Source organism: Mercenaria mercenaria, unplaced genomic scaffold, assembly GCF_021730395.1.
Source record: "Mercenaria mercenaria strain notata unplaced genomic scaffold, MADL_Memer_1 contig_1766, whole genome shotgun sequence".
In the NCBI taxonomy this organism is placed as follows: domain Eukaryota; kingdom Metazoa; phylum Mollusca; class Bivalvia; order Venerida; family Veneridae; genus Mercenaria; species Mercenaria mercenaria.
The window spans coordinates 792-72,880 of NW_026459768.1; the positions used below are offsets into that span (position 1 = coordinate 792).

Sequence of the window (72,089 nt, forward strand, 5' to 3'; positions counted from 1 at the left end):
TACCTAAGAGAAAACATTGCTCGGAAATGACATTTCGACTCCGATTTGATGCATTAACCGGAATTGTTGTGCGTCATTCTGATGACCTAAAAACATACATTCAGTGTACCTAATTAATACAGAGTTAGACACGATGACTTGGGAATGAATCGCATGGAACTGTCTATGACCTGGAAAGTACTGGTCCTGTGGTTCTGTAGATGGTTTGTATATTTCATGAGAAGTACCATCTACTGCACCTACTAAGCTGAGCGGACTTGTTAAACAAAGGTAAGATAATATTCAAGATCTTGAAAAAAGTTATGTGCTTTTTGTATTTCTCTATGTCTATGCATCCGGACGGACGGGCGGATGCATAGACATAAAGAAATACAAAAAGCACATAACTAATTTCAAGGTCTTGGTCCCGCATCCAGCATCTATTCCGTATATCGGTCTGCTTATCAAATTTCTCAATTAATTCACAAATAAACTATAAGTAATTTACTCTTTTATTCTCTTTAGATTTTAACAAATACATCTTTGGTCCCTTAACATATTATGTTATACACCTTTGCATAAATGAAATAATTGTATATTCGAACAGTTCTTGTCTTTTTCAGAAATGCGGTAGGCGAAATCACACAACTGGAGTGACGATTAATATCTCAAAATGACTGTCAGGGTGCACCATGACCCAGGCCATTGGCAGCCGATGTCAGAAATGGTGCTGGTCTAGCCAACTATCGAGCGATTCTGATGACGACGAAGAAGATGCACCACTGCCAACATCACAGCCATTAGCAGTACAACTATCGGCAAGGCAGCTAGTGGCACCTAAGCTGGTAGCACCACAGCAAGCGGCTAGGCAGTCAGTGGTACCGCAGACAGCAGTACCGCAGCAAGTTGCAAGGCAGCCAGTGGTATCGCAACCAGTAGTACCACATCAAACTGCAAAGAAGCCAGTGGACCCGCAACCAATAGCACCGCAGCAAGCTATACCACAACCAGCGCTACCGAAACAACCAGTGACGAAATGGCGACGAAGGAGAATCATACTGGTCGTGTTAATTCGTGAAAATCAAAAAAACTTTCAATGTTTCATCCGAAATAAAATTCCAAAGCTTCTTCGGGAGTAATGTGTACCAAACTCGGACTCAGATGCGATATGTAATAAATAAAGATATCAAAACTGAAGGTGTTTATTTTTTAATTGAGTTTCCAGCATTCAGTAAAAAATAAAGATACTCTAATAAAAATATATTGAGACGCCCCCAATTCGTCATGTTCTCCGACCTCTGTATTCGTATTCGTCTTAATTCGGAAATGTCCAATAGGAGATGACTTTAATCAGATTGGTTACAGCCTCCTGCAACGAACGTTTGAATACTTTAATAAACAGTGGTCGAAGACGGCTACTCCCGAGATTTAAGAAATGTTTACGATGCCTTAGTGCATTTGAACTAATAAAACGTTGATGGGATTTCCATGCCTAGTTTCTGTTTCGATTCAGCATTTCTTACTGACACGGATTAAATATTCTAAAATAATAATAAAAGTGGTGTGTTAACAGGTAACTTAGCTTTTGGATTTCATTTATTTCGCAACATAGCAGGATTCATTAAAACTCTTTCTTACAGTTATCTGTCTGGCGATTTTGTTCACTTGTGTCTTATAACAATGTAAAAAAAACATTTGGTTACGTTTTGAATTCTAGCCCTTTTGTCTAAATTTTAGATTTAAGTTACCGACTTCACACTTACTGGTACATGCAGGTCGTGTCATGAAATAATGACATACTGACATCCCAGGGGAGAACGGGTGATACGATTATTGTTTGTGTGTATATATCACTGGCTGTTATTTATATATTTCTTTCAATAGCGGAATGTATATCACATAAAAGAATACAAGCTTCATGCATAAATTAATTGTTAAACTGAAAACGAAAGTAGGGTGTTTATACACCGTCATTATTTGTCACCGACTACGGGTGAATTTTTTACTGCATGATATTCAACTCTACCTGGTTACTCTATTCATATTTAAACTGGAAGACTTAGTACAAAAACTGTACCAGTTTAAACACTAAACAAATGCGCTTTTAAATCATTTTCTTTTTACAAACGCTGTATGTAGTCATTTATCATTTTATTTTCTAAGCCCTAGGGAGGGAGGACTCCATATAAACATACGTTTTCAGACTAATGATTTAGCTGAATATAGCTATAATATAAATTGGCGTTTTTTTCAACAGGGAACCAACATTGCATTCCTTAAGTATAATTATTGTAAGTTGAAACAAATAACTAACACAAATGCAATAATTTCGATCGTTTCAATATACAATATATCAGGGAAATAGGAAATATGTAGGCAGTGGAAATTATAATACAAACATCATATATTTATATAAATCGACAGTCTATAGTTGAGTATCACATGACCGGTACTCAACCTTCTTATACTGGGATAATAAGTAAACAAAAAGCAACTTTTGAAACTTTGAAAATTAATTCCCGATGCCATGTAATAAAACACTTGTTGAATAACTTGCCGGTCAATAATCAAAACTATCATCCTTCGATCCTTCGGACATCGGGAAATAGTTTTGACTATTTGAGAACGAGGGACAATAGTTTTGACTTTTACCAGCATGTCACTCGATGGATCGTTTGGTTTTTTACCATTGCTCAGTCTAATAGAATGATGTGACGTTTTTTTATGCCCCCACATGGGGAGGTCATATAGCGTTGCTGCCGTCCGTACGTCTTTACGTCGGTCCATCCAGAAATGTTTTGCCCATTCTCCCACAATTTTAGCCTGATTTGCTTCAAACTTCATGTATGAACTAGCTTGATGTGCAGATGACCATAAAGGAAGGAACTTTTGGTGTGACTATTTTTACCGCCGTTATGGTCCTTTGATATAGAATATAAAGAAAAAGTATTGTATTTTCATCTTCTCAAACATTATCCAAATGATATGCTTGAAAGTTTCACAGATGAAGGACGTTGATGTGAAGATGACCACTTTTCTATTTCTTCTGCGACTATTTTTTTCTAGAAAGAATTATGGCTCTTTCTGTATTTCAGAAATTTTGAATGGATTCAAAGTTGCTCAGATGCACAACCTTATCTGAATACAATTTGCCTCAAACTTTTAGTCGAACATCCTTCGTGTGATGATGGTTTGCACTAAAACTTTGCTATTTAGAGATTTGTGCATGTTGGGGCATCCGTGTCCTATGGACAAAATTCCAGTTTTATATATTTTAAATCATATGTCATGTACTGATTTATTATAAAAAAAAGCATATTTATGTTGGTGTATCATTTGTTTAGATTTTAGAATATCTGCCACCATCAGATATGTCAAGAACAATAAAAGAACTCATAACGGAGGAATTTTTGACATGTAACATTTGCATGGGTGAATTTCAAAATCCAAAAATACTCAAATGTCTGCATACCTTTTGTGAAGAATGTATACTGTCAACCATTCGTCATCAAAGATTAAACTCGGCGGATGATATCTCATGTCCTGTTTGTCGAACAAGAATCGAAACAAATTCGTATGATGAGTTGAATCTTCAAACAAATTATCCTGTCCAGAATTTATTAGAGATGATACAGGTAACACGATATCTTTTCTCTTTTTTTTCATATTTCATTGCAGAGCGAAACGAATGTATTGTTATATTTTCATCATTAACTACTATGATAACTGCCCAACAACAGTTGCCTGGTAACTTTTTGCTACCACGTCAATGGTTTGACAACGAAAATTGGCCCCACCGATAAAATAGTGATAAAAAAAACGCATATTAACGAGAGTAGCCTATTATTTTCTATGTTACTGTTTGCCACGAACCTTTGCTGTTTTTTAGCCCACCATCATCAGATAGTGGGCTATTTAAATCACTCTGCGTCCGTGGTCCGTCGTCCTTCCGTCCGTCCGTCCGTTAACAATTTCTCGTTATCGCATCTCCTCAGAAACTACCAGGGGATTTTGACCAAACTTTGTCAGAATGATGTATTGGTACCCTAGTTGTGTCCGTCTGAAAATAGACGGTTCAAAAATTTTTGAAGGGTTTAGGGCCTTTGTTTATTTCTAAAATTTAATAGATTTATATGGGAAAAACTTTGAAAATCTTTTTTGTCCAAAAACACAGAGTGGGGTTTGATATTTGGTATGACCATCTTTAAGGTCCTCTCCAAGTGATTCAAATTTTTCCCCTGGGGTCAACATGGCCCCCCCCCGGGGGGTCACATGGTTTATTAGACTTTTTAAAAAAATTTAAAAAACCCTCTTGTTAAAACCCCAAGGGGGCGGGGTTTATTTTTGATGTGACACATCTGGGTGGTTTTCCTAAGATTTTTAAATTTTCCCCCCGGGGTCAAATTGGCCCCCCCCCGGGGGGGGTCACAGGGTTTTTACAAGACTTTTTTGGGGGAAAAAAATTTTGAAATTTTTTGCCCAAACCACAAAGCCTGGGGCTTTGATTTGTAATGTGCATTCTATGGTTCTTCCCAATTTTGTTCAAATTATCCCCCAAGGCCAAATAGGGCCCCCGCCCGGGGCCATGGTTTAAGACTTGTATAGGAAAGCTTTAAAATCTTCTTGTCAATAACCTAACATTCAGTTTTGGACCACTGTATTTTTTGAGTGGAAAGAAATCTTGACAGGGTTTGCCCTTTGATTTTGACCTGGCCCTACTTTCACTTTTCGCGCTACCCTTTCAAATTTGGACCACGTGCATATTTTTGTGTACTAAAAAAAATTTTTGACCATGACATGCCCAAACCCTATTTTCACTTTTTGAATGTACGGCTTCAAATTTGGACCACATGTGTTTGGTTTGAAATAAAATTTGACCTTGATTTTGACCTAGTGACCTATTTTCACATTTCTGCGCTAAGCCTTCAAATTTGGCCCAGGCTGTTTTGTGTACTAAAAAAAAATTTTGACCATGACTTTGACCCTAGTGCCTACTTTACATTTTTAAATGACAGGCTTAAAATTTGGACCAATGATATTTTCGTTTTCTGAAAAAAATTTTGACCTTGTTTTTGGGGCCCTTTTAGGACCTATTTTTAATTTCTAAAGCTACAGTCTTCAAATTTGGTTTGGCCCACTGCATGTACCGAAAAAAACCTTTACCTTTACTTTTGACCTGTGCCCACATTCCTTTTTTTGAATTTACAGGCTTCAAATTTGGACCACTGCATAGTTCTGTGTTTCCGAAAAAAATTTGCCCTTAAATTTTGTTTAGTGACCACTTTAAATTTCCCGGTACGTCTTCGAATTTGGACACATGCATGTACCAACAACCTTGCCCTTTTTACATTGCCCCTAGTACCTAATTAAATTTTGAAGGTCGGTTTCTTTTTGGGGCCAATGCTTTTTTTGTGTTCCCGAAAAAAATTTGACCATGATTTTGCCCTAGTGACCTTTTTCACTTTTCGAGCTCACCTTAAAATTTTTAAAAAATTGCATGTTTTGGTACCGAAAGAATTTTGACCTTAAGATTGCCCTAGTGACCTATTTTCACATTTCTTAGTACGGCTTCAAATTTAGCGACCAATCTAGTTGGGTTTTCCCCCGAAAAATTTTGCCCTTTGACATTGACCTGTGACCTATTTTCACATTTTGAAGGTACAGGCTTTTATTTGGACCACAGATAGTTCTGTGTTCAGAAATAAAATTTGCCCTTTTTGTTTTTCCCTAGTGACCCTTTTTCCATTCTCGGCTACAGTCTTCAAATTTGGAAAATTTGATAGTTTTGTGTCCCCAAAATGAACTTTACCTTAATTTTGCCCTAGTACCTACTTTAAATTTTCTGTAGCTCGGGCTAAAATTTTAGACTACATGATAGGATTGTTACCGAAAAAAACTTTGACCTTGAATTGCCAGTACCTACTTTCCATTTTTGAAGGTTTTGGGTTTTAAAAATTTGGCCACATCATAGATTTGTTTTGAAGTGTATTTGGCCTTGATTTGGCCCCAGGCCCTACTTCACATTTCTCAAGCTACCCCTTCAAATCTGGACCATTTGCATAGTTTTGTATACCGAAAAAAATTTTAACCTTAAGATTGCCCTGGGGCCCTTTTTCAAATTCTCAAAAAAACACCCCGTCCAAAATTGAATAGGGGCCCTTTTTTTATCTGTAGTTAAATGCAGGTATTGCATCTCTTTTTGTAATTTTTTTAGTTTTTGAGGTAAATGTCAGATTTCACGCAAAAAAAATACCTTATTTTTTTCTGTATTTATAACTAAATTTCCTTAAATTTCATTAAATTCTGTTCAGTTAAGAAAGTTATTTTTTAAATTTCATTAATTTTTTTTTTTTCCCCAAAAACCACTTAAGGGGCCTCAAATTGTAAATTTTTAAATTTCCCGCCCAAAGTAGTTGTTTTTCCCGGCTATATCGGAATCCCGTGAAAATGAAAATAGTCAAGCTCGGCTTAGCCGTGAATCCCAGAAATTTAGTTTTTGGCGGGACATATTTTTTTAAAAGACTTGGATGATACCCTTGCGACACCACCTTCCATTTATGGGAAATCTATGTCTAAATTATTTTCTTGCTAAAAATTTAGTCGAGGAGGAAAGGGAAATTATTTGTTAGATTTTTGTTTTTTTTTGCTAGTTTCGGATGTCAGGATGATTTAAAAAAAAAATTTTTTCAGATTTGAAAATTATTTCAAAAAGGGGAAATCTAAAATGTTTCATTTATATAAGATAAAAATTTTTGTACTAAATTTTTGTAACAAATTTTAAAAGTACTTTTTTTCAAAAAATTTAGTCAAAATTTTTTTAATTAGGGAAGCCATTCTGATTGTATGGTTTGTAAAATCAATGGCAAGTCTTCCCCATGTTTTATATATTATTGAAATTGAAATTGTGTGACATCTTTGCAACAATACAAGCCGTTTTAGTGTAGGGGATTAGTATTATATGGATGCCAATAATATAACGTTTTTTTTTTTTTTTTTTTTTTTTTTTTTTTTACATTGAATTTTTTTAATTTGTAGTTGTAAATAATGGCTCATTTTATTTTCCTATCTATAATTTTTCCTATAACTTTTCATATCATTTAATTTAATTTTATCTTTTAAGAAAGAAATCTTTAATAATGGAAGTAAAAGTGACTTTTTTAAATCATGTACTTTTTTGAACAGTAGCCATATATTTTGTAAAGTAGCACATTATTTAGGGACCTAGGGAGGTATGGTTTTCCCAAAGGAGCAGTTTTACCCCTGATTATTTTTTTTGCTTGGTGCTTACCTATGTTATTATTTTGCTTCTTCCGCCAGCCCCGGATTTTTCCTGGTGATGTCAAAACCCAAAGTAAAATCCCCGGGGTTTTATTTGTCTTCACTCGCCTGGTGTAAATTTTCCCAGCGCAGATTTGCCCAGGTTTTGTGCCGTAAAACCGAAAAGACGATGATTTTTTTTTTCCTCTGAATAGCCGGGGATAAATCCCCTTCCCCCATGGGAGCCAACACGGAAATAAAACGTATTCAGGGTTTAAAAGGGACTGTATTTTGAATTTAAAAAACTTGTTTTGTTTGTGTACAAAAAGTTCCAATTACATTAAAGCCCGGTCAGTCGATTAAAAGGACTATCAAACTTTTGTATCTAGAGATACTGAACTTTCTTTTTTTTTTTTTTCTTTTTTATAACATTTTTTTTTTTTTTAATCTATTCATTTTTTTAATAATCATTTTTGAAAATAAATTTAAAATTTTGTAAAGGGTTTTTGTTGGTTTTTGTGGTTTGTCGCCGGTACGGCCACTGTCACAATGGGGGGGGGAGGGGTTGGTCGCCCAACACAGTAGCTTTTCGAACATTTTAAACCCTTTTAATGCAGCAATAATTTGAAAATTCCTCTTGTTTTTTTTCTATGGTAACATATAATAGTTTTTTCTTTTTTCAGAGTGAGTCTTACCTCAGACAAAAAAGCAGACCCTTGCTTCAGCTAACCAGCTTTGGGGTCCAGACGATAGACAGTTGCATCGAACTGGATTGGGGGTGAGTTCGTTTTTTTATTTTTCTTTTGGGTTTTTTTTGGGTCCTTTGTTACCCTTCAATATCGTTTGAGAGTGATGCCTTGACAAGGAGAGTTATCCTACTCACTTTTAAATTGTGGTCGCCCACTTCCCCGTGATCCTTTTTGTATTGGTATTTGTAACATACCGTACAGTTTTTTTTTTTAATTTGTGTGTGTTAAAAAAGCTTGTTTATCATATTTTTAAAAACCTACCTTATTTTTAGTGCTACACTTTGGGTTATACCTATATTTTATTTAGGATAAAACACTTTGATTTTTTTTTGTTTTTGTTAATAAATTTTTAAACCCCAGTTAATTTGTTTGATATTTGAAAAGGGCTAAGGTATTGTTACACCCTCTGTCACTGTACTTTGTTGTTTGTTGCCTATGAAAACCTGATTGACAATAGTATTTTTCCCAAACTTAGTGAAATTTTTTAGTGAGGACGTTTTGTGTAGAATAGTAAGTATAGATTTTGTTTTGGTTCAGGGGAAAACTGAGAGCCTTGTGTAAACTAGTGTAGTCGTTTTTCCTCACGTTTGTTTAACTATGTCTCGGGTTAAGAGCTGTGATGTAGTGTTAAAGTGTTAACGTAGTGTAATAGACTGTGTAGTGGTTAAACAAAGGGTAGGAAAGGGTTAGGTTATAAAGGGAGATGATTTTAGAACTTTTTTAAGGAAACGGGCTGGGAAACGTGAGGAAAACATAGTAATTAGGGGCAAAAAAGATAGTTAGGGCAGAGAAATTTAAAGAGCAGAGGCAAAAAAGATAGGTTAAAACAAGAAGATTAAATTTAGAGTTAAAAGCTGGGTTTTCGAAAAAAAAGATAGAATTGAAAAACAAAGTATTTTAAAAGCAAGAGATTAAGATAAAAAACAGAAGAGAAAGAAAAGGGAAAAAGGTTAGAAGAGTGGGGAAAGATAGAGTTGAAGTTAGGTTGCGAAAAAAAAGATAGAATATGAACGAGTAGTGCTTAGAGGCTGAAAAGGGAAAAAGTTAGATTTAGAACGTAAGTTAGAACTAGATAATTTAGAAATGGAAAAGGAAAAAGAAATTTTTAGTAGGAAGTTAGAAACAGAAAGGAGGGGGAAGGGGGAAAAAAAAATGGGAAAAATTAAAACAGAGCATAATTTTAAGCAGACTTAGAAAAGTGAGTAAAAAAAAAAAGGAAAGGGTTTTTAAAGATGTCCCTTTGAGGGAAAAAATTTGTTCCAGGATGCGTACTTGAATGTTACGAAACGTACGCGTTGGCGGGTTGGGGATAAAAGAGATAGGGTCATTTAACTTACCGTTCCTTCAAAAAAAGGGTACGGCAAAGAGGTTTTTTGATGGTTTTCCGTTGGAAGATGGGAAGGTTTTGATAAACTAAAACCCGTTTTGCTACGTCATTTCAAAATCCTACGAGGCTATAGAAAAAGTTTAAACTGAGAGGCCTGTGAATGAGACCTTTGTGATGTTTTACCCAGAAAAGAGTTTTTAGATGGTTGGCTTAGACTGAGAAAGGGTAGAAAAAAGTAAAAGGGTTTTTAGATTTTTTTTCTTAGGCCCAAATTTTTAGATGTATGTAAAGAGAACTTCCCAGAATTTGAGTAGTAAAAATTTTAGTTAAAGTAAGGATGTAGCAGAAGACAGTTTTGTTTGCAAGACTCGGGGGGGCCCCAAGTATGTTGAATCAAACCCAAAAAGGGGACCGGAGCTAAAAACCTATAAAATACCTCAAGACACTACCCCTGTAGTCGTAATGTGGCACTAGTAAAGAGGTAGTAGCAATGTTGAAATAGAGGTAGGGGTTATAAACCCCTTTGGGTTTACTGAAGTTTTATAATTGGTCAAATGGGGATAGTTCATATTACTGCGGAATGGAAGTACGGCGGAAAACATGCTAATGCAGCAGCGGGTTTTAAAAGTAGAGGGGGGGGAACGGGGAAATAGTAAAGGGGGAAATAGAAAAAAGTAAGGAAAGAAAATAGAGGTAGGGCCGGGCGATCTAGGAGAAAGGGGTTTAGAGAAAAAATAGAGATAGAGATGGGAGTAAGTCAAGTAGGTCGAGGTAAAAAAGCATTAAGAACTAAGTGATGTTGAGGGTTAGGTATGCTTTTTAAATACTGTCCCCACAAAACCCGGGGGACTTTAATGGTGGATGTAATCCTATGCGGGTTTCAGGGTTTTACATGTGTGATAGTGAAAAGGGGTTAGTAGAAGCAAATCGTTTTTAGAGAAAAACCCTGATGAATACATAATGGGAGTGAACAGGGTAGATGTAGCTAGAATAGATATTGATTTTTCGTATTTCAAGGGAGTAGAGGCGTTTGGTTTAGATAATCCTACAATGATTTATAATTGGTAATGTAGAGGGAGCTTGAACTCTTTAGTAGTTTGCGTCAGCAGTAGAAAAAATAGGGGGCAAGCCAAAATTAAGAAAACAAATAAAGCTTAAATTTTTGTCTCGATTTTAGATATAAGAGGGAATTCTTTGAAAGCAACAGAAAGATGCCCCGTTAATTTGTGTAGAAAGAAGGGGGAAGGGACGATTAAACATGTAGAGGGAAAGGTTTAGTTAGGTTTGGATAAGGAATAGATTTTTATATGAGATATACCGCCCGAATTTTTTGACAAAAAGGGCATTGTTGTACTAATGTCTTAGAGAAACTGTGTGAAAGTTTTCACGATTGTTACTGTCGGGCCTTTATATAAGGGGAAAAAAAAATATAGGGTATTTGGCGAATTTTTCTGGCCAAATAATGGAGAGGTTGGAGGGGCTGTCATCATGTAGTATTTTTCAAGTATATAGCTAAAGGGTTTGAGTAATAAAATTCCGTTAGGAAAAAGCCTTTGATTATACTCCGTTTAGAGAGTTGCCGTCGTATCGTTGGTCCATCAACCTTGACTGTAGGAAAAACAGGAATTTTATATGGTAATTATGTACTAGTATCCAGAACTATTAAGCATACTAGTTTGAAAAGAGAAGTAGCGAGGATTGTAGAATGTCTAATTAGGAGTGCCAGAGGAAAAAATTACCGATTGTGGTCGCAGTTTTTACTCAGACCTTATGGCAGAAGTTAGTAGGTTATTTTCATTAGGCAGTTAACACAACACCGTTTAACCCCCTGTGTAATGGTTTTAGGAAGAAAATTTAACGGTTTTGTTTAAAGCAGATGTTTTAAGGTATGTGTGGAGGACCTAGAGTTGGGATAGGTATTTGAATGTATGTTGTTTGCACCTGAAGTTCCGCAAGAAAATTTGGGATTTTCTCCCTTTGGTTACTTTACGGAAAGAACAAACGGGACCGATAAAAATGTGCTAAAGTTTTGGGGTGGTAAGCGGGAAAGATGAGGGTTTTTAAAACATTTCCCTATGTTATGGGTTTGCAAAAAAATTGGGGGATACGGTAAGAAGTCGCAACGTTTTCAAAAGTAGTGCTAGATACAGAAGTATTACAATAGGAAGCTAGAGATAGGGGGTTTAAGGCAGGTAGTAAGGTACTTGATTGGTTTCCTACGAAAAAATAATAAGTTTTTGTTCATTGGAAAGGGCCTTAGTGTATGAGGTAGAAAAAGATAATTTTGGATAGATGTAGACGGAAAGTTGAAAAGTTCATCAAACAGCTGAAACTTTCTGTGAAAGGAAGGATGAAGTAAAGTTATACCAAAAGGGTATTTAAGTAAGTGGAGCAAATTTTAGGGAGGGCAGAAGATTGGGCCCATTGATCCAATAAGGTGAGGTTTCGAGTAGAGTAAAAAGGATTAATTTTGTGTCCTAAAGCAGGGTACAGAAAAACAAAAAAATAGAGATAAAACCCGGGGTTACCATAAATGTAAACGGAAGTAGTAGATTTTTTAACAAATTTTCAAAGTATTTAAGATATTTTTTTTGTATCGTACTTCTATTGATACTTTTTAAATTTACTCAAAAGTGGGCGCCATTGCAGTCCCCACAGATTTTTTACGAAAAAGGGTCAGCCAAATTTGTGGGGGGTGAAAGTCAGAAAAAGGGTTTCCACTTTTAAGGTGCTTAATGGGTCCGCCTATTTTGAAGTTGCCAGATTTAGATAAGGACTTTTATATTGGAAATAGATGTAATTAGGTTTGGCTCAGTATTGCTTCAGGGAAAAGGTGGAGGGGAAAACCTGTGGTATGCTAGTAGAAAATTGCTAAGGAGCAAAAATACTCAGTGATAGAGAAAGGGGGGGTTTACGAAGTATGGGCGTGCTAATTTTTACGGTATTTGTTTGGGAAGGACTTTGTATTAGAGACAGATCATCGCCGTCCTTTTTGAATAAAAACGAAAATTTGCAACTCCCGGGTGATGAGATGGGGGGTTGGCTTTCAGCCTTTTAAACAGTATTAGAGCAATTCCTGGTAAGAAAATGTAGGCGCAGATTTTTTTGGTAGAGTGTAGGAGGTGGCTATATTATTGATGTACAGATAGTCAGTGTGGTTTTTCTTTTTGTGTTTGCTATTTTCAGTATGTCTTTGCTTTTAAAAAAAGAAAATTATAAATTTTTTTTAAGGGGGGGCGTGTGTCACAAAATTGAATAGGGCCTTTTTTTTCTGTAGTGAAAACAGGTATTGCATCTCTTTTTGAAATTTTGAGTTTTTTGAGGAAAAGCAGATTTCACGCATGAAATACCTTTTTTATATTTTTTTTGTATTTTATAAAAAATTTTTCCCTGTAAAATTTTATTAAATTTGTTTCATAATAAAAAAGGTTTTATATTTTTAAAAATTCGTAATTTAATTTTTTATCCCCCCAAACCCCTAAAGGGCCCCAAATTGTCAATTTAAATTTCCGCCAAAGTAGTTAGATTTCCCGGGTATATCGGAATCCCCGGGAAATTTACAAAGTCATAGCTCCGGCTTACCGGGGTCCCATGAAATTGTATTTGGCGGGGCATTTTCCTTTAAAAAAGACTGGCTAGATATGCCCCTTTCGCAACCACCTTTCCCCTTATAGCGAACATGTCTGAATTATTTTCTTTTAGAAATTTATGCTCGTCGAGGTAAGAAATTTATTTGTTAGTTTTTATGATTTTTTAGTTTCGGTTGTCAGGTGTTTTTTAAATTTTCAGACTTTTGTAAAATTTTTTCGAAAGGGAATCTAAAGTTTCATTTATAAGATGTAAAATTTTTACTGAAATTATTGTATATTTTGTAAATAAAGTGTGACAGTCTATTGATACCTACAAGTCCGTTTTAGTGTTTTGGCATTAGATATTATAATGCCAACTATCATATAACGTTGATTTTTATTGAATTTTGTTAAATTTTTAGTTGTAAAAAGGGCAGTTTATCATTTCCGTATTTAATGTTTCCCCATATACTTTTATATCCTTTCATATTTAACTTTTATTTTTAAGTAATAACTTTTGGAATAAAGGAAGAAAAGTACGATTTTTAAAATGTGAGTTTGAAAATTTGTAGACTAATTTTTTATAAGTAGCACGTATTATTTTGGGAGCCCAGGAGGGGATGGTGTACCCAAAGGACAGTTTTTTCCCCGACTTTTTTGTTTGCTATGGTGCTTTCCAATGTTATTTTTTTTAGCTTTTTCCGCCCCGACGATTTTCCTGGGGATGTATAACCCCGGGAAATACAATGCCCGAGGTTTTTCTTTTCTTTACTGCCTGGGGATATTCCCCGCGCAGGCTTTCGTCCCATGGTTTTTGCCGTAAACCGCAAAACGAGATTTTTTTTTATCCTCTGAAATACTCAGGGATGCAATCACTACCCCCATAGGGAGCCCAAACGGAATCAAAGTATTCACGGTTTTTTAAAGGGGCGTATTTTAATTAAAAGCTTGTTTTGTTGGCTACTTAAAATTCCAAATTCCTTTAAAACCCGTTCACGTCAGATTAGAAGGATATCGAACTTTTGTACTAGAGATATGAACTTTCTTTTTTTTTCTTTTCTTATAATCAGTTTTTTTTTTTTTTTATATTTTTTCATTGTTAAAAACCATCTTTGTAATAAATTTGTAAATATTTAAAGGGTGTTGTTTTTTTTTTTCTGGGGCGTCGCCGGTCGGCCCTTTTCCCGTCACAAAATTTATGCAAATGCATAGGTTGTGTAAAAAGAACTTTGCCTTGAAAATTTATTTTAATGCCCCATTTCACTTTCTCAATTTACAGCTTTGAATTTGGACACTGCCAGTGTTGTGTATGGAAAAGAAATTTGACCTTGAGCTAGTCATTTTGTCTTGAAAGGAACACCAAAAAAGGCCTTGATGGGCGCCAAGATCACTCTGTGATTTTTTTTTTTGTTTTTTCTTTTTTCTTTTTTAATGATTTATGATTAAGAAAAAGAGACTGGTTCTATTTAACCCCCCCCCCCCCCCACCCTCATTTTATGCTATATAATATCATCCAAAAAACAATATTTGTCTCATTTATATGAAAAAATAGGGCAATATTCCAGTGTTTTTATTTTTTTTTAGTAGAAAGGGTAAATTTGGAGGGGGCAGCTAGTTGGCGGTGTAGTTTTTGTTCTCGCAAAAATAACCCCCCAAAAACCCCCCCCGGATGTTAAATAGACTAACAGTCTGTTTTAAGACTGTTTAAATCGCGCCTGAGAAAAACCCGACCAGCCTGCGAACAGTCAGTCTATCAGGGTCCATGTTGTTCCTTTTCCCCATTGCAAATTAAAAAACCATAAGCGAAAAGCATGGATCCTGACCGCTGAGCCATTCTAAATTTTGGTTTTGCATAAGGGCAATTAAGCTTCGACATTCAGGTTGTTTTAGGCGACGTTTGTCGAAATGACCTCTTGTATAATAGGTAAAACAGAAAGAAGTTTTTTTGATGTCTCAGTAGAAAAAGGCTTATATGTGTGAAAAAAATTAAATTTTTTTTTTCACATTGAATCATTAAACCGTTGAATAAAATTTTTTAAAATCCCCAGCAAAATCTCAAAAAAGTTCGCGTTAATCATTTTTTTCAACACGTTTTAAAAAATTTAAAGCTAAAAAACCCTCTGAGAAACCCTTTTTCTGAGGAGTTTTGCTCAAATAATCTGTTAAAATTTTTCGTCAATCGTGAGTTTTGATTGCCTGAGCGTTCAAAAGGGGGTTTCCCCCGTATTCTGTATTTTCATTTTGTCTTTATCCCCTTTTTTTTTCTTTGGAAATGATTTTTTTTTTTGATTTTTTTTTCCTTTTTTTTGTAAAGTCTATTGTTACAATTTTTTCACCATTCTTTCAACAGTGGTTTTTCAGTGTTTTCCGTTGCTTCTTTTATGACCCAGCTCACTCCATACCCTTATAATGCTCTCTCCTTTCTATTATACAAAAAAAGGACCTTGGTCGGGAAATCTGTATTTTTAAAATAAGAAGTTCACTTTTCGGATTAAGTTACAAATTGTTTAATTTTAAAAAATTTTTGGAAGCCAAAACTATTTAAATAAAAAACCGGGGCAACGTTTTCTAGATTGGTTTCGATATCTAACTCACGAAAAACAAACGTACAAAAAAAATTACACTATCCATTTTTCATGTTTTTTAATGAAGATTTATTTTAGGGCACCCCACAAAGAAAGTTTTTTAGAATTTACAGAGTAAAAGGGGCTTAAACTTAATAGGGCCAAGCTGTAGCTATTTCTGTAAATATGTTCAATATTGTTAATGAAAAAAGTAGTTTTCAATGAAAAAAAAAAAAGGGCTTTTAAAAAAACCCAAACAAACAAAAAAGGGTTTTTCAAAACAATATTTTTCGAAATTTAACTTAATTGCATAAAAAAGCGTTATAAAACCTATTGGGTTGGGATTTTTTTTTTTTGGGTTGTTTTTTTGTTTGGGGATTTAACCCTTTTTCAACTTATTTCAGGGCAAATTAAAACCCTCAATTTCCGCATTATGTCCATACAAAAATGTTCTTCGGAAAAAATTTCCAAATTCCCAACTAGAAGTATAAAACCCTTTCAACGTTTTTAAAATCAGAAAAATTTCATTTTTTTTGCAATTCCCAATATTAATTTTCTTTTCACCCACTTTTATTTTCTAGGTCTATTTTTCATTATACAAAAATTAGTGGAAATGAATATCTTGAAAAAACAAAAAACCCAAACTGTGGGCGAGTAGCTTTAAGCCAGTATGTAATATACAGCATTTATTAACAAAAGAGGAAAAGTACAATAATATTATACGTTTCATCTGTTAACTAGTTATCTGACATCCATACGATTAAACATCTTTTATGTCTTGTGTATTAACAGGAGAAGAGCCGTTGTGTTTATCTTCAAAGTAACGTAGACGATCTTCAAAATGCTGTTATTGGCTTGAGAAGGGAGCTAACTGAGGTTAATCTTTTTATATAGTAAATGAAAATTTGAATGAAAATTGGACACAATGTTTACTGATAGTGTCGACTTGTTGGCATCAATTTAGTCAAGTTTCGACTACGTCATGTTCACCTGTATCGGACGTGACTTTCATTTTCATGTTATAGAGTATTTTACTATTTTCACTGTATTTTTCATAAATGCATATTTAAGTAAGTTCTGTATTGTTCATTTTCTAAGTCTAAAATTTATTATATTAACAGGAGCAGGGCAACAGCAGTGATCTTGAACGAAATATCGATGAACTTCAAACTACCCTTTCTGACTTGCGAAGGGAGCTAACTGAGGTTAATCTTTTAAAAGCACTTAAACATATTTATATAAAATCTTCAGTAATAAACAAAACTACTGTACTAAATACAAGTTCATATAATGTACTTTCAAAATCGGCTGGAACAAATTAAGAATACTACTTACTTAGAAGTGAAAGTAATTTAAGGTGTATGATGCTGCAGATCGCTCAATTTCGGCGGCATCAGTCTTTGGCGATTTTTTCTAAATGAATTTATTGGTGCAGTTTTATTTTGGTTCAGTTTTAACATTCCAATTAAACTTTGCGCTTTTGCTAACTTAAGGTTAGCTCTAATCTATTTAATTTTAAGCTCCAAACTAAAATTTCTTTGAATAAAGGTAGGGGGAGGGGGTGGCAAGCGACTTAGTTGAATCTTTGTACCTCATCATACATGCATGATACGAATTGCTTTAATCGTCTGCAAAATGTAATACATCACAAAAAATCCGAGGTCTACTTCACACGAAGTACCAGAAGTATAAATCAATTTATACTCATGCTTCCTATAATTTACTATCTTATACTTCTTGTTGCTGGATCTGACTACCATTGTTCATTATGCCAAAGAAAACTAAGATAAGATATAGTTTAAAATGTCTGACCCAATGAGTCAGGAGATATTTGACCCTCCAGGTCAGACGGTTTATTTTATGAACAACGAAGGAGATTAAATGCAATATAAAATCAAATGTTACCAAATTTGGCATAGGTTGGAGATATATATTTGGAGGACAAAGCTAAGCTATTGGCTAATTTCAGGGATTTTTTTTTACAACAGACCTCGACCGCAAACAACGCCTTATTTAACTGCGGTCAACATTAAGACTTGTACAGCATAATAGCTTTGTAACAGAAAATAGTTAATACTGAGTTAGAATAGTGTTTTATAACACGTATGAGGATTTTTAATTAGCAAAACTAATATTCATGTTGGTACTATAATTTATGCACAAAGATTACACTGTATGTGGCAGTAGACGTGCTGTGCGCCCATAAAGTATTAGAAGAAACAACATTGCTTTGAACGTTATGTCCGCATTGGAGGCTGTATCACTGAGAGCAGATAGTACCCATTTTGGTTACATATGTTAAGAAAAGGATTGGGTCCTTCGAACTACCTACCTGCCGAATAAATATTTATATGATTCCCATATCTAGAATTATAGTTACAATTTCTTCACAGTCCGGTGTCGTTTAGTGTACAACTGCAAAGCTGCATGTTTATCGGGCTTGAAAAAAATTATAAGCCAAAAATGCACTTTAGCATGAGCAGATTTTGAATTGACACCTTTTCTCATTTTAATTGATGTTAACTTGTTCAAAGCATAGCTAGGGATTGAATTCACGTTATGGTCATAGAAAGGGTAGACGAGCAGTTCAAAGCACAAAACTTAAAAAATGCATGGTGATATAACACTTTCCAACAATGTACAGGCTTATTTTATTTCTAAGTAAAGTAAAGGACAAAGTTTAGAAGTCCTTTAACTAGATACAAAGACATTTGTTCTATGCTTTGAAAATAAAAAGAAATCTAATACTTTACAGCAACGAAGACGTTGCAGTTATTTACAAAGAAGTAACATGGCACTCCAAGCTAGCACCAGTGACCTCGGAAGAGAGCTTACTGAGGTGAGATATTAGTTACCAAACTTCAAGTTAATGCTTATTGTTTTATGCATCAACTTTGTAATAGTGCATGTCTTCAATTAATCTCATGCGGGAGCGGAATGGAGCAAGGTCTGCGATATCTCTTTGCGGGAAAGCATTACCGACGCAGTTTCGGGTTGATCTCAATAATCTGTCTCAGATTAGCGTAATTGTGAAAGCAGTAAAAGTTTGAATGTCATTTCGGAATTCTGAAACATAGTGAGGTTTCTGTAATAAATACGGTAAAATGTTTTATACAGGACGTGTTTATGTATACGTTTACGTTTGCGTGTATCCTGCGCAACACAAATAAAAAAATAGAGTTGTGCGTGCGTTCGTGCGTGCGTGTTAAGTTACAATAGAGCGCTTAGATTTTAATAGTCGAGTGTGCACATGGTCCACAACAAATCCACTAACACAACAAAGACAGTTTCAGTGCTACTTTACACACATTTGAAGTGTACTACATATTGGTGCTGGTTCAACTTCTGCATATTCTGCATATTTTGAAAGAAAAAATAACTTTTTTTAAAATCCTTACAGAAGAAGAATCTTTGCAATAATCTTCAAATATATAATAACTCACCTTTGGGTCGACATTACTAACTTGCGAATACAACAGGCGGTGGTAAATCTTCATTTTGTTTCAGAATACAGCTAGATTTATTTTCTTTCGGATGTATTGGTATCAAGTAATATGTCATATATACATTACTATACGAAGACGCAGTTTGTTGGGTTGTTTTTACTGTGTAATGACTTTTATCGAATGAATACAAGACATCATGTCTAATTTCATGCCTTTTTACTGAAAGTAAACCAATTTTTTTAGCAAACATAATATCTTTAGTATGTGCATTTTAGTTCAGATTTAACTTCACAATGGTTTTGACATGTTCAGTTGTCATAATACTCTATTATAGTTTATGAAATATCAGTAACAGAACTGGTCAATAAACTATTTTTGATGATTTTTGTGATAAATCGGCTGAAAAAGTAGTGATTTTATTTTTTTTTTTGAGAAAAAAAAAATCAAGAAAGAAATGGTTAACCCTTTTCAATCTATATATACAGTAAAATTAGAATATTTTTTCTGAACACATTTTCAAGAACTTTTTTAAACGGTACACAATATACAACAAACCGGAACAGCCTTAACACTTCTATTTTCCATTTTTTCTGTTCGATTTTATCGTAAACATTGGCTTTTCATATCTTTTATTTATGTCATAGATATTTTTACCAATGGATAATACATTGAAAATTAGAAATATGGATAAAAATCAGATTCATTTATATCTAGTACAAGAAACAGTTGACAAATGAGAAGGGTGTAACTGCAAAACTCAAGGAACAACTAGTTGAAAGGAACCAAACGATTGATAATTTACGCAAAGTTGCTGAGGACACAGAAACCCAGTTATCTGAATTGAAGGTAATTTAGAGAAAATAGGTTAACTTATGGTTGATTATCATACTACATTGGCAAACATTTAGACGGAAATAATTATTTTACATTTAGGTTGTGGTAATAGTTATATGAAAAGAAAAAGTAGCATGAAAAATATCTCTGCTGAAGGAAAGACGATTTTGTTTCTTACTACTGTAACATTAAGGTGTCGTACTATGATGAGTTATCTTTTGTGCTAAGGTTATGCATGAATCTCTATAACTGTAAACCTTTATTCAAGAGCATTTTTAATTTTTACCTAGGTATTTATGTATCATATTATGATCCTGTTTATGATTTTTACGCCAAACTCTTTGTTAAATTTTAACGTTGTCATCATTGACGTCGTTTGACGTTGATGTCACTTCCTTTGTTATGTTTATTTTGAAGTCAGGAGAAGGCTAATGTAGCCGAAACGTTGGTTAAATATAAAGTGACTTGTTTTAAAAAGTTATTGTAGTTTTGTCTACTTTTACTACTTATATTACCTAGGTACAGGGAGACAACCTTTATTCTAGAGCATCGTAAAATTCTTATCTAGGTACAGAAAGGCAACTTTTATTCTAAAGCATCTCTAAATACCTGCCTATGTACAGAAAGACAACCTTTTTATTTAGAGCATCTTTAAATTCTTACTTAGATACAGAAGAATTAACCTTTATTCCAGAGCATCTTCAAATTTTTACCTATGTACAGAATAAAAAAAAATATCTTTATTTTAGAGCACCTTTCAATTCTTTCCTAGGCACAGAAAGACAAACCTTTATTCTAGAGCATCTTTAAATTATTACCTATGTACAGAAAGACAACCCTTTATTCTAGAGCATCTTTAAATTATTACCTATGTACAGAAAGACAAACCTTTATTCTAGAGCATCTTTAAATTATTACCTATGTACAGAAAGACAAACCTTTATTCTAGAGCATCTTTAAATTATTACCTATGTACAGAAAGACAAACCTTTATTCTAGAGCATCTTTAAAATCGCATCTAGTTATAGAAAAACAATCACACCTATATTCTAAAGCATCTTATAATTCTCACCTAGGTACAGAAAGCATGGATGCCGAATCGGTGCATGACATATATAGGCAAATGTTTGTCGAGCTTTTGTCAGGTTTGTATATTTTTATATGAGAGACCTATGAAGACGGCATAATGATTTTGCTTTTCAGTTATATGGCTATTGAGAAGAGCAGTTTCTTTATAAACAGAAAACCTGAATAACTTGTACAACAGAGATAAAACAAAAGTGATTTAATTTACTACTTAATTTGTAATGTAGGCCGGTCATAAAGGTATGTTATTTAAGTATGGACTGAGAACTCAGTACTGTAATAATATATGAAAACAAAATATGCATATGTTTCTTTACCACATGGTGCTTTTTCAGCCGATAGCGGAATATATCTTATAATTTCACAGTGAAAATGTTCAAATATATTTTACGTAGGAACCTACACTTGAAGGCAAAATGATATGAATTGTAACAAAACAATACCGACAATCCTATCAAAAATATACTTTAAATTATAGAAAAAAAATTCTGACACGAATATGAATATAAACGCCACTTCATATTAAGATGTTATTAAAATCTATAAATAACTTATTGCTAACAAATATATTGTCCTACCGTAATGTCGTAATTGTTTCGCAAGTAAATTGGTTAAGTCTTCGTGTTTGAATTTTAAAAAGACTGTTTGTCTTAAATATGTTAAAGATGAAATGAAAAAAAATCACTATTGATAGTTCTCACTAATCTTACCCAGCAACAAGCAAATACCACCTACATATTCATAGATATTTGTAGACATAATACAGTAATGAAAGGGACGAAGAATATCGAGTTTATAGTTTATAATCAACACAACGGCAGCCAATCATGAGATGCAGGTGTTTTATAAGTTTGAAGTAGTGTCTGCTGAATTGCATACTATTAATATGAAATTTATCGAGACAATTTTCTACAAATTAATAATAACAACGACCAAATGGGCTTATTGTGATGTACCTCTTCAAGCTCAGTTCAAAGGAACACGTCCCATGTAAAGACAATATATTCAAAACAGTGAATCGACAGAGTAAAACATTTTCGAGTGCATCATTGCTTGCTTAACAATGTGGTTTCTATAACAACATGTTAAATGTATGACAAAAACGCAGGTCATGAAAAAATAATGACACCTACAACATAATAATTCATATTGAAAGCAATGTAGAAGATGTCCACGTCAGTCCAAACCTCTGTCACAAAAGGTATATCCAGCAATGAAGTAGTAAATTATACAACAACAAGTGGATCCTGTGATTACTTTTAAAATACAAGAAGTGTTTCATGAAACTTATTGATAGAACATTTTCTTTTAAAATGTGATTGAAAGCACAGGGATTCTGCATAAATCCTTTTTATAGGCAGCGGGCAAAATGGCCATTTAATTGTGTTGCTACAGCCAAATATATGGTTATTGTGTCAACTATGTTAACAGATTATACTTAACAGTTGTCCAAGGTTGATGCATATTTAAATCGCTTAAATTGTCTTGTTTGATTTGTACAATATATTCAGGGAATTGATAGTTATAAATGAGAGTATGACAGAAAAAGAGTTCTGTCAGAGCTGATAGTGTTCGACGCGATTAGTGTCACGAAACTGCATACAGGGTTTTTGCTTAAAAATAATTTTCGTATAAGAAAGTACGAAAAGGAAACCATGGTTTCAAATATGTAAGTTCCGGTAATACGAACGTGTTCTGGAAACTATGCAATTTTTAGCCTCCCCTATTCATTTTGTTGAAAAATTGAAGTGACATATTACAGGCATATCTTTTTTGAATTTTAATTACCACATTTTAACAAGCAACTCAATTCCAGCACATTTTTTTTAACAAATTCAGAAATCGCCTTTTAATTTTTATACTTCTATTATCGTGTATCACTATGTTGCTTTTTAAGGTGAGTGTTAGCTGGCTGCCCAAATGGTTTCAAAGAAAGCGGGAAGAAACGAAGAGAAGTTAAATGTATTAACAGGTACTTCTTTCTAAGGTTTTAACAAGAAATTTACAAAGTACGTAATTAAGATATTATATGGTAAATTATTATAAATGTATAATGTAACTTTTTACAACTACAGAATAGGTAAACATAATATAACTCTCAAAACTGTTTTTGTTGCAGTAGTCTCGGATATGCAAGCATGCTCAGCGTTGTGATGATGAAGGAAATTATCCTTCGACAAGACTTCATTATACCATCAAGCTAGAAATCATAAAAGGATGGTGATGATAATTCTTTGGAGGAATTTACACATTGCAAATGACTGCAAACAACTTCATACATTTTTTTCTGGAAGTAACTGCCAACTTCACTGCATATACCAAAAGTGGAGGGTGAACACGTTCAGGCATCTTTACAGAACAAAAGAACTAAAATGTAGTTAGTTATTTTGCGAGTATCTTAAGATTTACAGATTTAGCATAAGCTTTTGATAATGTTTCACAATTTCAACAAAATTAAACTTTGCCGTCTTATTACTTCTCTCATTCATCTTTTTTTGCCATTTTTGAAAAGTTAAAAGAGCGCGTAGTATTGGTGTGATATTAATAATGTATGAAGATCCTTAGGATGCATAAAATGTGACCAAGCAAAATGATAGCAGACTCGGGTTGATGGAGTCCGTTCATGAAAAGTAATGGAATGTGAAACACCTCTCGGCCCCATTTTCCAGTAAAAAATAAATGATATAGATTCGTTTTCTAGATCACAATGTTATGTATTTTTTTATCTATTTTCTAAATGGGGTGCGAAAGTAAAATGAATGAAAATATACTTTTGCGTGATTAGATATTTTTGAAATTTTGACTTGTTATTATCAACATGCTGATCTAAATATGTGTTTAGTTTGAAAATAGTACTTTCTGTTCTTTTCAAAATGGTTGTAAAATAACAAATGACAGTTTAGTACATCTTAGTAATTTTATTATATTGTCATTACTCTGTTTGTTGTTATATTGACAGATTTGATTGTATATGAATAATACTCAGTTTGATGCATTGTTGTATTGGTTTACTTTTACAGGCATGTATTTAAAATATTCTGCAGTGTATAGCCTTCATGTTTATTTAATCATTTTCGCTTTTATGTATTATTAATTTTAGATAATCCCATACTTTTATTCCTAGGAGGAACTTTTAATTCAGTAAATCTGTTAGCCTTATTGTGAAATAAAACTTCACTAACTGATGAATGGACTTGAAATACAGCGACAGTTAATTGTATAATATATCACTAGATTCTTATCTTCTCATAACTTAAATCTTTTAACATACTATTTTCAGTAACAGTTTTATTCACCTCAGTCTGAATTTCATTCCAATTTTGTCTGAGCGTAAATGGTTATTGTGATTAGTTGCAGGTTTTTATATATTAAACCAGATAATGCTGTTATACAAAACCTGCCTTTTCAGGAATAGCGTACTGCACCGAGTCATATTGTGAACGTATATCTGTCTGTCAAATACATATTACATGAGGGACCCAAACAAATATTTGTATTAATTTTGTTTGTTTTTTTGTCCAGAGTTCTGGTGACAGAAATGATCTGCCAATCTAAGTATAGACAATCGCTTTTTTGCTGCCAGATGTGCTTCTCTTGAACGATTTAAGTCAGTCAAAATATTCATTCTATTGCTTAGGGGCTAAATGTTTATGTCCGGCAGTTTTTAGCACATGATTCTCTATTGTTATTGAGTTTAAAAAATGTTAATGGCTGCGCCGAACACAGTCTCAGTAAAGATTGATCAAAACCTACACAAACAAACACCTACACCACAAAATCATTCCATGTAATATCAAGCAGGCTGATAAAACAGGTGTCTTTTATAATTGAATCCCTCTCTTGAGAAGGCTGGAACTACTCTCACTCGGTTGCTGCATGTTCTTGAATAGTAGATTAGCATATGGCTTTCAACATTGTAAACACTTTTAATTTCCCATGTGGTTCTGGCAGAAGTTGTGTCAGTACCTCATATTTTACTTTGAAAAGGTCTGAAAACGATGAGTTTGTTATTATTACAAAACTATGAGAAGAATTTATATAAGTTCTTTGATTCATGAGAAGTTTGGATATTTCTAAAGGAAGAAAACATGGAACGATTTAAGTAAGTATATAATCCAGAAACAAATACGACATATAGGAATATTTGCGACTTATATAACCAAATTCGTTGCAGTGTATGCAACTCTGTATTTCAGTGGTATAACGGAATCCTACCTGGCATTACCAACTACGTTTATAGGTAGAACTTATGTTATGGCTGCCTTCCAACCGTATCGCAGTTATGATTTTTCGGATGTTCTCGTTGTTGGTAATGATTTAAGCACGGTTGTCAATGTTACTTCAACGGGACAGACAACTTCATCGGTGTCATTGAACTGGCTGGATGCGAAACAAATCTCACTAAATAATGACATAACAGGCATTGTCATATCTGCAAATGCAACCGTGTCTGTAATCGCAGGAACCACATGTTCACATGTACCACAGACTTACAGGTATGACTGTGGACTAATTGCTGAACAAATGATTCCTACTGATGCATGGGAAAACGAATACATTGTACCTAATATGCCACCTAGAGCTGGGGTATTGATTCGGGTGCTTTCGCTCAAACATCAGGATGTTTGTTTTTACACACAGCGTGGATCTACTTGTAAACAATTTCTTCATCAACATCTGTTAGAATTTTCCACTGGGTCTGAACCGGTCGTTGTAAGGTCCAACACCACTATCAGTGTCGTATCGTACGGCGTAGAAGGAGGTCCATTTATGACAGTTGTTCCAGGTATTAAGAATTTTATGAACTACTATTATTTCGTCGTACCGTCCACATATTCCTCATATAATAATTCCTTAGCAGTTGTTATCCAATCTTCTCAAACAAGTGGACTAATTCTTGACGGATCTACAATAAATTCTATAACACATGACTTCAACGTGCCACAGCCATTTGACAGTTACAGTGTCCTTATTTTACGCATTTCTACTGGATACCACAAACTAAGTCACCAAAATGCAAATGTGAAATTCGGCGCATTTCTGTACGGAAACGGAAACTTAGAAGGGTATGGACTTCCAATTGGAATACAGAAAGAAACAGGTAAAAAGGAACAATTTCACTCTAAGTCATAGATTTAGTGGAATGGTCTGTTGGCTAAGGCTAGAGAAAAAAGACAGTCGTGACACAGAAATGAAATCATGTTAGTAAAATATTTATCTTTTTGAAGACGGTTGCGTCTAGTAAAAGAATTTCAGTGTTCAAATTGGCGTTATATTGTTTTCATATCTGCAGCAAAAGACAATTTTGAGACACATTTTTTTAAATCTTATATTTACTGCATGCAATAATTAATATAATATCATCGCCTTGGGTTTACAAAAAAAGCTGTCTTCATACTGATTGAGATGTAGAACGTTGGGTTTGACTTACCCCACCCGCTGTATAATACATTAAATTTCTGACATAAGAATTTTGAATCATTTATAATGTAAAAACCTTCTGTTTTCGTCTGCTTTAAAAAAATGAATAGATTATTTTTGAAAAATCTAATATACATGTATAAGCATTCGATACCTTTTTTCTGAGTAACGAAATACTGCCCAACAGACCCGAACATCAGAATGAATTAAGACAATGTATTCATTTGAGCTGTAAAGTTGTGCAAAGGGACAATAGTGTTCCTACCAGATCTAAATTGTTAATTGACGTGTAGAATATTAATTATATAGCTCTTCAGTTTTCAGCAGCATTAGATATGCATTTTTCTTTCTATTTATTTTTTTTCGTATTCCAGAAAAGTTAACTGATATAGGCAATATATGTTACTATTGCAACGAGATGTTCCACGTTGAACTGTGTGACGTTGTCAAGCGGTGCTCGGAAAATGAGGTATAGCTGAATCCTGTTATCAAAAGGTGTAATAGGGTTTTTACTTAACCTGTTTGATAAACTACTATTTGATACTATCATGTCATTAATTCAATTAGTCGCAACACAAGAAGCGTAACAAAACTATCATTTTAGTCATTGTGAATAATACATGGCTCGACATTAAATATGCTAGATGAAAGAATGTGACCTGTCGGTTTTGTACATGACTTATTCTTGGTCGAAAACCTAAATGAAAAGGGAAAACTTTGGCTAATTTGATCATAATGGATTCTTTTAAATCAGTATACCACACGAAGTCTATAATAAATGATTATACATGGCAGTGTACTTGAATGGATCTATCACTTATTTTTCTGTCATTATTGCAGCTTTTGGGAGAAAAAAATGTTTTGATGAAAACAACTTGTACAAACTTACACCTGATACTTTACAGAAAAAAAACATTTAAGATAAAAAAGCAAACGTTCTTTTTTTATGATACAAGCATTCTCCGGCTTATTCTTTCAAATATCATAAGATACATCTGTATGGGTGGCTGCGTTCTTTGAATGTGGCCTTTGCTGTTTGGACTTTTCTCCTTGTTTTTTCTAACAATAACAAAATACTTGTAAGTTGTGATGAACTCATAATGTTGCTCACTTTTATAGATATGCTATTGAGAACGGTTTTCAAAGCATGGCAGACAAACGTTTAGATCCGGGTGTATATCACAGGAGGTAAGTAAAATTTATGTTTATAAGTTATAACAACGTTGATTTTATATTATTAAATGTTTTATAACAAAAATATATAACGATAATGATACATGATTCTCTGTCGTAATATTCCTGAGGTAGGAAGCATATTGTGTCCCCAGGTTTAAAAATAATCTCACATTTTGTCGATTGAATACATGAGACCGAATTAAATGCGATATGTTAACAAATAATTCCAGATTGCGGTGTATTAATGATTTTGGTCTGTAAAAATAACACTTGTTACATGTTACAGGTATGTTTGAAAGAATCAGAAACTGCTGGTAACGACCCAGACAGATGTTTGGACTGTTGTTCAGGCAGTTACTGTAATCACAAGGGTTGTGGAGAGACCGGTAAATTAAGATGCAGCTGCTGCTGGCACTGTTAAGAAAATAATCAAATCTTGTCAATGTATGCATTAATCAAGAGCACATGGCCGGCAATCAGCGTCATACTCGGGTGATCGACTTTCAAGGAAAAGAAATCCTTCTAAAAAGATCGCTAAATATTATATAGTATCATTCCATTGTGTTTACAAATTCAAACAAAAAAACCACACATTGCCCAGATAATTAAAGCTTAAGATTATTTAAGACCTTAATAACACTCTTAGTTTAAACATATTTTATTACAAGTACACCTCTGCAATATTCAAAATAAACAATATACGAAAGGGTTTGGTAACCAGTTCTAGCAACTACTAATGAATACCATCCACTTGTCACAGTTAAACGTACAAGAGATTTACCTATAAAACGCTCAATATGAAGCATCATTTTCCTTTTTTAATATCACTACCTGGTATCATTATTAAAGCACATAAGGAAGGAAAAAGAATTTAGAAGCCTGATGGCGTATCAACTATTTACAGGTTTACCCGCAAGAGATCAGCGCGGTCCATTATGCTATGACTGCGAGTATGCGTTTTCTCCTGATGAATGTGACACACTGAAGCTGTGCGATCAGGGACAGGTATTAATAAAATGCTGAATTGGTTACAAAGCACGACGAATGTTTTGATATTTCAATGATCTTTATATTGTAACTGATATACTCATCAAAATGAGAAGCCAAACGCTGTATATATGTAAGCAGCCATTCAAACATATAATAAAAAAGGATGTACAACAGTCTATGAAAATACGGTTTTGGAATACCATGACCATTGAGGCAACAAAGGCACTTGCGTCGGTCGAGTTTTCCTCCTCCGTTGCCTCGGTTGAATTTTTTTCTGCCTCGGCCTTATATTTGGTCTCAGTCTATTCTTTTGCATCAAATGAATCATGAAATTACCAGCCTTTCCGGTGGAATCTTATCTCGATTTAGTCAGTATTTCTTTATTTTCGAATCTGCATGTTTTATAAATTATGTAATACACTGTAACGTAAATCTACGAGGTCACAACTGTGTGAAGTATGCGTTCCTTTTAATATCGTACTGCGGTTTGTACGCGCTTATCAGATCGGTAAGATTTTATGTTTTCAATATTTTTTCAGCTTCATCCAAAAATATCCGCCAGTAATCTAAAGGTCACTCCAAGACGCGTAGCCTGACTAAACTCAGTTACTCTGCTAATAAATAGCTAAGTAACATTTGAAATTAAAGCCAAAAATTAAAAAGGCAAAAATTTTGAAACAAGCAGTAAAACAGATCACAAAAAAAGATACGAGGGTAGAATCACTGTTTGCGCATATTCTGTAAACAATATTGATATGTAATGCCGTTAGACGTCTTGATAATAATCACGCTTAATATAGCTGATATTATGATTGCGGTACATAAAATACTGCATGTTGTTACATTACTATGGAATGGCCTTGTATGTGTAACAATGTTTAGAGGACTCCATACACACTAAACAGACCTGTTTAGACTTTAAAACCACATACATAAACTAGAATTAGATTATTAAAATTGAAAATTTGTTTATAACACTAGAGGCTACCGCCTATCCCCTACTACCCTCATAATCATTGTGCAAATACCTTAGATTGCATTTATTTTCGGTCTCCTTGTTACGAAAATATGTTCGAAGAAAAACCAAATCTCGACCTTTTAGTAGTTCAGTTAAGATGTTCCACATTTTCATGTAGTTTATTTGAACAGGGAGTGATAAAACATTTCTATTGCATAAGCATACTTGAAACTCTAGGATACGGTCAAAATATATGTTCCTGAATACGAATTTCAGATCTTCTTAATGTAGATCTTGGTAACATAATCCGGTCTCCTACAGCTTATTTAATATTTCACAATTGTCATTCATATAATAATAGCTACTGCAGACCCGCATTTTTAGTTCACCAGACAACCTTCTCAGATGTAAATAATATCATACTGCTTTATATCATCGTAATTATCAACAAATGTTTTTACCACTGTTAAAATATATGGTTGCCAGGTTACGAAATTTCGATATCATTTCATGATTCAGACACGAATTTAAGTAATCTTCAAAATATTTACTAGATATAATACTGAATCTCGTTTTGCTGTCAAAAACATGTGACGGAGGTTGAATGCATGCTCCTTCTGGTTTCATTGCATACGTAAGCCAAGTTTGACATTAGTTCTTGTCTCTCTGTTTTTCGGCGTTAGCTGAAAAATATGGATTTTGACATAGATTCTGGACACGGAACAGGTGCGCGCTGAGAAGATAAACCATTTATTAGTCTTAAATGACATTGATTATCAGAGGGCACATATTAAATGGAACATATTTAGTTGTTTTGTTACCCTAAACTAAAATGATATATTCTAATTTAAAGTTTTTAGTAATTTATTACCGCAAGAGAAATCCAAAGCAAACTTCTTCCCCCGTTGCGTACCTCGCTTATGGGTGAATGAGTGGTGGCTGGTTGTAACTGTAGAGTCAGTGTACCCGGTGTCGGACTGTACGAGGTTTCACACACACGGTAAATTCATGCTCTTCGTGAAATAAAGCAGAAAATTTAACAATTCTTTGTTATTATTTCACGAAACTGAGTTATTCCCTACATAATTTAACACCAGGTGTCTTTCCCCACCGGAGCCTCGCTCTGGCAAGTGCAGACAAAAACAATAACGAACACCAATGGAAGCCAGTAGGTCAGCTGAAAATTTTTAAAGTTTATGAGAATAATGACTATGCAAACAACAACAATGTGCAAATTAAATTTAAAAATCACTATTCCATCATATATTGTGTAAGTATTTATTTAAACTGAGAACTTAATCAAGTAATTAGAGTTATGGGTGTCACTAGTGATTTAAAAGCTAGGGTTTTATTCTCATGTCAACTGCTTTAGCCTTTTCCAGTCCAACTAATTGTACGCTGGTCGACATATTGTGCTAGTGGGTTACTTATGGATGATTCTGACCCAACACGAAATTATTTCAGCATCAGCCAAGGACGTCAAATCATCTTGACCTTCTATCACTGGAAGGATACCTAAATTTGCTGCTTAGTTGGAATATTTGCAATTAAATAATGTGTTCGTATATATGCATATCCAAATATTTTCTGTCTGTACATTCTGTTTAATTCTGAATTTTTCATGCCTCAAAAAGTATTACCTCTACGCCGTTTGTCTTTTTAAAGACATTTCTTGTTTGTATTAAAGATAAAGCCCATTCGGGACTAAAGATAAAGTATATTCGGGACTTATTCCCTGTATACGTTATTCGGCAGGGTTTACATATGAATGAACACCAGGAAAAATGTAATCTAATAATGACCAGTAGTTGTCAATTCTGCATAGTTTTTTTACATGTATTTGGATCAAGGTAAAAAAAATGAAAATGAATAGCTAATGATTTCTTTATTTCTTTATTGCTACCTTATATCTTCTTATGTATGATAAAGTAATGAAGTTGATACTGTATGAAGAATTAGATACCAGGGAAGGGCATCATATCCAATTTTAGGACCTGTCTCAGATGTATGGACTCCGACGATCATGTTTTTAAGGTAATAGAATGTATATGGACATAGACCTCAATCGAAAGAGAAACACTTTTCAAAACGAACCATAAATTAATACAATTACGATGTGGCAGATCGCGAGGTGAAAAGGTAATTTTTCTATCCATTTTATATGAAAAACAACGCACCAGAATTTGTTCTTTCATGTTTTTTTCTATCACACTCTGCACCCAACCTCCCACCTGCGTGAGAGGATGAGGCACATCCCCGTCGGCGTTATGCTTATACCTTTCAAATTCACGCCGATCGGAAGAATACACATATTTTAACCAGAACACAGACATTCTAGGTAAGGTAATCGATTGTTTTCCTTCGAAGGTCAAATAACAGTAAATATTGACAATTTTCAGAATAGAAATTTAATATAATGAATCTGTCCTAATCCTTTCAGGTTTGCAGCATAGAAGAAACAAAATGGGGAACACATTCTAATTTCAGAATGGGTTGCGCCCATGCATCGGTAATATCAAGTCGTTGATTATGGGAACTAAAAGCGACATTTGCTATATCCTCCATCGTGTTTGCTATGTTTTGTAACTCAACGTGTAAATAATATCCATTTATTAATTTTTCTTAACCTTATCTAATTATTAAGATTTGAAATTATATACCCATGGCTTGCTACAAGACTAAATGTCTTTAATCTCTAAGAGCTGAAATAAAAAGATATTACTTACAATATTAACAATGTTTATTCATAAACGATTTTTGTTTTATGTACTCATATTTTCAGGCGAATATGTTTACTTAATATTCTAATATTTACAAATTCCCTCCGTTTAGTGCAGTCCAGTTCAACGTTCTGTGCATGCGTTGCCACGTTCAACTCCCACTTGCCAAGCCTGTTGCAATGAGGACTATTGTAACTTGAATTGCACAATGGGTTCAGGACATGGACAGCCTGTCATAGTAGGTCAGTAATGACATATTGCTTTTCAGTAATTTTATAATTCATAACTGATAACAATTTATTAATAGCCAAGCTATTGTACTACTATGCCCCAACGATAACTTGATGTATATAAACATGACTATAAATAGATTAAAATGGAATATAGGAAATTCAAAGTACCAATTACAAATTAGCTCAGAGGTAAAGCATACTGTACATCCAAAACGGATCTTTTGCCGTGTGGGTTCAAACTCGGCATAAACATTTAATTTTTATTTCATTTTTGCATAATAATTTAGATTCCTACATGTGCTCTGTGGAAACACGATAGACAAATATCTAAAGCGGATATAGCAGATAAGAAGGGTTTAGCATCATATCAAAGATACATTATTTAAATGCATGAACTTAAGTGAATAATGAATATAATAATATTAAAATGTTATATAAAGTCATACATGCAAAAACAAACCATCAAAGAAAGAAACGAAAATATGGGAACAAAAAAGAAAATGAAAAAGAAAAACGAAAAATAGAATCTAAAAAATCCTCATGAACTCACAAAGCAATTTGCTTATATCCAGTTGTTATCTGCATTTGATCAGACTGAGCTATATTGCAGTAAACTAGCTGGATAGTTAAAATGTAAGAAATAATAATATTTTCTTGTCAAGTAATGTGCAAGCATTATGAATTATTATTTTATCAGTTATCATAACGTTGACTCTTCCTCGCGTTTCGGCGAGAAACGCGTTATCATTGGGGATTAATACATATATTATTTTAATATCTTATATTATTTTCTTGTTTTTTGGGTTTTTTTTTTCAGGATGAAGAGGAAGTTGTATGAACATAGCAATATTCATCATTTATCATTATTATTCTTTAGATTTGTATCATGTATGTTTTGTTCACACGTTTAAATGAAACCAGAAGCTGATGCATTATAAAACAAATGTTGCTAATATAGGATGAAATTATATATATCAATTTCATCAGAATTTCCATTAGTATTTTGTACAAACAAATCAGTAATCAGGATGTTAATTCAAGAAAATGGTTTAGAGATGTAAACACTGACAAGAGCATTCTTGGAAAAACAAAAAGAAGTATTTACAAAGAAAAGAACTATTTTCAAACAAAAATTGTATCATTGCAATGACGTACTTCACATACTTCAATAAGTCGCTATTCTTATGGTCAGAGGACATGGGGCAAAAACGTCGTAGGTCTGACCTCTGATTAAATATTTGTACTATTTCACAATAATTGCTATGTTTCAATATATTAAACAGGTTGCATACATAATTATGTTTGTTCGTCTTCTTTTCAATTTATTTAATTTTGATTTAATGAAAAATTTAAGAATCTAATATTAACTTATAAATATTTTATTAGATGTACCATACAGTCGGCTAGAAATTCAATATGATATTGTATCCCCAGTGCAAAGGGTAGATAAATTATTTGATTTTTTTTTTTTTGCGTTTAACGCCGTTTTTCAATAGATTTTTTTTTCAGTTATGTAACGGCGGGCAGTTAACGTTACCTTAGTTCATGGATTCTGTACCAGTACAAACATGTTCTTCACAAGTAACTGCCAATTTCCTCACATGAATCAGAGATGGAGGACGAATGATTTTCAGATACAATGTCTTCTATCAAATCGTCACGGAGAACATGCCTCGCCCTTGGAATGAACTCACGGCCCCGCGATCCGTAGATCTGCGCTCTATCTATTGAGCTTAGCGGACTGGTGTTAAAAGGTATATAAGTGTTGCCTTGTGTCAATTTTGCACTGATGTGACAATAATACACAAATACTTCACATATGGATAGAAATATAAGATTTACACAGTACAATGTGCACAAGGAGGTCTCTTAAATCACAAATGATCTCTAAATACAAAATGCCATGATCTTGAACCATGTTAAACAGCTCCAAAAGTAAAATGTGGTTTCTTAATGCAAATGGTCTCTTAAACGAGTGTCCCAAGCAGATGTCTTGAGGAACACAACATTTAAACAAATCTGAACATCATAAGGCTAAATACTCTCACTCGGCAGCTGCATGTTCTATGGCAGGAACCAATCAAATTAAGGCCTTGACACAGATTTTTACTCACTTTGAAGTACAACAAGAAATATGTATCTAATAGTAATCTACTTTTGGCAAACGCTGTGCAAATCAATTGCAATCAGCGCATAAACCTCTTGCTTAAGCAAGTTATTCACTGGTCTCAATAATGCCGATGGCATAGGCGTGGTGGTTATTTTATTCATATGAATATAGAAGTCTAAAGAGAACAGCTTTCTGGATGAACTTAAAAAGAAATGGTAAGTTAAACGTACTGGTCCATAATTTTCAAACTCCGATTCAAGTTCTACTTTCTTTGAAAAAGGTCAAATAATTTCATTCGCCTGTTTCCAATTAGATGGAAATATACATGGTTACAAAGAGAAACAAAACAAAATACCATATTATGTCTAACTCTGAAGAGTTGGTAAGCTTTTTTGTTTCGATGTTGATCGACTTTATACGGTCATTTTCTGTATTGAAAAGAAGGAAACGGTTGTAATATGGCTGACAACCAAATTTTACAATATGTTTTTGAAAGAATATTGTCCAGAAAATAAAAGATTACAGTAAGTATGTCTTGATAAGTTTGAGAATGGCTAATATTAAGATATTTAATAGTAAAGTGACATTCCTGCTTCGGACTTTGACCATCCTAACTACTTAGGCTCACTCCTGAAGCGTTATTTGTGATATTTTACATGTAAATAGTTTGTCCGGTTTGTAAATCCAGAAAGGAATCAAATCAGATAAATGCATGTGTGTTCAAGTTAAATACTACAGACTGTCACAATAAATGAAATACTATCTATTTCGCATGCGGCCAGTAGCTCAGTAATTTTCCAAATTACCATTTATACCTATTAGTAGATGATAAATGATAACGCCATTTCAAAAAATCTTTAATGTTGTATTAATAATTTAGTACATGTATATACAGTCGAATACCGTTACCTCGATATTCAAGGAACTGTAAAAATTGCATCGACGTATCCGAAGTTCGACGTAACGATATCGACTATCTGGGACTACTTTGTACTTGTGTCGGACGTCTATATTGTCATTATATCCAATGCATTTTCAAAGGGTTTGAAAGGGGAAAGAAATAATATAAAACGTAAATACGATTTTAATTTTTGACAAATAAAACACCCTATTTAGATAGTACATACATACATACATACAATTTTTAATTTTTCAAAAAATACGTGTAAACAATAGCATTTTTATTCCTTCCCTAAACAAGTCTGAATGTAGCGGTAATGTTCCTAGATGAGTAGTCATTTTGACTGTGCTTCGATAACGTAATTTGCCAGTTAAATACGCATATTGTTACTGACAGCACTAAATGGCAGATCTTTACTCCGTCAGACAGAAAAAAAAATATTTCATCCAAATTAGTTGTTATATTGGACGCTGTTTTATAAGACTAATTACTGGGAATTAAATGCAAACTTCCTGACATTTACATTGGATTAAAGATTAAAAAACAAACAAAACAAACACACAAACCAACTTGATTATGATTAATACATCGCCGGACAACAATAGGTTGATTTTCACACCTTACACATAGCATGGATATTTTTTTGACAAGCTGTGATATCGACGAAACCAGGTGTAAAAACAGTACAGGTAAGTTGACGGGACTGAAAAATCTCATCGAGCTAAACAAAATATCGAGCTAATCATATCGAGGTAATGATAAATAATTACATTGAAATATATAGGAGAAAATCGGGACCGACTAAAACACATCGTGCTAACCGGAGTATCGAGCTAACCGATATCGAGCTAACGATATTCAACTGTATTTGAAATTTGGACAAGTTGGCAAGTATATGTATCAAAATATTCAACAAATTCATAAAAGTATTGATCCATAGAAAAATCAAACAAAATAATTTGAGAAATGTTAGCAGTTACCATGATTCATTCGGCGATCATGTCAAACCTGTTTTATAGACTGATATTTTATTATAAAACCGTTACTTGGAAATAAGACCATGCTTTTAATGTTGTCTTACCTCTTGAGAAATCTATTTCAATAACCATTGTATATAGTGGCTAATTGCTGCCATGTCGTAACTTCATTTGTCGTATCGGCGCACTTATCTAGCATTTTGGCTCCCTTTAAATGCACCAACAAAACAATAAATAAACAAAAGGTATTTTTCATACTGACATGAAATTTGTCGTGCTGGTGTGTTGACTCTCCGAACGCGCCAACAAGTCAAAACAAAACGGTAGAATTCAGCCACTACATTTTTGGTCAAAACCAAGAATTTTAATGCCAGCAAAATTGCATTATTTCACAGTAATTGGAGGCATCTCTGAAACATAAGCTTAGTCATTTGATTTCTGAAAGTCATTACTATTACTGTTTTGGCACATTTTACCATGTTTACACTCAGGACTACGAAAATGAGTTTAAATGCAATATGATGCTTTGTAGGAAAAAGAAAATATTTTTTGTCATGAAGTCAACTGCGAACAAAACATTTTATAAATTTTATAATACATATACCATACTGACAAGACAAATGAAAATTGGTTGAAAACCTTATCTGTTTTAGAAAAAAATGCTTTTATGCTACTGAAGTCACCGATAATTGAGAGAACTATATAATTTTCAGCAATATTTCCTGATCGTAACTTTCAATATCATTACACAGTATAGTTCAGCCTGTCATTACGCCTTTTACATTGAAGATATGATAATGTTTTGTATGCCCTGATTAAGAATTGTAAGTCCAAAGCTATGTTGTTCTTATCATACATTCCTTGCTTCTTAGTTATTAGCCATATTTTTATCATATGCACATTAAGCTTTTAGTTAGTAATGTCTTTCCATTGTCAAATATCCACGGATACTGCATTAATACATCCAAGACTTAAAGCTAATTTCTGTCTTAACCTTCAGATACTGTTTTTTAAGATGGAGGATTCAATTTTGGACCGTCTAGCCCCATCCTAGTTGTAAGTATTCTCAACTGATCTGTGCTCCACCAGGTACTGATGCAGAAAGGAGACTCAAGGCAAATTTGATCTGTACAGAACAGGATACATATAAATTTCTGACGACCCTCAATTCCACTGTTGAAATACAGAAGACAGCCCCGTTATCTCTTATCTCTGAAACACTGTAGTTTATGGTATATTCATTTATTTGTATTATTTTGAATATAAATCAGACAAACAGAATTGTGTTTTTCAAAAATTACAAATTTTGAGAACATCAAAGATAAATACAAGACTGTTAAAGCTCTTCAAGTTTGATTTCAAAAGCCCTGTTTTAAATTAGAATCAAATCATTACTGAAGTTGATTGTACATTTCCAAGTATGAAGTATATGCTTTAAAGCTGCTATGGCCTAAGATCAGCGCAGATCAAATCGAATACAAGGTTGCAGGATCAGCAAGCGAGAGGTGAGACATTGTTGCTCCTGAGAGAAGGGTCAGTGTCAAAATAATTTGTATTTTCGATGATTTAGTGATTACACCACTTCAATAATAAATAGTATTGCCGAAATTGAATGACAGACCAGTCAATTTTAGAAATTTAGCAGGGTAAAGGTTAACACTGTCAGTTTGGAAAGAAAATAAGCTCAGGTATTTAAATAAAATATTAATCTAGGGTCTTGACCTTCTATCATAGTTTGTACTTCTGGGTTAAGCATTTCATTTAGTTTAAGGGTAACGACGATAGAGATTTGTTACCTGGAAATATTCTGAATGTTTAAACATTGTTGTGGTCACGACACAACAGGATCCTGTAGCTTATTAGTGCAGCTATCTTAGAACTTTGATGGACAGATCCATCATTAAGTTTAGAATGAGACGTAGTATAGACGAGATATACTGGTAATACCTTTATAGTATAGACGGTAGCGTGTATAAATTGAACATTGAGAAGCCAATGATAGATCGAGCTCGGCGTTTCTTGTACAGCCTCGGTATCGTGGGCATACCTTCACGGAAGTTGAATGTAATATGCGTGATAACACATATGAGCTGGGCATAAAAGAATCAGGGCAAATATATAAGTTGCAGCTTTTATTAGTAAGAGTTAGGCAGAAAACCCCTACGATAGTACTCGCACGTTGTTGATTCAAAGATATCATTTGACAGGAACTTCAACAAGAAGGCCAGCTTAAGATATGAGTTTTTTGCCTGATCCTTGAAAATATTGAGCTCACTATCTAAATTATTAAGCGAATCATTAAGTAGCATGGTTTAGATGTTGATAAAACACAAAAGTTTAATTTAAATCAGTTTATAGTTATATTAATTTTATGAACATCACATTATCATTGGGACATAGTACACTTATTTGCGTTCACGTGTTAGCTTTTCATTGGGGGTATCTTTAAAATTCGATTTTCCTGTCGTGATTGCCCAACAAAGATGTATCTGGGTGGCCTCGTGGATAAGGCACCTGTCCGCAATCAGTAGGTCGAAGGTTCTAATCCTGTCAGAGGCGGGTCTTGTTACTGAAGAGATACCGGTTGGTGAGCAGCCAGCTAGTTAAATTATGGTTACCGATTGCCTACCTGTCTGGTGCCTGGCATTAAAAAATAGGAATCGGGAAGTAATGCTGTTCAATGTATGTAGGTGTCTCATAAGCCAACTTGACTGGCCCTTTCAGTAAGGGTGACACTATTATAAACAAACACGTTACCTTACTTTTTATGCATAAGTGAAGAGCATTATAAATTTGATAAACATACTGCGCCTATGGAAGATATGAATATAAGAACTATCGTATATATTTATCAAATGTGTGTATCGACAATAAAACATTTACAAATGCAACTTTTTAAGATGATTATTACCTCCCTTTGCCTTTCGTCGTTAACGATTTATTGGAAATATATAAATTTGGAAGCTACACCTTTGTCTGTGTCTGGTTAAATATCCCAATGTCGATCAAATGCGTGTTTAAATATTAACATTATATGAAATTCAAAAAAGAAATACTCCGCTTTTTGATAAACTCTTTCAATTGTTTTACAAAATGTATTTGTATGTTGTATTTCAACCGTTACAGATTAATAATCTCTTTGAATAGAATTTTCGTTGGTAGTGCCAAATAGCAATATGTTATTGAAATCTTGGAGCATTTTAAGTTAGTGTTGCATAAATGATTGTGTCACATGATAAAATATGATAAAATTTGATTGGAAGACAATGCATTTTATTGATCTAAAATGAGGATACTATTTTTTCCATTGTTCCGCAATTATTGTACTATCTCAATATTTCGCAATTTATTTGGAATTGAAAATGAACATTATATCCCACTTGAGAAGAAGCATTGTGATATATGAAAGAAAACATTAGATCAGGTTTAGAATAATTTACATTACATTTGTAATATGCGATAAAAGGAAGCGACATGCTGGGTGGATTTTGATTAATTGTCATGAAAGCTCTTGTAAATTGTGCATTTTTGGTGGGTTTTTATCTTTGATTATATTCTATCTTTGAGTAAATCTTAAATTACGTAATTATTGTTTTGTTTAGTAAAAAGGCTTTACGTAATTTAACTTACGTAATGGAAAACTTAACTTTACTGTTTTATCCAGTATAATAGCAATTATACAACAAATTATATAGATTGAAATAGTTTTATTAACCTAAAACAAATGTTCACTGACTTTATGGAAAAGGGTGAAAGAGTATGGAATAATTTATCTTTAAGTTAGATATCTCAATATCAACATCTTAAGCGTTTAAATATAATGATTATATCTATTTCATTGATATATTATTGATATATTATTTTCGTTTGCTAGATATGCTAAAACAGAACCACATATTGAAAAGACTCAATTATCAACGGGCAGAAATCTTGGAGACGTGATACTGGGACTAAATAGAAGTGAAATTACAATCTCCGTGAAAAAATCATTGAAGTTATACAATGCAACAAATGACTTGAAAAATAATATAAAAGAAAATCACAACAACAAAAAAAGAATATCCAAGAAAATATTTTTATAATGGATATAATTTATAGGAGAGTTGAAAATACTGACCGTACTGGTAGAGACATGGCTGATTTGACTTTTTCGGAAATGTTTTCTTTGCTTTATTTTCTATGTCTGAAATTTCGCGGGACTTATGACAAAAGGCTTGTTCAAAGAAGATTTTCTATGATTGAATATTTCTTGCAAGCATTTAAGAAAAATGTTGCGACTGCTTTACGAATGGATGATACACTGGACGAAATACTCGATCCAGTTGCGGCAGGTAGCGCGGCTGAAGGTACTTTTAATAGCAAAAGTGATGTTGACGTTATGCTTGTTTGGAAATGTTTACAGTGTTGTGAGCCTAGTTGCATTGATACATACAAACGGCAAAGGAAAGGTATATTTACTGCAGACAGAGTAAATGCTTCTCCTGGATATTCGCTTTTGTTAGGGTATAACTCGTCGTTTCCCGATATTACTGACAATAAGATCAGAAATGTGAATTGCAAACATGTGATGAATTCCAAAAACCAGTTTCAAATAAATTATTCAGAAAAATGTTGAAAAAATATATGAAGAAATTTCTTCGTAAACTCTTTAGAGATACGTTTTTGGAAAAGCCGGTACAACAATTATTGCTAAAATCTGGACCAGCAATTAACATTGAAGATCCCTTGCGGGAACTTTCTCGGTTTTTGTCAATTGATGTAGTTTTTGCTATACCATACGAAGACAGAACTCTTCTAAAGTCTTGGGTTGAACGAAAAAGGCCTAACGGATGGCCCTCGCAAGAACTGATTTCAGAAATTTCAAAACTGCCTGGTCATTTGGTGCCTGTCGGACGGAAGGGCAGTCAGCTTAAGAAATACGAATGGAGAATTTGCTACACATTTGCGGAGAGACAATTAATGCGCTCTCTGAATGAAGTGCAGCTGATGTTGTATCAGAGTATCAAAGTTCAGCGCAAAAGTAACTTCGAATGTGTGTCATCTTATATAATAAAAAACTTGATTCTATGGCTAGCAGAAGCATTGCCTCAATATGTCTTTCAAGAAAAGTATTATTTCGCTCTCGAATATGCCAAACTGGTAGTCTTATTATCGCGTGTAAAGAACGACAAACTTCCGAGCTACATGATTCCTGAAAGAAACCTAATTGCTGATAAGCTTACAGAAAATGAAAAACAAACTATTTTAAAGCAGTTATGTGAATATTTACCAAAATATCGTTACTGTCCATTTTTTGCGTCTTCGAAGAAAACTGGATGCACTATATTGACCACTGAATATCGGAATATTTGTGAAAATTTGAGAGAAAGTGAAAGGGTAAACTTTTTAAAACAGTACCAGAAGACAACTGAAACGCGTTTAAAAATGAAAAATACTGTTTTAAAATACAGCAGTATTTTAAATAACCAAGCCTTTACGCTTCTTATCTATACGTTAAGGTTATGCCACACGACTGAGTCCCGTGATCACCGTGAGCAACTTCGAGATATTATTGTTCCACTTTTTGCTGATTGTATAAAAATATACACAAAGCAATATGCAAGGAATATGTTACAAAGGATATATGATCGCATTACTTCACGGTTGTATCATTGTATGACAAATATCACAATGTGGATTAGGAGGAAAGTGCCAGTAACTGTAAACGAACTATGTTTGGCGGTAGTTTCATTTTGGCTACATGTTACAACGATCTGAGATATTAACAGACATACCCGATTTTCTGGTCAATTCTTCTAACTGTGATGTAACGTATGTTACAAGAAAAAAAATAGAATTGTAAACATACATGTTGATCCAGAAAGTATGGCCGACCAACCACCTATCTTACATAATCATACATGTTTAAATCTGATACAAACTTGTTTACTTTCCTACTGACATCTAGTGTTTCCATGTCCAGACATTTCTTCATTTTCTCAACATGTTGATCACTATAGCTGCTTCATATTTATTCCAAAACATTTAAATGTATATTTAAGATAGGTGTCATCATTTTATTTGGTCTGTGTTTTTGCATATTTTATCATGAAAATTCCTGAGAAAAGTCAATATTTTTTTTTAAATGAACACTACAAATATTATACTTTGCTCAGACTGCATTGGTAAATTCTTTACTTCCGGTGTTAAGTTAAATTGAAATGGTTTTACTACAAAGATGTTATTATGGCATACATGATTATTGATAGATAGATCTAGAGATTTGTTTTGTATCTAACATATTTTGACCTTTAGTATATCAATGGTTGTTTAGAGTATATTCAAGCCCTTGTTACATTGTTGTTCGCTGCTTGAATATTTGGAAAGCCGACATTGTCTTCTATTTTTAATCAATTTGTACGATAGGAGTCACTAAACTTAATGAGTAAGTACAAGTCTTTAGTTTAACCTTGACTTTGGGATATTATGTAGATGACACCATTTATCCTCTTGAAGGCTGATTCATGCTCATGAACACAAATTTTTTAATACAGCGAGGTACATTTGTGTATAATTTTTGTGTTTATTGTGTATTGCTTTTTATTTTTACATTTACTGTTATAAAGAGTGTTATAGTTTCTCTGATTTGATTTTCAGTTAAGCTGAATTAAGGGTAGAGCCTCATTTTTTTATCGTCCAACTTGAGGGAGATTTTACTCTAGTTCTACGATACTCATAGCCTCCCCAACTCCTAAGTTGTAAAAGTAGTGACGGTTTTTGTTTTAGGCTAAACCCGCAACCAAAGTTACAAGTGTAATTCTGACAATCATAGCATCTTTATTTTATTTCAAATCACATCCACATGATGTTCATGTGCTACACAAAATAGTCTCACCCATGAACAATGCGGATGAATTACTAGTATCAATGATCAAGCAGTTCTGGTTCAACCTGTATTCATTCACATTGACAAATTAGATTATATAAGATCTATCAATTATAAGGTTTTCCAACCCATGGTTACATCAGAAGCTAGGTCAGGCAGAGTTCATCTTAGATATGAGGCACAATTGTATTTGTTTTTATGTATATTCATAGATTGGCATTTAAACAGAAATTCAATCTACCAAAAACCCGCAACCACCAGATGTCTCAAGACTTTGATTATTTTTAGTGACATCTGTCTTTTAAGGGAAGTTAAATAAATGATTAATAAAACAGCTTAGTCTTATATCCTGTCTGTAAAGTCCATTTTAATTGACCTGGCGGGGCGTGGTTTTGCGACGGTTCATTACATTATTGTGCAGGATATGTAGTATATTTGGCAACCTGGTTTCTTATTCACTGGCCATCTACCTTATACTGTAACTATCGTAGCTCTACCTATTTAGCTCGATTTTTGAGATTACCATTATTTGCATAAACCACAGATTAACTCCGCCCCACCAGGTCAAATAAAACGCACTATACTATAGCGTAAGTGAATATTAACGTAAAAAGAAACAATATACATTTAGAATTGTTTGTTTAAATTGTATACATGCTACAGTAAATGATTAATGATTACTAGCATACTAGTAAGTCCGTAACACATTTTTATCAAATGTTCAAGTCATACAACTAGTTATATTAAGCAATAAGTTCAAAAGTGTGGTTTATCGTAGAATAACCCGTGTTTTGAGTTCTTATGCATAGGAATATTATCACGAAGGCCGTAGGCCTGAATGATATATTATTTCGCATAAGAACGAAAAACTCAGGTTATTCTACGATAAATCACACTTGAGAACTTGTTATTTCGTTTCTTACACGACATACTATTATAAACAGTGTTAGAAAATATGGTAACTACTTTTTACGACCGTGCTACGCGCCTAATTCGGATGACCTCATTACATGCGCGTTGGTTATTGCAGAATAACCCGACATAGATTTTACTCTACATGCATGTAGATTATTTGCTAGTCGTGTTAGAATATAATTTCTGCTAACTGCCAGCCATGTAAATATTGTCTTGATCATTTCAGTTTGCTTTGATAGTTTGTCTTTTGCAGGACAAAACTCCGAGGATAAAATACCGGTTCAAAGTCAATAAAGTCAAACTAAACATTTTATTAACGTCTCATCACATGCATGTAGTATATAAAAAATCATCATATAACAGATGGAGGTACAAGTGCCTTTTTGCACAAATACATGTATAATAGATGGATAAGATTAACTGTTTAATTGACTTCAGAAAATAATATATAATTATATATAAACTGTTTCACTATGGCGACAACATTATTACTGCCAAAATGGTATGAAAAATAAAACGGTGAAACCCATATTAAGAATTATAAAAGTGTATACAAATAAATGAATATAGTCTTATAATATTTGAATTTAAAGGTTCATAATGCCTTTGTTTAAACTTTGTGTAAATTTTTTTATGAATATAACATACGAATTTCTTGTTAAATCTTACTTTCCATAACTAGATTACCTATTTTCACATATATTGTCAAAGGTCTGTCAGTCTATTAAGTCTTAAAAAATGTTTGTTTCCGGTATCCCGACCTATCCTAAATTTTTGGCCCGACCCTAAATGTTTTTATGGCCTTGGAGAATATTTTTTCACCTTTTCAACAAAAAGTTGCAAAACTGCACATTTTATGCTTTAAATATGACCAGTGAAGTTAGAAATCAAGTTATTGATTCTCTAAAGGCATAACCCCTTTATTTGTATACATTTTGGCACAAAAATGATTTCCGAAAAGTCTCCCTTAATAAAAGAAATCCCCCCCCCCCCCCCCCCCCCCCCCCCCCCCCCCCCCCCCCCAAAAAAAAAAAAACAAAACAATTCTGACCTACCTACCCTAATTTTTTTTAGCATGTTACCAGAAACAAAGAATTTTTTAGGCCTAAATAACATAGTAGGAAGTATTACTTCATCAATTGTTTCCGAGTATCCCCTTTAATGATGCTGACTGTTCAAGCTAGTTTATGTGAGATATCTATGTGATTATGCATATTCTCTCTTTATATAGCTGCTCTGTATATCTTCTGAAATGATATCAAGTGGTAGGAAGTATTATCCCCCATTATGATGCTGACTGTTCAAGTTTATGTCCGATAACTATGTGAGTATGCATGTTTTCTCTTTATAAAGCTGCTCTGTATATTTTTGAATAAAAATATTGTGGAAATCTAAAACAAATTCAGTTAATACATTTATAAAACATTGTATAGTGTCTAGTTTCGTACAAATGAACAATTTTTGAAAGAGTATCAGGAATTTCTTGCATTAACATATCATATCGTTTGCTATACTAAAATGTTAGGTTTCCCCTTCATTTTTTATTTCACGAGATTTGGACATGTTAAATCTTTTTGTTTTGATTAATTAAAGTCTAGACAGCCAAACATATTCAGTGCCAATAAATCATATTATGGAAGCCATCAATTAAAGTACTAACCAAATTAAATACGTAGACAGTATTTCTGTCCATGTTAGTTACAAGCTTTTGCATGACGTCTCTCCCTCAAGCCTTGTCAAGATGTTTTCAGCAGACGAACTATCTTATATTTATTGCCCTTTAGTAAGGTCAATATCATTATTTATCAAGCTGGAAATTCTTATAACGACTTCTGCCATCAAACATGCGATTAAACAATAGAACGGGTCTGAATATAGATGTTATGATAGTTTCGTGTATTTAATCTAAAACGAATGTTTATCGAATTATGTTCTCTATTCAGTGTCTTGAATTCATGACCCTTGATTGTCTTTGTTCTGGCCTTTACTAACAGTGTTCTAGTACACTGTTATATTTTAATTGTGTCTGTGAGTGTATATCAAATCAACTGCCATTTCGATTTTCCTATATTTTAATTGAAAAAACTATTCAAAAAAATCAATATTCAATTAATTTACGAATACTTTACGAACAATTTTTTAAATATGTGTACAAGATTAAAGGGCAAGAGAACGCCAGGCCCTATAGATCATTTATGACAGAAAATTTTAGATAGTACTATCAGATACACAAATACTGATTAAAATATTGTATAATATTTAATATAGTTACTCAAAACTCAAGTGTTCATCGATGGAAAATTTTAATAACAAAGCAAGTCTAATTTGGTGTAATGTCAAGTTGAAACTAAAAGAAGGAAATGGTAAGCAGTAAACAGAAGTTACCTGGCTAAGACAAGAAAATAATTAGTTTGTAAAGTTCATCTCCATGAAAAGCATGTTGTGAAACAGCTTGTTGAAGAAAAGTCTTTACTTAATCTTTTAATATATTCACTAATTCCGAATATCGTTGATACATTTTAGCAAACAATTCATTCAGTGAGAATGTAACTTGTATCGTTTGTGCATTTCTTGTGAGTATTCTGTCTGGTGTCTTAAACTTAATCTAACCAACATGATTAAAATAATTTGTGTTATGTAATACATTAAATATAAGATTGCCTGTATACGCTATTTCATATTATCCTATAAGAACTGCTCCCTGATCTTTTAGAACGTTAGTGCAAGCAAATATGGAATAACTTGGGGTTTTTTTAAATAAAAAATCAAAACATCAACAATTTACCTTTAATTTTAAACTTTAGTCTGCTGACGGCAAGTGATTCTGCTTTTGCGAACAGTGATGATCCGTACCAGGCTGATCATGTTCCGCACTTTTTGCTATTCAGTCAGTAAATTTTCAGTAAACCTGCCTTTCAATTTCAATTTGAATAATTTGTATTCAAGTTCTAATTTTATGAATACAATAGACTTACCTAGAACGCTATTTCGACCTACTTTTTGACTCGCTTGTTTTGGTTTATCCGGAAGTGAGGTTTTTCCAAAGCCTCATTCTGGGATAACCAATCAGCACCTCCCTACGAAAACACCACGTGATCTCACTTTCCATTTTCGGGGACTTACAAATCGCCATGGAAACTTAAGTCATGTGGGGAAGGAGGGCGGGTTCATGTAGCGTTCTAGGTAAGTATAATTAGAAATTAGAACTTGAATACAAATTATTCAATTTTATTTCATACAATCTTACCTAGAACGCTACATTCAGAATTATTCCTGATTAACAAGCAGTAAATAAAAACAGGAGGTGGGATTAAGTTTCTATGGAAACAAAAATAAAGTAAAGAGTACTTACTGTTGAGTACTGGTTCCTGTTTCTGCTTGTGATATGCATTCATACCTATTTTTGCAGATGCAGCGTAGCCTAATACTGTTCCACTGTGTTTAACTTTGCTTGGTTTAATATAACATATTTATGCACATCACCCATACTTGTACAAATATCAACATGAACATCCTGTACATCCCTCAGTATGTAAGATTGGAATTGACAAATACTATAAATCCCTCAGTATATACAAACATGATGTATAAATATACATACAGCTTACATAACAAAGACTGATACACCAATTTCCCCAACTGCGACTCGCCGAGGAACGACTGTTTATTTTTATTTATTTTTTTTTTACTCCAGTTTCAAAAAATCTACGTTTACAGTTTTGAAGTTACTGTAGTGCTTTACAAAAGTGATCTCCTTAGACCAATCTGCAGCTTCCATAACACTTTTTACTGTAGCTCCATGGAAGAGTGCCCAAGAAGGACCGACACTCCTTGTAGAGTGACCTCTCACATTGTTCACTTTCTTTTACTGTCCTTGTAAGCATTTTTAATAGTTTTCACTATCCACTTTCAGATTGTTTGAGCTGTCACAGGTTTGTGAGGTTTGTTTACAGACAAAAACAATTCTATGACATCCTTGTCATCCTTACATCTAAATGGCTCAGTGCGTTTTAAGTAAAAAGTCAGGCAACATTTTGGGTCTAGAAGTTTATTACCTGGAAAAGCAGGAATGAAAATAGAAGTTTGCACGTGATTTGGTCGATCTTGTTTCGAGAGACCTTGTCTGACAAAAGTGATGCCTTTTTTCTGGACATTCAGAGATCCTTCTCCTAACTTCAAACTTTGTAGGTCACTACATCTTCTAAATGATGTTACAGCAATCAAGAAAGTTGTTTTGAATGTCAGATGCTTCAAAGATGCACTTCCTAATGGTTCAAATGGAGCCTTCGTCAGTGAATCTAGAACAAAAGGAAGATCCCATTCAGGAACAAGTTTTTTTAAAGGCGGTCTCTCATTAAACACACCTTTTAAAAGTCTTATTACATACGGGTGTAACCTGGGGTAACACAGCTGACATCATAGATCTATATCCTGTAATTGTTCTATATGCAGCACCTTAATGGAATTTGTCACTCAAAAAAATTACACATTCCGTCAAAGATGCTGCATAGGGATCAATTTGTTGTTCAGCACACCAGCTACTAAAAATTCTGAATTTAGATCTATAATCTTTCTTTGTTCCCTTACGCCATGATGCTGACAGTAATTTACAAGATTTTCTGAAAAAAAGTTTGTTGCATAACATCTGTCGTTATGAGCCATGCAGTCAGTTTTAGAGTCTCCGGCTGAGGATGAAGGATTTTCTCCTTGGCTTGAGACAATAGATCCGACTGCACTAGCAGTGACAGAGGTTTTGCAATCAACATCTGCAACAGAAGCGGGAACCAGTGCTGGCATGGCCAATTTGGTGCTATCAGAAGTAGTGTGCAATTGAATTGCTGCATGTGAGATAGAACCTGAGGTATCAGCCGTATTGGTGGGAAGGCATAAGCAAACATGTTCGTCCATGCGATTGAGAGGGCATCCTGAGAATAGGCCATTGGATGAGGGGTCCATGTACAAAATAGCTGTGTCTGTTTGTTCTCCATTGTCGCAAACAGATCCATCATTGGAAAACCCAAAATACTGAATATTTTCCTCACAACTTTTTTTGTTCAAGGACCACTCCGTCTCCTTGATTACTTGTCTGCTAAGAACATCTGCCAGTTAGTTCGTGTCTCCTGCTATAGAGGGCTGCCTTCAGAGTCATGCCATTTTCTAGGGCAAGCATCCAAAGGTCCCATGTTTTTTGGCAGAGATTCAGTGATTTCGTACCCCCTTGCTTGTTGATGTACTGTACTTCTGTTGAATAGTCTGAACGTATCAAAACATTCTTGTTTTTCAAGTGGGATAGGAAATGCTTGACACTCCTGAAAACTGCCTCCATCTCCAGACAATTGATATGCTGGAGCTGTTGCATTGGAGTCCAACGTCCTTGCACAGCAAGGTTGTTCATATTGCCACCCCAACCCCAAGTGCTGCTTGCATCTGTGGTCAGCGTAACATTCGACTGGCTTTGTTGAAAACAGAACCCTTTGAGAATGTTCACTTCCTGTAACCACCATTGAAGATGTAATCTCAATGGAGGTGTAACAGGAATTTGATGGGAAAAAGACATTTTCATTGGACTCCAGTTCCGCAGCAAATGAAGCTGGACTGGTCGCATGAACAACCTTGCATTTGGAATCAAATCCAAACAAGACGCTACCTTTCCAAGAAATACTAGGTAATCCCTTACTGTAATCTGATCCTGAAGTAGACTGCTTACTGCCACTTTCAGCCCTACAACTCTCTCTGATGTTGGGTATACTAGTCCCTTGTCTAGAGCAAAATGACCCCCTATGTAAATTACTGATTGTGAAGGCACCAGACTTGATTTCTTTTTGTTCACGATGAAACCTAGCTCGAAAAGAAGATTTAGAATAGTTATGCGATTTTCTAAAAGACGATGTCTCATTTTGTTCAGAGACAACCAATCGTCTAGGTAAGTTGCTAAACGTATGCTGAGCTTTCTGAGATGTGTTGCCACTACTGATGTAATTTTTGTGAACACTCGTGGCGCTACTGTTGGACCGAAACATAGTGCTCTCTGAATTGATACACTACTCCTTTGTAACAAAACCGGAGATATTTTCGGTGTTTTTTGTGTATTTCGACATGAAAATATGCATCCTTTAAGTCTAGACTGATTGCCCAATCTCCTTTTCGAGCTAGATTTTGAACTTTTTTCATGGTATCCATCTTGAAGTGTTTTTTTCTTGAGATACCTGTTTAGAGGATTGAGATTTATAACGGGTCTCATTTCCCCCGACTTTTTTGCCACAATAAATAACGTACTGTGAAAACCTGTTTTTGTCAAATTTGAAGGAACTTTTTCTATTGCATTCTTTGCTATAAGCTCTTGAATTTCTATTCCTATTAAATCTGGATTTTTTAAATTTGTTTTTGAATGCTTTATTCCCATAAATGGTGGTATTTCTATAAACTCCAGTTTGTAACCATTCTTTATTACATCTATGGCCCATTGGTCTTTGGTCACTTCTTGCCATTTTGGAAGAAAATGTTTTAATCTCCCTCCAACAGGTATCTCTGGACATTTTGCTATTATACTTACTGAGTCATTTTCTGTCTGTTCTGCCACGTCCACGCCCACTCGGTTTGTATGTCTCTGGGCGGCTGGATTTGTTGTAGGTAACTTTTCTTTCCCCTGCTGCAAACTTGTCGGAAGACTTTCCAGATGACACGGTGACTTTTGGAATACGAAAAGTGTCAAGATTACTTGAAGTTGAAGACATTTTTGTCTTGTCATACATAGGCTTCTTAGCAGGAGGTTCAACTGATTTGGTTGAAGAGTATGACTTGCGTTTCACTGCTTCTCTTTTCTTAAAATCTGGCAGCAACTCATCTATCTGTTTTTTTTTTCTTTACGCTTTTTGAGCAGAGTTTCAAATTCAGGCCCGAACAGTCCTTCCCCTGAAAACGGTAAATCAGTAAATTTGTCACGTAATTCATACAAGGAAGTATCTGTCATTGCCAAAGTCCTCCTAATTATATGAAACAATGCTCCTGTTCTACCAATCTGATCCATACATTTAGTAGTGATAGAAAAAATATCTTTCACCTGCTTTTCAAGATCTGCAGATTCAAATTCACTGGATCGAATCGTCTGAAGAAGGTTTGCCAAGCTTTGTTGCATATATGCCTGCATGATTATTCCTACACGAGCAGCGTGTGAACCTTTGTAAGCTATGCGCTCAACCATTTTACAGGGCTGTGTGTACAAACTTACCATACCTTTTGGTTTTGAATTTGAGAATGAAGCTTTTTCTCCATGCTTTCTAATTAAAAGAGTTTCAAGAATAGCATCTATAGGTGGGACCTGCAGAAACGTTTCTGTGTCTGCACTTACCGGAAACTGTTCCACCACATCCTCTCTGTATGCTGTCATGAAATTGGGGGATTTAGACCTGTAACTACTTGACAACATTGCTTTTTGAGCACTATCTAAAACAATACCCATTTGTTCTGTTTCTTTGTTTGGTAAGAGAGCATCATTCCCAAACAATTCAACCAAACAACTTTTTGATTTTTCACTCAATTTCGTGTCAGTAGACTGTCTCTGTAATTCTTTTTCACAGTCACAAAGATATCCATCAATAGATTTATTCGATGAAATAGAAATAGTGTCATTTCTTTTTCTATCCGAAATTTCGTACATGTCCAAATTTTCACTATCCGAATTTTCATTATCTGAAATTTCCGGGTTTACCGGGGCATGTTTGGAATTTATAATTTCGAACAGTTTTTCAAATTTACTGTCCACCGAGCAGAATTTGGATTCAAATTTCTCCTCTAACTCCTCATATTTAGATTTACGTTTCTTATTATTGTTATTGTTCTTATTCGGCGTTTTCGCAGGAAGTACGTGATTCCCCTCGCTATGATTCTGCGTTTGTGAACGTGTTGGCGACGGTTCATAGTCAAGGATTTCCCCGTCTTCTTGTTCTTTAGAACGACGGATTTGTTCCTCTGACATGATAAAACTTCGGGCAAATTTTCAAAACTTTGCCCAAAAACTTTCTTAAAAAAAAACAACAAACCAAGCAGAAAGAAATGAAGCGAGCACAAAAACACGTCCGATTTGTAAGTCGCCGAAACACGAAAGTGAGATCACGCGGTGTTTTCGTAGGGAGGTGCTGATTGGTTATCCCAGAATGAGGCTTTGGAAAAACCTCACTTCCGGATAAATCAAAACAAGCGAGTCAAAAAGTAGGTCGAAAACGAAATTCTGAATGTAGCGTTCTAGGTAAGATTGTATGAAATAAAATGATAAATTGTTTTGCCCAAAGTGAATGATGAACCTGTCCATTTCATAAATTTAGCAATTTATTCGATCCGGTATTTTCGCACGATTAGATATTGTTTTTCATTATGTGTCATTGTGATATGATACTTAACAAGCTCTTACATTGATCTGAGTGCAGTAGGGTAGTGTGCACATATACTTCCTTGCTATTGAGGTAGCTATATCGAAAAGGGGGCTCTTTTTTACTATTAATAAAGATGTTGATATGCTTTTATTCTAGGGACCCCATCATAAACGGACAAAAGTCTTGAAGTTTATATACCGGTACTGGAATTTAAGGTAGTGGGCGCGTAACTGACAATGGTCAATTTTCGTGCGATTACGTATTCTTTCGGGGTATTTCGGCTTTCTTTGGTCACAACAAAATATTGCGTTGTCAATTAACAACCGGAAAATGCCGAAATCACACACGAAGAATTACATAATTGAACGGAAAATGCCGATTTTCGTTACCTCAAAAAAAGTGAACTGGGAACGTTTTTCTGGTCTCCGTGAACATAACATCAAATTACTTTTGCTTCAGCAAAGATAAATAGTTGGATACGAGAATCAAAGACATTGTGATAAGAAAAAGTGTCTAATAGCAGGGACATAAATAGATAATATGTAATACATTATTCATGCTAATAGTAAACAGAACGGAAATATTAAATATATGACATTAAATATGAGCTTTGAAGCAGCATTTTAGACTAAGCTGCTAAAAATAACATTATTTTCACACCTGTGTAAGAGCTTATGTACTAACAAATTAACATAGAAATATATGATTACAGATATTTACGGACGACTTTACAATTTTATCCCTACTGATTGAAACATGGAGGTGTTAAGTGCCGCAGAAATGTTTTCTCTACTTTATTTTCTACATTGCAGATTCTACTTATGACAAAGTGCATGTCAAAAAATATCATTTAATAGAGTATTTAGCAAATGTAGTTTGGAAATTTGTAGTGACTGCTTTTCATTTGGAACATGATTTGAAAGAAATGTCCGATTTAAAAATTGCCGGTAGCGCGTCTGAAGGCACTTTCAGTAACAAAGGTGATATGGACTTTTTGATTGTTTTGAAATGTATACATTGTTGTGAGCATTCTTTGCTAGGCATGTATGAGAATCAATTTGAAAGGAAATGTTTATTTGTTGCAGACAGAATAAATTCTTCACCTGGCTACGTGCTTATGTTGGGATAAATATCTTTCGTGGTGAAGTTTTCACTGCCAAAGTTTATGATAAATGGACAGGCAATTCAGGTATTATGTCGGCTTTTTGAATCTAAGATTCCGTTAGCAGATAATGTTTCTGCTATACCATACGAAGACAGAACTCTTCTAAAGTCGTGGGTGGAACGAAAAAGAGGTTACAGCTCGCCGTCGCAAGAGCTGATTTTAGAAATTTCGAAAATGTCTGGGAAGTTGGTACCTATAGGACGGAAAGGTTGTAAGCTTGAGCAATATGAATAGAAAATTGTTACACATTTGCGGGAAAAAAAATTAATGCATTCACTGAATGGAATGAAGTGCAGCTGATGTTGTATAAAACTCTCAAAGTTCTGTGCAAAAGGAACGTCAAATGTATGTCATCTTATATAATAAAAAACTTAAATCTGTGGCTAGCAGAAGCATTGCCTCAACATTTCTTTCAAGAAAAGTACTTTTTTGCTCTAGAATATGCTACGGTGACGACCTTACTATGGTGTGTAAAGAACAACACACTTCCAAACTACATGATTCCAGAAAGAAACTTAATTGCTGATAAACTAACAGAAGAAGAAAAAGATACTGTTGAAACGGAGTTGAACGAATATTTACCTCAAGTTAATTACAGTCCATTTTAGCGTTTCTATTGAACAAAAAACACGTAGTGCATTGGCTACTGAACTCTTGAAATTTTGTAGAAATTTGAGAGAAGGCAGAACGGTAAACTTTATAAAAGAATATCGGAAGAAAACCACTGAATGTTATTTAAAGAGTGATTTTGTAATGTTTATACTAAACAATATGTTTGACCACCCTGTTGTCAATTTTTCCATGTATACATATTGGTTAATTTCCAAGGATATATTAGATGTGAAACTTCCAGAAATCGAATCGGCATTTTTGTTCGACTTGGTGAAAACGATGTTGTGTGTTGTTCGGACTATACTACATGGGAATCTGGGATAACATTACTTTACGAATGTATAAAAAAACACAGAATTTGTTGCAAGGAAAGTACCGAAAACGGAGTGTATACATTACTCTCCATGTTAACTTACAAGCTTTGTTAGCGTAGACACACAAGTGTATTTATAGTTTCAGAGCAAAAGTCACACATCTAGGTTGCAACAGTTTATTGTTAGTGTAAGGTTTAACATCTGTGTCACAAGAGTTTATTGTCGGTGTAAAGCATAAAGTCTGTGTGATAAGAATATTCAAGTCACTTTTGCCTTTGTAAACTAAATCATTTTGATTAAAAATATATACGAGCTTTGCCTTTGTTAAATGAAAAGTCTGGGTTATGAGAATGAATGACCTGTGTCTGTGTAAGGTGAAACATCGGGACCATTAGTATATTCGTGCTTTGTCTTTGTAGAATGAAACATTTTGGTCATGAAAATAAACGAGCTATATCAATTTTGTCTATTGTCAAGGGGAAACATCTGAGTACGAACATATACGAGCTTTGTCTGTGTAAAGTAAAACATCTAAGTACGAATATATGCGAGCTTTATCTGTGTAAATTTAAACATCTGGGTAACGATAGTTTCCAAGCTTCTGTCAGTTTCAGGCAAACAGCTGTGTATTGAGGATATGTGTGCTTATTCTGTTTAAGATAAAACAATTCTGAAAGTTCTCATCGACAGTCAACATCGGCGTTAATGAAACTGTTCCATTAGGCAAAATATCTGCAAGCTACAAGTGACAAATTTAACATTGGCGTTAATGAAGCTGTTCCATTAAGCAAAATGTCTTCGAGCTACAAGTGATTGATTTAATATTGGCGTTAATGAAGCTGTTCCATTAGGCAAAATGTCTGCGAGCTGCAAGTGACTGATTTAACATTGGCGTTAATGAAGCTGTTCCATTAGGCAAAATGTCTGCGAGCTGCAAGTGATTGACTTAACATTGGCGTTAATGAAGCTGCTCCATTAGGCAAAATGTCTACGAGCTGCAAGTGATTGACTTAACATCGGCGTTAATGAAACTGTTCCATTAGGCAAAATGTCTGCGAGCTACAAGTGATTGATTTAACATTGGCGTTAATGAAGCTGTTCCATTAGGCAAAATGTCTGCGAGCTGCAAGTGATTGACTTAACATCGGCGTTAATGAAACTGTTCCATTAGGCAAAATGTCTGCGAGCTCATGCCGTGAATTCCCGGTCAAAATTACCACTTTAGATTTTCGCAGTAGAGAACTGTGGCAAGTCTATATCTGCATGTAGTTTTCGTGTGGCTATCGGTGTGTAACATTAACGTATTCGCATTGACCGTTAATTATAGGCTATAGCATTTATTTTTATCCATCGGTATTTAACAAGTTAGAAGAATTAAAGACCCACCAATACCTAGTGGTCTACCTTTTCCTCCCACATGAACTTTGTGCAAATAATTCTGGTAATACTGGTATCATACAACTATTCTACAAGATGACAGGTGGACAAGCTCAGTCTGGTTTTCATAACTTCATCTGCAAACTTACTACCATATCTTACACTGTATATAGAAACAAAGTGTGATCTAAACTCACCTTAATACATGAAGTACCGCGCATACTACTACATTAATTGAATAATATATTTAGTAATACATTGTCTTAGCCTTATATCTGTTACTGTCAAACTGTAATTAGACACTTGTTATTTCTCATTTCTCCATACAAAAATGTATAATTACAATTATGGAACAATCTGACAGAAGTACTTGATCTTCTAAACGAAGATCCGAGAATGACCCATTCTTAATCGTCTTCTGTACATTTTGATTTCCAGAATTGCTATTTTTATTTTACGCAATTCTATTTTTTGTTTATTTTAACCAATGAGACGATTTGTTTGAATGTCAAAGATTAAGAAAAATGTGTAGGCTGTCAGGGACTCGAATCCGAGACCAGTCGCTTACAGAGCAAGTGCTCTACCGACAGAGCTAACGCTTTACCGGCAGAGCTAACCGGCTGACACTTTACGTCATAAAAAATGTAACTATCAAAAACCCAGTCTAAATATAGATTTTTTATTCTTACAAAATGTTGTAAGTAAGCCTTCTGTCTGGCTAACGGAATGATCGTCAGAACGAGGCTATCAATAGCACGTTTTCAGATCCTAAGTATAGCGTAATAGGAGATGTACTTTAGTCAGACAGCATTATGGAAATACAAATGGTTACAGTTAGTTAGTGGTGTGTCTTTAAGGTAACTTGACAATAGCAACTACTGACCTTGACATTTTAAAGGGATAAGTACAAATATATATAACTCTCAAAGTTAGAATTGAAGCTCAAACAAGAGATGGCACTATTAGTGACAAACGCCCCCGAGGTTTGTCCAAGAATGCTACAGTTTGATGCGCAAAATATGCCAGAATAGTTAAGGTATGACTAATTTTTCGACAAGAGAAAAAATTTCTCCGAAGGTAACCTTGACCTTAGAGCTAGGGCCTGGGTCTTGAACATGACACACTAACTCATCATAGGGAAAATTGTGACAAATAAAGTTTGATGATGGCAGAGTTATTGACTGGACAAGAAACATAAATGTTAGCTTTTTAATCTAAGTTTGACTTTGACTTTGAAACTAGAGATTTTGGACTTGCGTCTGACACGTCAACGTTTATGCCATGTAATTTTAAAATGTCTTCATCGACGGAATAGGTATGGAACTGACAAGAAACACACCATGTAAACCGTTAACCTCTAAATGTGACATCGATCGTGGAGCTAGTGGTCTGGTTGTTATGCACGAGACGTTTTCTCGTTATCGGGGAATATTTCTGCTAATTAATTTCGAAATTTCTTGATTAATGACAGAGTTACGAACCGGATATGAAACAGACCCTTTTAACCTTTCACTTGACTTCTAAGTGTAAACTTGGTCTTGGAACTAGGGGTCTGGGTCTTGCGCGTAATCATTTTGTCGGGTCGAATCTACGTGAGTTTGTTTCATGTTTTGTCTTTGTGTGTGTGTGTGTGTGTGTGTGTGTGTGTTTTCTTTTCGTTTTCTTTTTCATTCCCATATTTTTGTTTCATTCTTCGATGGTTTGTATTTGTATGTATGCCTTTATATAAAACAACAGTATGTTTATTATTTGCATGGCTTAAATGCATGCATTTAGTCAATATCATCTTTGATATAATGGTAAACTTTTCTGACCTGCCATATCGGCTTATGATAGTGTTGTCACATAGTTCATGAAGGAATCTAAATGTTTACGAGAAAAAAAAATAATGTCGATGGTGAGTTTCGAACCCACACGGTAAAATATTTGTTTAGCATGGACTGTATGCTTTACCACTGAGCTAATTTGCAATTGGTACAAAATCTTAGAATATTTAGATTGTAACATGATTAATGACAGAGTTACGAATCGATTCTTAACCTTTCACTTGACTTCTAAGTGTAAACTTGATCTTGGAGCTAGGGTACTAGGTCTTGCGCGTAACACATTGCCTCCTTATGGTAAACATTTATGCCAAGTTGTTTCAAAACCCCCTCATAGATAACAGAGTTATATATGGGACACGTAAAGATCTATTATGATATGTCTTCTAAATATGACACTAACTTTGGAGCAAGAGAGCTGGGTCTTGCGCGTGACACATTGTCTGATTATAGTTACCATTTATGCCAAGATATTTCTAAATCCCTCCATGGATAGCAGAAATATGGACCGGACACAAAAATAACACTGTTAACACCTTGACCTTGGAGCTAGGGTTCTCATTTTGATAAACATTTATGCTAAGTACTTTTAAAACCTCTTGATGAATGGCAAAGTTACGATCCGGACACAAAAGAGACTGACTTTTAAGTGTGACCTTGACCTTGTAGAAAGGGGTCTGGGTGTTACACATGAAACGTCGTCTCATTAAGGTAAATATATTTATGCCAAACTATCCTCATGGATGACAGAATTACAGCACGGACAAGAATTTACAAAGTTACGGTCGGCATTAAAATCAAAGAACATACTGTAGTGTAAATAAAAAGTTATTTGCTGAAACATATTTAAATGATGTAAGGATGTTATCATTAAATAAAATCCTAAAATTATCTAATACAGTACATGCGTGAAAAAGATGCACAGAAATTACTACCGCGAACGTCTTTAATAAAAACATAATATATTAGGCCCTAACAAAATCTGAAAAATAGATTCCTCAGAAGCAACGAGGACAAAACAAATAGTAAATATTGCAGACTCGATTTGTTGTTGGTTTAATTTGTACGCTAGTCAGCAGTGTACATGTATTTAGATAATTTACAACCATGCTTTGCACGGAATGAATTTGCAACCATGCTTTGCACGGAGTGTCATGGATCAGAGGGATAGACTGGCTATATTCATCACTAAAACCCGGCAAACTGTATGAAATCTAAAGTGGTAGGATATTCATGGCATGGCAAGTGATTGACTTAACATCGGCGTTAATGAAGCTGTTCCATTAGGCAAAATGTCTGCGAGCTCTAAGTGATTGACTTTACATCGGCGTTAATGAAGCTGTTCCATTAGGCAAAATGTCTGCGAGCTACAAGTGATTGACTTAACATTGGCGTTGATGAAACTGTTCCATTAGGCAAAATGTCTGCGAGCTGCAAGTGATTGACTTAACATCGGCGTTAATGAAGCTGTTCCATTAGGCAAAATGTCTGCGAGCTCTAAGTGATTGACTTTACATTGGCGTTAATGAAGCTGTTCCATTAGGCAAAATGTCTGCGAGCTGCAAGTGATTGATTTAACACCGGCGTTAATGAAGCTGTTCCATTAGGCAAATGTCTGCGAGCTGCAAGTGATTGACTTAACATCGGCGTTAATGAAGCTGTTCCATTAGGAAAAATGTCTGCGCAAAATGTCTGCGAGCTGCAAGTGATTGACTTAACATCGGCGTTAATGAAGCTGTTCCATTAGGCAAAATGTCTGCGAGCTGCAAGTGATTGACTTAACATTGGCGTTAATGAAGCTGTTCCATTAGGCAAAATGTCTGCGAGCTGCAAGTGATTGACTTAACATCGGCGTTAATGAAGCTGTTCCATTAGGCAAAATGTCTGCGAGCTACAAGTGATTGACTTAACATTGGCGTTAATGAAGCTGTTCCATTAGGCAAAATGTCTGCGAGCTGCAAGTGATTGACTTAACATTGGCGTTAATGAAACTGTTCCATTAGGCAAAACGTCTGCGAGCTACAAGTGATTGACTTAACATTGGCGTTAATGAAACTGTTCCTTTAGGCAAAATGTCTGCGAGCTGCAAGTGATTGACTTAACATCGGCGTTAATGAAACTGTTTCATTAGGCAAAATGTCTGCGAGCTGCAAGTGATTGACTTAACATCGGCGTTACTGAAGCTGTTCCATTAGGCAAAATGTCTGTGAGACGCAACTGATTGACATAAGCAAAAAAAATAGTTTATACTGGATTTACAGTTTATACCAATTTATTTTAGTTTTAAATTAATACCATTTGTTTTGGCTCGACTGTGATGGAAACTATTAATTTGTTTGGACCACTCTCGAGTCCACTTCCTGGAAAAACCAGAACTGGTGTCAAATGGTCTGTACGTAATTTCATTTTGTTTCAGAGATCACAATTTTTTTCTACATTTTATGTTAAATACATTTAATATAATAAAGTCAAATGTTTATGTTTATATTTAATTATAGTTTTTATTGTTTGATATTTGTTTGCATTTTTCCTATAGTCATCACTGAATCAGCTCAAACTTTCATAAGTGAATATGTGCCTGTACATATCTGAGAATTTGTAAAACACAAAATGTATGCATGACGTTATATTTTCGACATTAATTTCTATATTCACATGATGTTTTTATTACAATTTGTTAACTGTATTTATGTTTTGTAAATACTACAATGTAGATGTTATTAATTTCTTTTTTCGCATGGTCTTTTTAATAAAATTTGGTAATTGTATTTATGTTTTGTACATTTATTTATTTATTTGGGTTTTACGGTGCACCAACACTAAAGTATATATGGCGCCAAACAGGACTACAAATTTTGGTTTCACATCTCATTTACATACTATCATGTAAATGTATAGAACAAAAGACCACGGGAAAGATTGGGCTATGATCCATTGTCCTTCCTCCTTAAATAAAGTCTTTATTTTTATCATTATTATCATATTTGAGAATTTGTAAAACAAAATGTATGCATGGTGTTATACTTTCGACATTAATTCCTGTTTTCACAAGATGTTTTTATTACAGTTTGTTAACTGTATTTATGTTTTGTAAATACTGTCGTGTAAATGTATATAACAGAATACCACGGGGAAGGTTGGGCCATGGCCAATTGTGCTTTCTCCTTAAATAAAGTCTTTATTTTTGTTGTTATTATCATCATATTAATGGACATGTGTGGTCGTTACGCTAGTGGACTCGAATCTCTGGCCTTCGGATGGAGCGGCCGGCACCGTATCCACTAGAGTGTCGCTCCCCTTGACGCAAACATTTCCGTGTGGAATCAATTATACATTCCATGTATTCTCGTATCGTACATTTTGACTTTGTCGTCTGCCTTCAATCATTGATGAGGCGGAAGTAGTATTAGGAATGAAATCAGCTGATGACAAGTAGGCATTTGCAAGATTTGCAGTGACTCGGCGGCCAAATGGACTGATAAAATGACTACAAACGAAATGCTAAAATGTATTCTTTATTACAATTGTGTAAATAAATAATATCTTTATGTATGTATATTAATATTTCATTTAACATATCTTCAACACAATCAGTACTTTATAACACTTATGAACGTAAGACTTTTCTATGTATTAGCGGAATGGGAAACATCTGCAAGTGAACTGCGAGTTCACGTAACGTTATTTTTATACGACAATAACTGCTTTTTAATGTAAAATGACAGAGGCTAGTCGCAACAGTATACGAGAGTTCGGACTGACTTTTGCACAATATTGAATAGACAATGGATAAATTATTGTTATGGAAGCCTCGTTTGTTTTTGTTTTGTCCTTATTTTTCGAAGGGTAATATATGTTTGTAACAAATTGTTATAATAGTTTGCTCAATGTCACTTTCATTGACAATGCAGCCTTGATACAGTTACCCAGTGGGCCATATTCTCTTAACTGCCAAGAACAGTGTTCTAAAAAATTCAAAGTAATCTTTTAATTGCTGTCAAATGAATTAAATAATACACTATTCTTGTACCCAGCACTTAGAGATTATCTAAAGTTGATAGGAACGAAGACGTGCCTTCCATTGTCGTAAATATTTATCACGTGACTTTTCTGTCTGCACTAGGTCTTATTTAAAACAGTCCGCACATATTTCATCCGTGCTATGCACATTTGCTATACGCACTTGCTAAGCACACTTGCTATGCCAACTTGCTATGCACATTCAAACATTCAAACTTGGCAGCCATAAACATTAACACAGTAACTGCTTTAAAACAACGACATAGACCGTGTGCACAACCTAAACCACTGACACCAGTGTAGAAAAAAAAATGTCATTGTACATGTTATATCTACTCCTATACTATAAAAACCGCGGTACCCAACGAAAAAAAATTACTTGCAATTTAGCCCATTTCAGTCGTACATTTTTCAGTTCGACAAATGGGTACTATGCATATTGAGCAACTAGTAATTTAACTTCCAACATGCACCAGTCGCATTTTCTTTCTTGTCTGGTGCCAGTGTCAACACACCAATACCACCTAACACACGTATATTGCTCAATGTAAGTATTTTGATTTTATCTCGAGATTCAACATGAAAGATAATTACATGCACAGTCAACAAGTCTCGTATATAATGCATAGCACAAAAATAGAAAATAACACATAACAAACGTTTTACAAATGCGGACGACAACATTGTCTGATAAAGTTTATGTGAGATATATAATTTTTACATACATATTGTATATATTCATACACTCTACCAGGATCTGAGTGAATATTGTCAAGTTAAAAATGCCAGAGATGTACAGCGGATACTACCCAAAAAATAGGGCCTAAAAAGACGAATATAAACATTATAGAGATGTTTTGCGGGTTGAACGATAAAATGACGTAAGTCATGTAACATAAAGCAGAAGATACGCCAGCTCTCCGTTCAGCCCATGATTTAACAATCTGAGACACTAAATAATGACGTGTTATATCGGTGGTACTGAGTGTCTGCTATTCAATGAGATATCAATGTAAAACCGCCTTATGAAATGGATAAATAGAACATTGAATTAAATATTGTATATTATGCAAGCCAATATAAGTTTCAAATTACTGTGTACAATTTATCCACAACTAAAACAAGAGCAATGTATATAGGTTCGTTTTAATGATTTTGTACATATATACAGTTGAAATTTGTTATATCTCGAAGGGATCGAGTGTATCTTCGAGATAACCGAAATTTGACTGAAAATGATATTTGGTGCTCTTTATTTCTGGGCAGGACTTGAAAATGTCTTTGAGACAGCAAGCAATTTCGAGATATCTAATTTCAACTGTACATTTTTGCAAAACTCTTTCTTTGCCACCATTAGACCAAGTTTGCCTCAAGTTTCCAAGAGCGGATAGAAAATCTTATTTTCAAATATCACGAGATACGAATCCGCTGATGAGGGAGTTTGGGGAGAGGGTCGGGGACATAGAATTTTGCAATATACTGCATATGTACAAAATCGTTGAAACGCAGCTATAGAAAAAAAACAATTCCGTATATGTGTGTGCGGAAGAAAAACGCAAAATAATATTATAGTATGATAGAATACACATATACAATTATGTAAAGTCTGTGTATGAACTGTGAACTCCATATATACGTTTATGTGATGCCAGTGAAATGAGCTATAATAAGACCAATGATAAGCACAAGAAAGACATAAAACACCAGTGTACATTAAACTAATCAGAAATGACAGGTTCTGTATCATTGGAACATTTACTCATTCACACTTCATAATATTGTTTATGTCATTTTCATCTACAAAGCATTGCTAAAGTTTCTATAAGATTGCTCCTTATATATTTTGACTATACTGGGACTACAATTCATGGTCCTACACTTTACCCTTAAATGCTGAGCGGTCGATTTAATCGACTCAACCTGAGGAATTTTCAGGAGCGTAAAATTTCACGTAAACCGGACAATACACAATAAGTCCTCGGATTTCGTACTACGCTTTCTGCTAACAGACACCGGGGACTGTTTAAAAACCGAAGTAAGATAATCCCTGCTCTCTCGCTGAAAATAAAGACCATCTCCATGTACCGGATGTGTCTACATTTCACGCGAATGATTCGCCGACGACAATCCCGGCATACGAAGGTTTCTTCTTGATCTGTGTGTTCATTATGTATCCAACATACGTCATGATGAGGTCGTCCATGTTGTGTCCCTAAAATATAACATATTGATATATAAAGTAAAAACTGAAATCTGTCAGGGCTGATCTGCACTGTTCTTTACAAGGTTTCTAGAATTCAAACACTTTTAATACAAACGAAGATAAAACATGTGAAAAATACACAGTAAGACTGATGAAATTAAAAAGAAATTCCCAAATGACACACATGTTTTGACAGAAACCTTGCAGAAATAGCAAGTTAAAAATAACACTACTATAACAGGGTGACCAATCCACGTAACCTTTTGGTATCGTACACACGAGGAAAATTCTCGATTCAAGTTATTTTTCTTATATTTCCCTTATTTCTTGGCAGACTTTGCATATTTTGATAAAAAAATTTGATAAAATGAAAAGCGTCAACAACAGGAAAATGAGTGATTTCCTAACTGCAAAGTGTCTTTCAAAAATTCTTGATATTTTTCTCAAACAATTCGTCATGCTGGTCGCAAAGCCACTATGTTGGTTTTGTCATGGCGCGGCTCACAGTGTTATAAGACAATATTGGTTAAGAGTTACAGCTGTTTTGTGCCATGGAAACGCTCGTTTTTTCTGTCTTCGACACTTTTTATTTTGTGTAAATCTATCAAGTCTACCAAGTAATAAGGGAAATACATGTGTAAGAAAAAAATAACCTGAATAGAGCGATTTCCTCCGTATGTACAATATCAAAAAGTCACGTGAGCTAGCCACCCTGTTATATTAGGGTTATTTTTGACTGACTATAATTTGCCATATTTCTACTTAAAAATGTTATATGCATCGAGCGATCTTTCCCGTGTGTACGATATCACGAAGTCACGTGGGTTGGTCACCTCCATGATAAACATCTATATAACATGTTAGCTTACCACAGTAGTCTCCATATACAGTTTGGATAAACTCGAGCCCTCTCCTATAACTAGAGTGAACGAGTAGTCGTCGAAAGCCCAGTTTGGAACTTTGTCGAAACTAAACATGTCAATCACTTCCTGTAACATAAATAGCATATATTGTAAACGTATTTGAAATGAGTTTTTATCCTCTTTCTAACACAAGTCGAATATATGAACATGTTCAATATGTATGGCTTTTAGTTAAATCGTTATCGAAAAAAATGTCGTTTGCGGACTTGGGTTGTAGATAAGTTTCTATTATCAAATCTGCCATTTCATTTCAATCTACAATTGGAATTGTTTATCTTGCTTACACGCCGATTGCATCCAACGAAAAAAGGCACGTCCTTTTGGGTCAGAGACCTATCACATATGTTACTAAACACCACTCTTTATCTGATAACTATGAGTTTTGAAAGGTTGCAAGTATGCTTGAAGAAACGTTGAATTGAAAATGAACAAGAAACAAAATTGTTTACCTTTGTGTTTGCATCTATCAGCCCCACTCCATTGTGACTAACAGCAACAAGAAGATGTTTTGGCATTGATTTTGTACTTCTTTGCTATAAACATAAATTAAAATATCAGCTTAAATATTTTAGTATCTTAGTACAAAAATAATATGCAAAGTTGAGTTGTCTTCCTTCATTCAAACTTGAGTTGTCGTCCTTCTTTAACCATATTACAAAAAACGTTGTAAACACAAGCCACCCCGGCAAAAATTGTCTGTTCGACTGACTACCAAATGAGTTCGAGAGTTCGAATTATCGAAGTTCGAGCGATCCGAGGTAGAACTATATAGAATAAAGAAGGAATAAATTCGGGACCGGGCGAAGAGTTCGAGCGATCCCGGGTGTTCGAAAGATCCGAGTTCGAGCCATTGAAGTTCAACTGTATATAGCATTGTATGCAATAGCTCTTCAATGGTTTGTTACGTGAAGAGCAAGGATTCCGAAACTCTAATAGTACAGTAGACCATATTGTTTCGCTAAATTTTCTTATTGATATGTATTTGTAAGAAAACGAAACTGTATTGCTCTTTTGTAGATTACAAGAAAGCGTTTGATTCCGTGTGTAGAGTAGCCTTATGGCGTATATTACACAGACATAATATAGATGGGAATGATTAAAGATTATCCTTAACATGTATTCTAAAGCAAAATCTTGTATTAAATCAGATAATAATGTGTCTTATTTTTTCTAGTCATGATCACTCTGGTGTAATACAGGGTGAAAATTTATCTCCTAGTCTATTTTCTTCTATTTTTGAATGATCTATTATAGTTTATGTCGGAGTGTTACCTTGGTTTTATCATTATTGTGTTTATAGGTAAAAGCTGCCAAGATTTTTAGTGGCAGCAAGAGAGGCCTGAAAAATATCCCAAATTTTTACTTAAACTTGGGGTTGTTGAAGACTTTTCTTATTTTGGTGTACAGTTTAACTAAAATGGCATTTCTTCTAAAACAAAGAAGAAACTTGGTGAACAAGCCGTGGAAGCTATATTTTTAGTTATCAAAAACACTTGTTTGGTACTATGATAGCCCGTATTCTATTATTTGGGTCGGAAGTCTGGGATATAAAGGAGTGTACTATTTGTAATCAGTTTCAGTTAAAAATTTGTAAAGTTGTTCTTAAACTTAAGCAAATCACGTCAAACTGTATGGTTTTCGGTGAACTTGGCGTTACCCATTTATCAAATTGAATGAAGATAAAGTGTATAATTCTTTCATAATGGCGCAGAGTGTTGTAGGTCAAGAATGAGAAAATGTGTTAGGTATAATACGATATAGACTTAGTGAAAACAATAATGAAAGTAACACATGTGGGTTACATTTGTTAAACATCAGTTAAAAGTTAATGGTTATCTAATTATTGGTTGAATCAGTATGTTGTTTCCACCAATAGTTTCAAATCAATTGTTAAAGCAAGACTGATGGATCAGTTTTAACAAAAATGAAATAGCAACCTACAAAATATGTCCAAGTATTTGAATTATCGTACATGTATATAAAAATAGTTATGATTTGAATAGTCTTTTAGTTCGTTTCTCTCCAGTTAAGCTATCACTTTATGTAAATTCATGTGTATAAACCATAATTAATTGAAAAGGGTCGTTTTATATCATTAGATGTAGGTTTACGTGCACCTCTAATCTCTTAGGAGATGAGTATTGTTAACTTTTTCAACGTAATCATTTCAGTTTATCAAAATCTCTCCCTCGTTACTATTACACACACATTAAAGTACATAAATCTGACAATCTAATGAACAAAAAAGATACAAAAATACATTGTGAACGGCATATTTTTGTGAAACTATAACACTAATACGTACTTCTATTCTCCACTATTTGATATGTATTAAACTCATGTTGTCTTGCACATCACTTAGCTTCGTCCCATTCAATGTAACTAAAGCATATCACCTTGTTTGCTTGTTTTGTAAATAGTTTTATGTTATGATCAGATGGCTACAGTTGGCCCTGATTGAGATAAAATCTTGAATCTTTAATCTTGGTTATTTAGCCCGGGTTACAGGAGTGTGTTCACTTCAGTTTTGTTACTATAGTAAGGTATATAATGATGATACATACCTTTACTTCGAAAAACACCGACCCGTATGTTGGCCATTTATGCAGTGATTTCAAAAATGCCACTTTTCCGTCCTCCTTTGTAGGAAACTTTAACTTTGATATACTAGCATGCAGCTCCTGTTGTGAATCAATGAAATAGGTTTATATCTCATAAAACGCTTAAACAATAAAGATGTATACTTTCACAAAAAATGTACAAAAAACATTGCCGATGTGTATTCTTTTGCATCAGCGTAGAAATGAAGTAGCTTTTTTAGATGAACGGCATGTAGATCAAAACCTACCTTAAATTTGGTTTTCTGTCATTTTTGTGTGTAATAATAATATTTTCCTTATTTCATTTATCCCACATTATAATTATTTTCTTCTTACCTCTTTCCATTTGTCAGGAGTCTTTTCTTTGAAAACTGACTTTGGTATCAAGTGAGTGAGGAGGTCCCTGAAAAAGGAAACGTTGTACACTGAGAAAGACTTATCTTGTTGAGCAAGAGACAGAAAATTACAAAAAAAAATATAAGTATAATAAAGTATGTCGACATGACGCATTTGCATCAAAAAGAGACGATTTTTTTAAAGAAATAATATAATATGCTTATGTCTATATAAAGTTATCAGTTACGGAAGAATATGTTTTGGAAGCAAAGAAAGCAATCTAGAAAAATAACAGATAATTTTATGATATAAAAATATAAAACTCGCACACACTCCATGGATATGTACAAAAGAACATTAAATTAATCCAATGATCTCAAAATACCAGCAATAATTACCACAATGACTATAAAACTTACCCCAGGTTGTCAAGTGGTTGCTTATCCTCTCCATATTTGGCTTTGAACAACAACGAGGAGAGATTGACAGCTTCCTCGGCAGAGCACTTGTGATATCCTCGCAAATAATTGGGCATTTCCTGCATAATGATAAATGGTTGGCCGTAAGTGCTTTAAAACATAAGGATATTTTTTTACATCAAATTACAATATTAAAAAACAGTTCGATTTGTTTGATCAAATTTATGTGGCAAATTTACACCGTTATTAAGATAACGAAATCATTCCGAAAATCGTTCTTTATTTGTTCTGGCAAACATCATTTCAAATCTGGATTGCAATCGGTGAAACATGCACGAATGCAGCACAAACGTCGACATAAATCAATCGTTTAGAAAAATGTAGTCTAATCTATAATTACCTGCGGAAAATGAAATTTTATGTCCGCCAGTTTGTCCTGACCAGGTATTGCATTCATCCAGATTTTCTTCATAAATATCAACATTGGTGGTGGTTGCGGTGGAGGGACTGGGGCTAATAAAATGACAGAGCATTAAATTTTGAAGTTTGAAACTTAATCTTGGGAGCTTAGACCGAGTAAATACCGTAAATACCCTTGTAAAATGTACACAGTGTAAAATGGTTACCCCGACTTATGGAACAAAACTGTTTCTGTCAGAATTAAAATGATTCTCCATCAAAGTGTTTATAATTACAGCTATCGCAGTAACGTTTTACACCAACATGCTTATTAGGCGTTAAATATCAGTGTTCAAAGACTTACTGGGAAAAATAATATGTTTATCAATCAGCTTAAAAGTAAATCTCTATGTAACGAAAGATGATATAAATATCAAGTATAATGAAATGCCTTTTTGAAAGGAACTATTCTGTAATTTATGCAGTTTTAGAAATACTGACTTTTCTAAATTAACACAAGCCAGTCAAGCGAACACAATATATTTTCGGACATACTGTAATTTGGAACAGTATGTGATAAGGATGGCCAAAACGAACATGTAAATTCCCCTTTATTTTTATTTTACTCTTGAAAAACGCAAAATCAAGTCCCAAAGGGCCTGCATTTTTTAATGAAACCATGAAATTTTATTTCAAAGAGATTAAATGATTTCATAGCACTTTAAAACCATACTTGGTTTGAAATATATCCTCCTGGGTCAACTATACTTACTGTCGTCAGTAGCGTGTTTTCGGTGCTGTCTTGTGTAATATTTTTGTATATGTGACAAGTCGTCAAAGAAATAATCCCAGTAGGCCACATTTATCACTGAAATTGGAAAATAATTTATTACAAATATGATCATTTTACATGGTGCTGTCCATGACTCTTAATAAAATGTAGTTTCGGAATGACACAAGGTGTTGTTTTATCTCCCCTACTGTTAATTTTCATTTTGAAATTTTCTCTTATTGGCCATTTTAGTCAATGTAAAGTGTATGCATACCAATATGTTCGGAACAATTATAATAAGTGTGTGTCTTAAATGCTTATTTGGGCAGTCCGTAATCAGACAATATCTAATCTGAGCAACTGCAAGAATATGTTTTATTTCATATTATAATATGTCACATGCTAGTACTATCTGAATAACGTCAACTACCATTCAAAGAAGCAAAGTTATATGTGCTAGCTTAAATTTTCTGGCTATTAATACATACGATTAATAAAACAAAATCGTTAATCGAGAATTTTACGTATAAATATTTGCTTATTGTCTTCATACAATACACTTAGTTTTGAAAAGAGAAGATAAAAGGATCGTATTAGAAAACAAAAGGGCCATGAAGGCCCTGTATCGCACACCTGACCTATTGACCTAAAGATCACCAAGATCAACATTCTGACCAAGTTTCATTAAGATATGGTCATATATGTGGCCACTACAGTGTTAACAAGCTTTTCTTTTGATTTGACCTGGTGACCTTGTTTTTGAGCCCAGATGACCCAATATCAGACTCATCCAAGATTTTATTGAGGGTAACATTCTGACCAAGTTTCATTAAGATTGGGCCAAAATTGTGACCTCTAGAGTGTTAACAAGCTTTCCCTTTGATTTAACCTGGTGACCTAGTTTCTGATCCCACCTGACCCAGATCTGAATCTGACCTATGGATCATCAAAATTAACATTCTGACCAAGTTTCATTAAGATACGGTCATAAATGTGGCCTCTAGAGTGTTAACCAGCTTTTCCTTTGATTTGACCTAGTGACCTAGTTTCTGACCCTACATGACCCAGATTCAAACTGGACCTTGAGATCATCAAGATTAACATTCTGACCAAGTTTCATGAAGATATAGTCATAAATGTGACCTCTACAGTGTTAACATGCTTTTCCTTTGATTTGACCTGATGGCCTAGTTTTTTGGCCTCAGATGACCCAATATCAACCTCGTCCAAGACTTTATTGAGGGCAACATTCTGACCAAGTTCCATTAAGATTGGGCCAAAATTGTGACCTCTAGAGTGTTAACAAGCTTTCCCTTTGATTTAACCTGGTGACCTAGTTTCTGATCCCACCTGACCCAGATCTGAATCTGACCTATGGATCATCAAAATTAACATTCTGACCAAGTTTCATTAAGATACGGTCATAAATGTGGCCTCTAGAGTGTTAACCAGCTTTTCCTTTGATTTGACCTAGTGACCTAGTTTCTGACCCTACATGACCCAGATTCAAACTGGACCTTGAGATCATCAAGATTAACATTCTGACCAAGTTTCATGAAGATATAGTCATAAATGTGACCTCTACAGTGTTAACATGCTTTTCCTCTGATTTGACCTGATGGCCTAGTTTTTTGGCCTCAGATGACCCAATATCAACCTCGTCCAAGACTTTATTGAGGGCAACATTCTGACCAAGTTCCATTAAGATTGGGCCAAAATTGTGACCTCTAGAGTGTTAACAAGCTTTTCCTTTGATTTAACCTGGTGACCTAGTTTTTGACCTCACCTGACCCAGATTTAAACTTGACCTATGGATCATCAAGATTAACATTCCGACCAAGTTTCATTAAGATATGGTCATACATGTGGCCTCTAAAGTGTTAACTAGCTTTTCCTTTGATTTGACCTAGTGACCTAGTTTTTGACCCTACATAACCCAGATTCAAACTGGACCTTGAGATCATCAAAATTAACATTCTGACGTAGTATCATGAAGATATAGTCATAAATGTGACCTCTATAGTGTTAACAAGCTTTTCCTTTGACTTGATCTGGTGACCTTGTTTTTGATCCCAGATGACCCAATATCAAACTCATCCAAGATTTTATTGAGGGTAACATTCTGACCAAGATTCATTAAGATTGCACCAAAATTGTGACCTCTAGAGTGTTAACAAGCTTTCCCTTTGATCTGACCTGGTGACCTAGTTTTTGAACCCAGATAACCCAATATCAAACTCGTCCAAGATTTTACTGAGGGTAACATTCTGACCAAGTTTCATTAAGACTGAGTTAAAATTGTGACCTCTAGAGTGTTAACCAGCTTTTCCTTTGATTTGACCGGGTGACCTAGTTTTTGACTCCAGATGACCCAATATCAAACTCGTCCAAGATTTTATTTAGGGAAACATTCTGACCAAGTTTCATTAAGATTAGGTCAAAATTGTGACATCTAGAGTGTTAACAGTCAAATTGTTGACGACGGACGGACGGACGACGACGGACGACGGACACAGGGCGATCACAAAAGCTCACCTTGAGCACTTTGTGCTCAGGTGAGCTAAAAACAAGATCAGAAAAAGAATCAGTATTAATCCAACTTCTCTTTTACCACATGCAAAATATTATTTCTTTATCATGCACCGAAAACCAGGATATTATATGAGCCGTGCCATGAGAA

The 72,089-nt window shown here is 34.3% G+C and overlaps 5 protein-coding genes and 1 long non-coding RNA gene across 7 annotated transcripts in view; 4 read left to right on the forward strand and 2 right to left on the reverse strand.

Annotated features, from left to right (window-relative positions):
• The first annotated feature begins 15,613 nt into the window (after positions 1–15,613).
• On the forward strand, positions 15,614–23,996 carry LOC128545944 (uncharacterized). Its single transcript, XM_045345606.2, has 8 exons — positions 15,614–15,625; positions 16,238–16,321; positions 16,567–16,650; positions 18,201–18,284; positions 19,606–19,737; positions 20,802–20,870; positions 22,709–22,783; positions 22,931–23,996. Exons 4-7 carry the CDS (start codon positions 18,237–18,239, stop codon positions 22,769–22,771), a joined length of 312 nt encoding a protein of 103 aa, XP_045201541.2. The 5' UTR covers positions 15,614–15,625; positions 16,238–16,321; positions 16,567–16,650; positions 18,201–18,236; the 3' UTR covers positions 22,772–22,783; positions 22,931–23,996.
• Positions 23,997–25,065: 1,069 nt separating this feature from the next.
• On the forward strand, positions 25,066–25,944 carry LOC123556082 (IgGFc-binding protein-like). Its single transcript, XM_045346678.1, has one exon. It carries the CDS (start codon positions 25,066–25,068, stop codon positions 25,942–25,944), a length of 879 nt encoding a protein of 292 aa, XP_045202613.1.
• A 544-nt stretch (positions 25,945–26,488) lies between these two features.
• Positions 26,489–34,021, forward strand: LOC123555658 (uncharacterized). Its single transcript, XR_006687361.2, has 6 exons — positions 26,489–26,701; positions 27,352–27,420; positions 27,695–27,794; positions 28,313–28,413; positions 31,797–32,318; positions 33,127–34,021. It is a non-coding gene; the product is annotated as an uncharacterized LOC123555658 (long non-coding RNA).
• A 3,269-nt stretch (positions 34,022–37,290) lies between these two features.
• Positions 37,291–42,914, forward strand: LOC123555060 (uncharacterized). Of its 2 annotated transcripts, none has more exons than XM_045345601.2 (2): positions 37,291–37,529; positions 40,172–42,914. In XM_045345601.2, the coding sequence occupies exon 2, from the start codon at positions 40,906–40,908 to the stop codon at positions 42,052–42,054; it is 1,149 nt and encodes a 382-aa protein (XP_045201536.2). In that variant the 5' UTR covers positions 37,291–37,529; positions 40,172–40,905; the 3' UTR covers positions 42,055–42,914. The 2 variants fall into 2 exon arrangements, with proteins under 2 accessions (XP_045201536.2, XP_045201535.2); XM_045345600.2 differs by lacking the exon at positions 37,291–37,529 and adding an exon at positions 37,564–39,828.
• A 6,252-nt stretch (positions 42,915–49,166) lies between these two features.
• On the reverse strand, positions 49,167–50,825 carry LOC123556081 (uncharacterized). Its single transcript, XM_045346677.2, has one exon. It carries the CDS (start codon positions 50,823–50,825, stop codon positions 49,167–49,169), a length of 1,659 nt encoding a protein of 552 aa, XP_045202612.2.
• A 10,414-nt stretch (positions 50,826–61,239) lies between these two features.
• Positions 61,240–72,089, reverse strand: part of LOC123555059 (myosin-VIIa-like) — a gene marked incomplete at its 5' end in the record, with an annotated part of 13,710 nt that continues 2,860 nt past the window's right edge. The window contains 8 exons of the mRNA XM_053532778.1: positions 61,240–63,969; positions 64,830–64,949; positions 65,333–65,416; positions 67,448–67,564; positions 67,820–67,886; positions 68,239–68,357; positions 68,639–68,751; positions 69,410–69,505. Coding sequence (XP_053388753.1) covers positions 63,859–63,969; positions 64,830–64,949; positions 65,333–65,416; positions 67,448–67,564; positions 67,820–67,886; positions 68,239–68,357; positions 68,639–68,751; positions 69,410–69,505 — 827 coding nt within the window. The remainder of the gene's footprint in view (positions 63,970–64,829; positions 64,950–65,332; positions 65,417–67,447; positions 67,565–67,819; positions 67,887–68,238; positions 68,358–68,638; positions 68,752–69,409; positions 69,506–72,089) is intronic.

Excerpts from the sequence above, each read along its gene's own strand:
- LOC123555060 (XM_045345601.2), top strand. The coding sequence starts at position 40,906 with ATGTTGAAAAAATATATGAAGAAATTTCTTCGTAAACTCTTTAGAGAT.
- LOC123556081 (XM_045346677.2), bottom strand. The coding sequence starts at position 50,825 with ATGACAAGACAAAAATGTCTTCAACTTCAAGTAATCTTGACACTTTTC.
- LOC123556082 (XM_045346678.1), top strand. The coding sequence starts at position 25,066 with ATGGCTGCCTTCCAACCGTATCGCAGTTATGATTTTTCGGATGTTCTC.
- LOC128545944 (XM_045345606.2), top strand. The coding sequence starts at position 18,237 with ATGGCACTCCAAGCTAGCACCAGTGACCTCGGAAGAGAGCTTACTGAG. Across the intron at positions 19,738-20,801 it reads CCCAGTTATCTGAATTGAAG|GTACAGAAAGCATGGATGCC; the intron begins GTAATTTAGAGA and ends ATTCTCACCTAG. Across the intron at positions 20,871-22,708 it reads GTTTGTCGAGCTTTTGTCAG|GTGAGTGTTAGCTGGCTGCC; the intron begins GTTTGTATATTT and ends TTGCTTTTTAAG.